We start from the raw sequence: 60948 nt of genomic DNA, 5'->3' as shown, positions 1-60948 counted from the left end.
GGCAAAGGAGGAGAGAAGGTAAAGGAGGGGCGTAAGAAGACGAGGTAGAAAGAGGAGGAGGAAGAGCAAGTTGAGAAGGATGAGCAAAAGAAAAGAATCAGGAGAAGGAGGAGCCACGGGAGCAATGCCAGCTCCTCCTGGACCAGGACCGGACAGGGATGCATTGGCAGGAAAGTCTGTAGGGAAGGACAGACTCACTCCCACTCTTTCACCATCCTCCCCATTACAATCAAGACTAGCCAAGAGTGACTTTCCGGTGGTGGTCTAGGGGAGAGCAGCCCAGTTCTCTGTGAGGCCCTGACAAGCCTTTCCAGCAGTGGCCTGGGACTGCAGGGCCTGCCGGGGGCTGCTAACAATCCCCTCAGTGGTCTATCTGCCCTGAAGCTGGTCTGTCCCTGCCATAACTGGGTGGGGGAAGACTCCCTTGGTAAGAGAGCAGGCTCTGATGCCAACTCTTCCCTGGCGACTAAACAGCCACCACTCATGATGCTTCCATGATCACCTTTACTGGTTCCGCATGAGGCTGATGGAGATTCAGGACTGGTCCAGTGCTGCTGAAGTTGGGAGGTCTGGTCACCCAATCCCAGTGGGGTTCCAGGGGAGAGTAGATAACTTCCCTGGGACTCTAAGAGGGATCTGAGTTGGAAAAGGGAAAATGCTCCTGTTGCTGTGGATCATCAGGAATGGACTGATGACGGAGAAGGTGAATGCCATCAGAAGGTGGCTGCTCACCAGCAGAGGGGACTTCTTTATTCATGTTTAATATCATGTTCAGCATGATGGACTGTCGCCCATAGAGGAGGATGTAGAGGATAACCAGGGCAAAAGCTCTCTTGGCCGCTCTGACCTCAGGCATTAACCTGGGGGAGCGACCAGGCCCGTGGAGGTACTGGACCTGCTGGGGTGTCTGGGTGGGACAAACACCATGTAGCTGCTGGCCATTCTCATGAGCTCCACGAAGAAGCGGTCCCATAGAGGGAGAATGACTGCTATAACCAGGTTGATTCCTGCACTGGAACTAACTTTTGAGCAATACGTGAGATCCAATGTGATTCGAACACTGCTGCTTTTCTCGGGGCCAGTCACATATATGAGTATATCAATTCCTATCAACATATTGAGGACCCAGGAGAGGACAAACAAAGGGATGATGCACTTGGGTAATTTGCTTCACTTCCTCTTCCCCCTCCCCAACAGCCCCACAGAACTTATGTATATATCTGTAATTTCATTTATTTGTATTGATGTCTGCCTCCACACCTCTAGACTCTGAGCTCACTTTGGGCAGGGGATGTCACTTTTTACTGCTGTACTTTATTTTCTCAGGGACTTAGTAGAGTGTTCTGCACACAGTAAGTGCTTAGTAAATATGACTGAATGAATGAATATAAATAAATAAGTTATGGATATATACAGAAGAAGACAGAAACACAGTATGACAGAGGGAAACAGAAAGAAACAAAGCAGGTGTCAGACAGAGGCACAGGGAGAAAGACAGGCAGAGATGGAGGGACAGAGGCCAAAAGAGAGTCAGAAAAATATAGTAGAGGGAAATACACATGTATATATATAGAGAGAGAGAGATACAGAGAGACAGATAGATACAGATGGAGAGACAGTCAGAAAATGACAGAGAGAAAGAAATGGAGAGAATGAGAGTGAGACAGGTAGAGGGAGATGGAGAATGCAGAGAGAGGAAGAGAGAAACAGAAACAATGGTTAATTCATTTGGATGTCCAGTTAATTTTGGAACTACTTTCCATATGGACCCAAGACAAGCATATTTCCCTGTGGGCAGGTTACATAAGCCACTCAGAAGGTTCTCAGGTCCCACTTTGTTCCACTTCAGTCTCATCTCCCAGATAATGCTGAGAACTTGCCCCCAATTCAGCAAGACAGGACTGGAACTGTCCAGGTTGGACTGAGGCAAGATAAGGCAGGATTCCCATGGCAGCCTTGAGAAAATTTAAAGGAGATGAGGGAAGAAGCCTGGAATACCCTGTGACCCAGCACCCAGGGACAGGTTCATTCAGGAATCAGCGTGGCAATACAGCGAAGGAGAGACCAGGGATGGAAAGGCTGAGTTTTATGTGAAATTCATTCCATGAAACCAAATTGAATTATTTGATTATTCTGAACACAGCGTATTGAATTATTTGATTATTTTAAATGGGGTGAATTGAATTATTTGATCATATTAGAGCTTCCCTATAGGATGAATATTCTTACGTGTTTCTTGCATGTGGTAAAACACCCAGGTCTGACCCAGCAGAAATTCAGTCATGGTTTGTTTGCACATGGTGATGTCGTTAGCTCCCACCCACGAGCACTTCCCATTTGGGACGAATCCACTTATGTGTTACTCACCCATGGCAAAGCACCTGGCTTCCAGCCCCACGAGTGTTCAGCAGCATGGTAAACTCCCCCATCCCATGGCTTCTCACTTGGGTCAGGCAGAGTGGGCTTCTCACACAAGGGGCAGAGGTGACCCTCAGCCAGCTGCTGCAAGTCTTGATTTGCTGCACAGCAGGTCAGAGGCCGCAGGTATTTATTACCTGTGCTTCTAGACCACTGCAGCTTCCAGCCTTAGTTTATCCAATCTTTGCCCTCCCTCCTACTTCATGCCTAATTTGATTAGCATGTGGGGCGAAGGACACCTTCTGTATTCCAAGCTTGGGCTGTCAATCTAGCAGTTTGGGTTGTGGGCTTGGTAGCTCACCTTCACTTCCTAATTCCACCTCATAGCTCGGACATTCACGAGATAATATTTGGTCTTGAGATGGTGGGTGCCCATGGTCACCTTGGGACATACCCTCAATCTCTCTCAGATTGTTGGATTTTTGGAGACCCACAGTGACCACTATAATGTGAGTCGACACTGGTCTCTTCTCCACTCCACCTCTCGGGTCCCATAGTGGAGGGGAGGGAGACAGAGGTGATGAATAATGACCCTTGGGCACCAGGTAGTGAGAGCACACTGGGTATGCTCAGTCTTTGAGACCAGCCCTGCCCTGGACAGGAAGGAGACATAGTCTACATTCATGTTGCCTTCAGGGTGGGCTCACAGCAGGGTGGGCTTTAGGGGAATAAGAAAAGTTCCATTGTCTCCCTGCCCTTTCCAGTAGGTGGCCAGGGGATGAGGCCAGGAAGGGTAAAGGGGTCTGTGTTGAGAAGAGGTGGGGAGAAGAAAAAGAAGAGTGGAAAGAGAAGAGGAGAAAAGGGAGAAAAAAATTGGGGGGGAATAGGGAGAAAGGCCAGGGAGTAAGATAGAAGGGGTAGGATGATAAAAAGAGAAGGGACAGGAGTAGAAACAAAGAAGGGACAGGAGGAGAAAGAAAGAAGACCCATGTAGAGAAAGAGAAAAGGGAGAGGAGGAGGGGATAAAGGACAAAGGCAAAGAGAAGGAAAGTCATAGAGAGAGACAGCTAGATGAGTCCGGTGCAGGGAGTGAGGATTTACCTGGTTTCATATCTCGGCTCCAACACTGTTTTACCTTGGAACCTTGGGAAAGTTACTTCACATAACATAACCCAGGGATGAGAGAAACAGAGAGAGAGGCAGACACTCAGACTGAATGAGAGAGTTATAGAGAGACAGAGGCAGAGGGACCAAGAGTGAGAGACAGAAAGACACATTGAAAGTGGGAGAGTGGCTGAAATCAAAAGAAAAAAGGATAAAGTATGAGAGAGAGATAGGCATAAAGACAAAAAGACAGGGACGAGGTAGTAACCTTGTTGTGGCCAGTGTCTTTGTGTTATACTGTCCTCTCCCAAGTGCTTAGTACAGTGCTGTACACCCAGTAAAGGCTCAATAAATATGATTGACTGAGTGACTGAAAGGGAGAGGAAGAGACAGAGAAGGATAAAGAGAGAGAAACAGAGGGAGATGGAAAGACAGAGAGAGACAGAGAGACATGGGTGGTCAGAGAGAGGTGAATAGAGACAGAGCTGAGAGAGACAGAAGAAGAAGATGTAGCTACAGAAGGCCAGAGAGACAGAGAAGCAGCAAGGCCTAGTGGATGAGCACAGGCCTGGGAGTCAGAAGACCTGGGTTCTATTCCTGCCTCCACTTTTCTGCTGTGTGACCTTGGGTCAGGCACTTAACTTTCTTATGCTTCAGTTCCTTAGTCTGTAAAATGGGGATTAAGCCCGGGAGCTCCATGAGGGACAGGGACTTTGTCTAGCCTGATTAGCTTGGATCTACTCCATTGCTTAGAACAGTGCCTGACACATAATGAGCACTTAACAAAATTCCATAGAAATTTTTAAAAAATAATTTAAAAAGATGTAGCAAAAGACAGAGAAATAAAGCAGATTTTGGAAGCAGAGTTGGAGAGCAGAAGTAGATGGAGAGGTAGGGTCAGAAAGAGATATATTGACTCAAAGAGATACAAAGAGAGTCATGGATTAAGAAAAAGTGACAAACTCAGATAGAAACAGAGGTATATGGGGAGTCAGAGACACATATAGTGAATCAGAGAAAGACATATTAGAGAGACAGTCAGAGAAAGACAGAGAGAAAGACTATCTCAGAAAATGACAGAGAAAGTGGAGAGATTGAGAGTGAGAGAGGTAAAGAGAAAGATAGAGATTGAAAGAGGCAGGGAGAGTCAGAAAAATAATGCTGGTATTTGTTAAGTGCTTACTATGTGCAGAGCACTGTTCTAAGTGCTGAGGTAGATACAGGGTAATCAAGTTGTCCCACGTGAGGCTCACAGTTAATCCCCATTTTAAAATGTATTCATTCATTTGTATGCCAGTTAATTTTAGGACTACTTTCCTTGTGGGCCCCCAACAAACATATTTCCCTGTGGGAAGGTTAAACAAGCCACTCAGAAGATTCCCTGATCTCACTTTGTCCCAATTCAGCCTTGTCTCCCAGACATTGCAGGGAACTTGCCCCCAATTCAGCAAGGAAGGATGGAAATCCCCAAGGCAGGATTGCCAAGGGATCCCTGGGAAAATTTGACGAAACCATAGGAAAAGACCTGGAGAATGCTTAGTCTCTCCTCTCAGGGTGTTGGATTCTGTGAAACCCAAAGTGACCAGAGTATGTTCGAGTCGAGACTTGGCTATTCTCCACTCCACCTCACAGGTCCCATGGTGGAAGGCAGGGAGTCCCGGGTGTTGAAGAGTGAACCTTGGAAACTGGGCAGAGAAACCAGGTCAGAGAGAACTCATTGCAAAGAGAGTTGGAGCATGGTTGAAGATTGCAAATGCACAGTTTCTTCTCACAGATATGTGAGAGGACATTTCAGGTTTTCACGTTCACGTAAATGAGAACACAATAATCAGAGTAAGTCTTATGCTAGTCATTTTGGAGCATGAAATTGTTTAGAAGATATGATCTCTGTCTTCAAGAAGTTCACAGCTTAGTAGGAGGAACCTCAGTTCCAGGTCTAGTTACATTTGGGATCAAATTTACATCGTAAAAAGCAGCATTACCTAATGCTGTGGTCGTAGAGTCAAAGGACCTGGGTTCTAATCCTAGAGCCACCACTCCCTAGCTGTGTGACCTTGGGCAAGTCACTTAATCATGCTTGGCACATAGTAAGCACTTAACAAATACCATCATTACTATTATTATTACTAACTGCTCTGAACTCAGTTTCCGCAGCTATAAAATGGGGATTCATTACCATTTCTCTCTCAACTTGAGACTGTGAGCCTTGTGTAGGACTGGGGCTGTGCCTGACAAGATTAACTTGTCTCTACTTGAGTGCTGGGGATATAGTAAGTGCTTAACAAATACCATTCAAGTAAAAAAGAGGGAGATCAGGCCTGGGCACGAAGGAGATTTGTTCTGCATTCTGGATGCCTTCAGAGAGGGCTATCAGAAGGGTGGGCTTTAGAGGAACAGGAAAGCACTCATGTCTCCTTGTAGCAGAACCTATGTCTCCTGAGTCCTAGTCTCCTCATCACTCCATGAGGAAAATCTCCATCAACACCCTGGAAGAAACAGTTCTGGTACTTGTCAGGTGTCCATAATAATAATAAATATTGTGATATATGTTAAATGCTTACTATGTGTCACTGGGGTGGTTACAAGTGAATCGAGTTGGACACAGTGCCTGACTCACATGGGTTCACAGTTTAAATCCTCATTTTACAGATGAGGTAACTGAGGCACAGAGAAGTGAAGTGATTTACCCAAGGCCATACAACAAAAGCGGTAGATCCGGGATTAGAATCCATGACCTTCTGACTCTCAGGCCCGTTCTCAGTTCACTACACCATGCTGCTTCCATCATTTGTCCAGTGGCTGATGTTTACCCATAAGTATCTGCAACTCCCCCGTGTCCCCAGGCCCCGGGGAATGGGCTGGGGATGAGGCAGTCTGGCCCCAAACAGGCCAGCAGTGATGGAGATGGGGGTCAAATGCGTTGAAGGACCAGATAGGACATCCCTGGCAGTAGGTGGCCAGGGAGTGGGGCCAGAAAGAGTGAAAGGGATTGTGTAGAGGACTGGTGGGAAGAAGAGGGGAGAAAAAGGAAAAGGAGAGAGGAAAGGGTAAAGAGAAAAAGGGAGAAAGAACACGGGGAGAAAGGGAGAAGACACCAAAGGAGAAAGGGAGATGGGACTGGGAGAGAAAGGGTTGATGGGGTTGGGGGAGAAAGAATCAAGGGACCGGAGGGGCAAGAGAAAAGGGACAGGTAGAGAAAGAGAGTAGGGACAGGTGAAGAAAGAAGGGATGGAAGAAACGGTGAAGGGACAGAGGCGGAAAGATAGAAGGGAATGGGGCAGAAAGAGAAGGGGCATGAGAAAAAAGACAGAAAGTACAGAGAGATAGAAAGGGAAGAGCCGGAAACAGGAGAGGGTAAGCCAAGAGAGAAGAGGTAAGGGATATGCACTGGAGATGAAAATTAAAGGGGAAAAGACAGGAAAGTGTGAAAAGTATGCAAGTAGAGCCAAGTGCAGGGTGTGGGGATATACCTGGCTTCTAATCCCAGTTAATAATAATAATAATAATTGATAATTATGGTATTTGTTAAGCACTTACTATGTGCCAAGCACTGTTCTAAGCACTGGGGTAGATACAAGGTAATCAGGTTGTTCCCCTTGAGGGTCACAGTCTTAATCCCCATTTTACAGATGAGGTAAATGAGGCACGGAGAAGTGAAGTGATTTGCCCAAAGTCACACAGCTGATAAGTGGAGGAGCTGGGATTAAAACCCATGACCTCTGACTCCCAACCCTGAGCTCTTTCCACTAAGCCACACTGAACTGAATGATTTCTGTCACTTGTTTCCTGTAGGACCTAGGGCAAGCCACTTAATTTTTCTGGGTCTTAGTTTCCTCTTGGGTCTCAGGTTCCTCTCTATAAAATGTGAATTAAATGCCTGTTCTCACTCTTATTTAGACGGTGAAACCCATTTGGGAAAGGGATTGTATCCAACCTGATTATCTTTTACTTATCCCAAAGCTTAGAATAGTGTTTGGCTTACAGTAAAGACCTAAAATCAGTAACAGCAATAATAATAATAATAATAATTCCATTTTTACCTTTCAGGTTGTTCACTGATGGCAGTGGAGTCCTACCTAGTTCTTCACCACTTTCACCACCACCCCCAGTTCCACCATTGCTGACCTGTCTGGGGCCAGACTGCCTCATCCCTAGCTTATTCCCCTAGCCCAGAGACCCGGGGAAGCTGTGGGTGTTGATAGGTGATCATTGACCACTGGGAGAATGGTGGACACCTGACCAGCACCATGACTGCCGCTTCCAGGGTGTTGATGGAAACTTCCCACATGAACTGATGATGGGATTAGGAGTCAGGAACATAGGTTCTGCCAGTTATCTGTTGTGGGACCTTGGACAGGTCACTGCATTTCTATGTGTCTTAGTTTTCATTCCTGTTAAATGGGGACAAGCTCTCTAATCTCCCTCTCTCTTAGTCTCTGTGCCTCAATAGGGCACAGAGACTATGTCCAACCCCATCAGAGATGGAGATGACAGAGAGAGAAAGAGAGAAACAGAAATGATGATTAATTCATGTGGATGCCCAGTTTATTTCAGGACTACTATCTACACTGTCCCCAGGGCAGCTAACAGAAACCACTTAGAAGGTTCCCAGATCTCACTTGGTCCCAAATTAGTTTTCTCTCAGTGAATTTAGGAATCACACCCCTCAATTCAGCAAGGATGGCCTGCAACTCTCCAGATTGGAATCAGGCAAGACTAGGTAGGATTCTAAGGGGATCCTTGGGAAAATTTAAAGGAAATGTGGGAAGAGGCCTGGGGGACTCTCAGTCTCTCCTCTCCAGATGATGGATTCTGTGAGACCCTTGAGGGGACCACTATATGTGTGAGCTGAGACTGGCCTCTTCTCCGATCCACCTCTCGGTTCTCAAGGTGGAGGGAAGGGAGGCCCGGGCGATGAATAGTGACCCTTGGACACCAGAGAGAGAGAGAGAGAGAGAGAGAGAGAGGGAGCTTGCTGAGCATTCTCAGTTCCTGAGACCAGTCGTGTCTTGAGCAGGAAGGAGACATACTCTACATTCTGCTTGGCTTCAGGGAGGGTTCATGGCAGGATGGACTTTTGTGGAACAAGAAAAGCTCTGTTGTCTGCCTGCCTTCCCCAGTAGGTGGCCAGGTGGTAAGGCCAGAAAGAGTGATGAGAGCTGTGTCGAGAATGGGTTGGGAGGAGAAAGGACAAAAAGGAAAAAGACAGTGGAAAAGGAAAAGGGAAAAAGGGAAAAAAGTCTCGGGGAGAAAGGGAGACAGGCCCGGGGGGGAAGAGAGAAGGGGCAGGAGAAGAAAAAGAGAAGGAACAGGAGGAGAAAGAAATGAGGCAAGGAATAAAGAGAAAAGGGATAGGAGGAGATAGAGAGAAGGGTAATGGAGAGAAAGAGACAAAGAATAAAGAGGTTAAAAAGGCAGAGCAGGAAAGAGGAGAGGGGAAGCCAAGGGAGAGGAATTAAGGGAAAGTACAGAGGATAAAGGATCAAGGGGAAGGGAGAGAAAAGCATGGAGGCAGGACAAGAAGAGCCAGGGGCAGGGAGTGGGGATTTACATGGATTCTAATTCTGGCTCCACCACTCGTTTGCTGTGGGACCTTGGGATAGTTGCTTAACTTTTCTGGGCCTTAAATTCATTATCTGCTAAATGTGATTCAAATGTCTGTTCTCTTCTTTAATCTGTGAATCCCATCTGGTACAGGGACTGTGTCCAACATGATTATCTTGTGTCTCTTAACAAATAGCAATGATTTTCATTATCGTTACTATTATTATCTTTATCATTATTACTACTACATTATTACTGTCTTCATGTTATTCACTGATGACAGTGATTTGCTATGCAATCCTTCAGCTCCTTTGACTCTCACCTTCACCATTGATGGCTCTCTGGGGCCCGATAGCGTCATCTCCTGCTTTTTCCCTGGGCCTGAGGACCCAGGGGACTGCATGTGCCGATGGGTGAAGATTGGCCAATGGGGAAATGGTGAACACCAGGCCAGCACCAGGACTTTCTCTTCCAGGGGTAGATGGAAATTTCCCACAGAGACCAATGATGGGACTAGGAGTCAGGAGTCCTAGCTTCTGCTAGTTGCCTTCTGTGAGATCTTGGACAAGTCACTGAATCTCTCTGTGCCTCAGTTACCTCTCCTGTTAAGTGGGGATAAGATCACTCATCCCTCTTAGACTCTGAGCCCAGAAGAGGTCAGGGAGTGTGTTCAGTCTGATTACCTTGTTTCTACCCCAGAGGTTGGTGTATAGTAACCACTTAATAATATCCATAATGGTCTAGTGGAAAGGACCTGGGTGTGGGAGTCAGGAAACCCAGATTCTTGTCTCACCACTGCCACGCGCTTGCTGGGTGACCTTGGGCAAGTCACTCCAACTCTCTGGACCTCAGTTTACTCACCTGTAAGGTGGCAGTCATAAATACGGTGGCATAGAGGTGCTGGGGCAGTGTGAGATACATCGTGACAAGCCCTTAATACAGTGCTCTTCATACAGTTAGCACTCAGTAAATACCATTGATTTGCAATACCTTGGGTTAACATAGGACTGAGCCATTTGGGGACTTTATTATTATTACTGTATCACTGTTATGATTATCATCACATTGTGAATAGAAGGTTCTCCCTAGCCTTGCTGTCCTGAAATGGGGCTCAAGTAGGACCTGCCTTAAGTGTCAGCATAGAACTCCAAATAGCACGACCCTCTCATCTAATGAGGGTCATCTAGACGCTGTGTACACATACCAGTGGACCTCTTTCTGCTTTGTCTAATTGTTATATCCATCATAAATATAGTTAGAAATCTATTGTGGAAGCAGCATGACCGAGAGGAAAGAGCACGAAACTTGGGGTGAGGGGACATACATATGTTCCAATCCAGCTATGCCAAATGCCTGCTATGGGATCTTGGGGAAATCACTCAACTTTTCCACACCTCGGCTTTCTTGTCTATAAAATGGAATTATATACCTGTTCTCCTTCCTACTTAAAGTATGAGCCCCATGTGGAACAGAAGCTGTGGATGGCACTACCATCATTCCCATCTCACAAGTCCACAGCTTTGGTGCCATCCTTGACTCTCTCATTCACCTCACACATCCAATCTGTCACCAAAACCTGCCGGTCACACCTTCACAACATTGCCAAGATCCGCCCTTTCCTTTCCATCCAAACTACTACTTTGCTGGTACAATCTCTCATTATATCCTGTCTGGATTATTGCATCAGTCTCCTCTCTGATCTCCCATCTTCCTGTCTCTCCCTGCTTCAGTCTATACTTCACTCCTCTTCCCAGATTATCTTTCTACAGAAACGCTCTGGGCATATCACTCCCCTCCTCAAAAACCTCCAGTGGTTGCCCATCAACCTTCACATGAAGCAAAAACTCCTTACCTTTGGCTTTAAAATTCTCCATCACCTTGCCCCCTCCTAACTCACCTCCCTTCTCTCCTTCTACAGCCCACCCCATACACTCCATTCCTCTGCCGTTAACCTCCTCACTGTGCCTCGTTCTCACCTGTCCCACCGTCGACCCTGGCCCATGTCCTACCACAGACCTGGAATGCCCTCCCTCCTCAAATCCACCAAACCAACTCTCTTCTCCTCTTCAAAGTCCTACTGAGAGCTCACCTCCTCCACGAGTTCTTCCCAGACTGAGCCCTCCCTTTCCCGCTGCCCCCTTCCCCTCCCCATTCCCCCTACTCCTTCCCTCTGCTCTACCCTCTCCCACTCCCCACAGCACTTGTGTATATTTGTACATATTTTTGTCACTCTAATAAATGATGTGTATATATCTATGATTCTATTAATCTATTTTGATGGTATTGATGCCTGACTACTGGTTTCATTTCTGCTGTCTGTTTCCCCCATTTAGACTGTGAGCCCATTGTTGGGCAGATATTGTTCTCTATCAGTTGCCGAATTGTACATTCCAAGCACTTAGTACAGTGCTCGGCACATAGTAAATGCTCAATAAATACGATTGAATAAATGAAAGGAGCTGCATCCAGTTGGATTAATTTGCATTTAACCAAGTACTAAGAACAGATCTTGACTCATAGTAGATGATTAACAAATATAATTATAAGAATAACATTTAGAAATAGATAATAATCCCTTACCTGAATGGAAGCCTGTGTTCCAACACAACTGAAGCCTATCCTTTGCCTCAGAATCTGTTGGAGTCTGGTGCCTCCTTAGAATTGGAGTTTCCACAAGGATTCCTCCCAATCCTGTCCATCCCACCTACCCTGACCTCTCTCCTCCTCTACAATCTTGGATTTCCTCCACCCTCCAAATCATTTCCACAAGCATGTCCCATTTAGGCCACAAGCTCACCGTGTCCAAAGCTAAACTCCTCAACCTCCTTCTCACTGCCACTCCTTTTCCTCACTCTCCCATTATACTTGGCAGTACCACCATTCCACCCAAAATCTTGGTATCATCCTTGACTCCTAGCTCTTTCCATTCCCATATTCAGTCTGTGGCTAAATCCCACTAGATGTTCCTCCATAGCATCTCCCAGGTCGACTGCTTTCTCACCATTCAAATGGACACCATCCTGGTGCTGGCACTTGTCATACCCTGGCTAGACTATGTCACTTCTGACATTAGGAGCATTTCTACAGACAACATCAAGAGTCATATTCTCAACATCGGATAGCTAGGCAGTACCACGGGCAATGAAGATCTGAAATGAAGTCATCTCCTATGCTCGGTGAAACACAATTGTTCTGGGAAAGGAGGAACAAGAGAAGAATGGCCAGCAGCAGAATACCCAAACAAACGTTGCCTGCAGAGCTGAAATTGAAAACAGAAAGCATGGAAGGCAGGGGAGACTATGTAAGTGCATGGTAAAAGGAAACCTCAGACCATGCTAAATCCCAGCTGGGAATCAATAGCTCTAGAGAGACCAGCATAGTGCACTGTGATGACAAAGGGAGTGTTGCAACAGAAACTCTGTTAGGATCATGAAAGTAAGAGGCAAAGGAAAAACAGCTCAGATGCTGCAAACTACAAAGACAACACAACAGAGGGGCAGTCTTGTCTAATTACTCTATTGTGACTTGATTTCTATTGTGCTCTCTCAAGCACTTAGTTCAGTCTAGACTCAAGTACTCAACTCTATGTTATTGTAGTCTTCCAGCTGTTTAGCACAACCCTCTGCATTTTGAACGTCACTAATGGACTGATAACAATAATAATTCAGCCAGGACAGTGGCTGTTCCCTTAAATTTTCATATTCACTTATATGCCAATATATGCATTTTATTTATTTCTATTGATCCTTATTTACTTATTTTAATGTGTATGTATCTACAATTCTATTTATTTCTATTGATGCCTGTTTACTTGCCCCTCCTTCTAGACTGTAAGCCCAGTAGGGCAGTGGTTGTCTCTCTTTAGTGCAGAATTGTACCTTCCAAGAGCTTAGTATAGTGCTCAATAAATACAAATGAGTAATGAATGAATTACACCATCAGCGACATCATCTTCAAATACCAAAGACAAGATTCTGTGTGTGTGTTTTTGGGTGTGTGTGTGAGTGTTTGTGTGCATGATACATATGCTGGCAGGGAGTCCAGTGAGGAGATTTTTAGAGTATACCCCTCCTCACTGGTCCTTTTTCTTCCACGCTCTTCCCACTCCAGTCCATATTTCACTCTGTTGCCTGGATCCCCTTTCTAAAATGTCATTTGCCATTTTTGTCTTACTCACCTGCATCAGTGAATTCAGCCTGGGAGGGCAGTTCATGGACAGTGAGGCTTTGTCAGGACAAGGCTGAGGCAGCATTTACCAGTAGCTCTCCTCATCTCTCCACTCCCTCAAGGAGTCATTAGTGTGTAGGTGGAAGGTGTCAGTTTGTGACTCGCTGAGCACTAATCCACTCTGACATTCAGACTGGGACATCTCTGGGATTTCTCAGACTCCGCTCCCTCTTGCCAACCAATTTGGGACAAGATGTCCCCAACTTTCTCCCTGCAATTACTTGATGCCAATTAACACCTCAGAGGTGCACTTAGAAGAACTTGGCATCATCAGTGCTATACCTAAGCAGCATTGCTCAGTGGAAAGAGCCCGGGCTTGGGAGTCAGAGGTCATGGGTTCTAATCCCAGCTCCACCACTTGTCAGCTGTGTGACCTTGAGCAAATCACTTAACTTCTCTGGGCCTCAGTTACCTCATCTGTAAAATGGCGATTAAGACTGTGACCCCCTACGTGGGACAACCTGATTACCCTGTATTTACCTCAGCGCTTAGAACAGCACTTGGCACATAGTAAGCGCTTAACAAATACCAATATTATTATTATTATTTTCTTCCCCCACTTCCTGTCTCCCTCATTTCACACTCTCCCTCTGCTGCACTTCCTCTCTTCCCCTCCCCTCCATCCCACCCTCTACCTGAATTAGGTTTGGCTGTCAGCTCTTGGAGCTCTTGGACAAGGGGATTTTTTTCTTGAAGGACATGGGTACCGGTAAGTGGTTTTTAGAAGATCTCAGGAAGAACCAAGATCCCAGCTGAGTTAAGGAACTAGGGTAAATAAGAATAGATGACATTTAGAGTCTGGATTTGGTTGATTTTCCTTTTGACCACATCCAGAATATTTCCTGCTTCTGATAGTCTTGTGAGCTGTTTTTCTTAATTTAACCTCTTGAGTGGCAGAGCACTTTGATGTTCATTCCAGTCCCACAGCACTTATGTAAATAGCCTATTTCCCTAATCCATAATTTGTTTTAGTGATTATCTCCCACTGTAGCATGTCTATTCCCTGTGGGAAGGGATCTTGTCTACCAACTCTGTAAGAGAGAGGAAGAGGCTAGTGACAGAGAATGTGTCCATTTTATATTTTGTAGTTCCCAACTGCTTACTGCAATACATAGCACCAGGTGGACACTCAATAAATACCATTGATTGATCGACTGATGGGGAGTCAGGGTATACTGCGAGGCCAGAAACTGTTTATTTTCTATGACTACGCCTAGTCTGAAACCAAGACAAGAAATCTAGAAACTTTATTAAATATGTTTATTTAAATTTCTTTTGGAATGAAACACTCAGGAACATTTTTAGTAATAGTAATAATAACAATCTTTGAACTTCTACTGAGTGCAGTCAGAACCTCAAAGGAGGATGTATTTCCAACCGTCAGTTTCAAAGCTCTCCATTCACCTGTTGGTCTACTCTTACTCTGCCACTCTCTTTTCCCACCATCAACCACTTCGCACTCTTTGCTCTTACCCAGAAAACACTGTAACCCTTTATCCCTTTCTTACCTTTAACCAATAGGTCACTGCATTTCCCCTGCTCTTCCTCCACATACATCCCTCTCTTTTTACAAAACCTTCAAAAGGTCCTCCTCCTACAAGCATCCACCCCAGAGCTCCAGCCTGAAGCCACTCAGTTCCTATGGAGAGCCCTAAAATAACACTGACAGAGAGACAGCTTCATCCTACTCACCCACTTCCATCGTTTATTTTGACTCAGGAGGGGCAGCTTGCAGGTAATCAGATTCTCACGGGACATTCTCTGGCCTCAGAGAGGCTGATTATAAATGATATATTAAAGATTTCAAGGTGAAAGTGTTAAGAAGACTTTAAAGCAGTGTAATAACAATAATAATCAGAAGAATAACAGTACTAGCAAAGATCTTACTATGTGCCAAGCACTGTACTAACAGCTGGAGTGGATACAGCAAATTTGGGTTGGACACAGTCCCTGTCCCATGTGGGGCTCACAGTCTCAATCCCCATTTTACAGATGAGGTAACTGAGGCACAGAGAAGTGAAGTGACTTGCCCAAGGTCACAGAGAAGACATGTGGCAGAGACAGGATTAGAACCATGACCTTTTGACACCCCAGCCTATGCTCTTATCCACTACACCATGCTGCTAAACTGGGAAGCAGGAGACACTGGATCCCCTTCTGCTAGGTGACCCTAGACAAGTTGCCTGGCCAGTCTTGTCCTCTGTTTTTCCATCTGTAAAATGAGGTTGATCTATTCATTCAATAGTATTTATTGAGCGCTTACTATGTGCAGAGCACTGTACTAAGCGCTTGGAATGAACAAATCGGTAACAGATAGAGACAGTCCCTGCCCTATAATGGGTTTACAGTCTAATTAAGGGAGACAGACAGACAAGAACAATAGCAATAAATAGACTCAAGGGGATGAACATCTCATTAAGACAATAGCAAATAAATAGAATCAAGGTGATGTACATCTCATTAACAAAATGAATACGGTAAAGAAACTATATACAGCTGAGTGGACGAGTACAGTGCTGAGGGGATGGGAAGGGAGAGGGGGAGGAGCAGAGGGAAAGGAGGGGAAAGAGGGTTTAGCTGCGGAGAGGTGAAGTGGGGGGTAGAGGGAGCAGAGGGAAAAGGGGAGCACAGTCTGGGAAGGCCTCTTGGAGGAGGTGAGCTTTAAGTAGGAATCTACTGAAGAATCCATGACCCCTCACACCCAAAGTGAGAAGCAGCCTCACAGGCCACCAAGCCAGTGGAAAAATCAGCCAAAGGATCTGATTCTGGAGGGGAATTGCAGGATTTGTCTTTCTCTCAGTTGTTCTGTCTCCAAGATTCATTCAGCAGAAACCCTTTACAAGGCCACCAGAATGGAAAGGATGTCTTAGGATGATCTAGAGAAAAACACATGGGTCTGAGCATCAGGAGATGTTGCTTCTCAACCTGACTTTGCTGTTTGACCTCAGCAAGTCGATGAATCTCTCTGTGCCTCATTTTCCTCACTTATAAATGAGGATAAGATCCCTGCTGTGCCTCTGTTTTCCACAGTGAGATCAATGAGGGATAGGTACCATTTCTGATCTGATCATCTTGTATTGACCCCAGTAAATAGTTAGTACTTAATGAATAATGATTAGATTGTAAGCCCATCAGTGAGCAGGGACTGTCTCTTATCTGTTGCCGATTTGTACATTCCAAGCGCTTAGTGCAGTGCTCTGCACATAGTAAGCACTCAATAAATACTATTGAATGAATAAGGATTACAAAAAGGGCATTGATTTCAGGCCATGGAGGGAGTAGGAAACCAACCAATGTTTGCCCACCATTGAACTGGGTTTTTGGGTTGGAGGGCAGGCAGTATTGCCTCGGTAACTGCTGTGGTTTTCTCCACCTATGCTGCTATCTGTTTTCCCAAATTCCCACTGGGCCTGTCCACCTTACGGAATGACCCAGTTGGTTCTTAAGTTGGAAATCTTCCCTGCTGATGACCACCCCCCACAGACTCTCCCCTTCTTCTGGCAGCTTCCCTCCTCCATGGCAGTGAAATGTGTGTTGGATGTTGGGTGGAGAGAGCAATGTAAAAATGCTCTGTAATAATGAGCTGAAAATGAAACTGATGATTCTTGTAAGGAAAGGTTGCACAACTGTAGTTTTCTACCCTCTCTTTTCATATCCAATAAACAGTCATTCTCCCCACCTTCAAAGCCTTCTTGAAGGCACAGCTCCAAGAGCCCAGCCCTGACTAAGCCCTCATTTCCCCTTTTTCAAATCCCTTCAGCAGTGCCCGGACATGCTCTTTTTTTTCACCACTCCCTCCCCCACCAGCCCCTCAGCACTTGTGTACATATGAGTAATTAATTTGTTTATACTTCCATCTCTCCCTTTAGACTGTAAGCTTGTTGAGGACAAGCAATTTGCCTATTATATGTCATAATCTCACAGAATTTAGTACAGTGCTCTGCACACAGTAAGCCAGACTCCAGATATAAGATTTATTGATTGCTCACAGTTGGCACTTAAAAGTGATTGATTGATTGTCTAATTAATTGAAGTTGGCCACCCAGTCCTGTCAGCCAGACTCCAGAATGGGAAACAAAGGCAAAGCCCATAAAGGACACAGGAAACATAGAGAAGCAACATGGTTTAGTGGACAGAGAAGAGGCCTAGGAGACAGAAGGACAAAGGTACTATCCCAGCTCCTCCACTTGTCCACTGTGTGACCTTGGGTAAGTCAGTTCAGTTCTCTGTGCCTCAGTTACCTCATCTGTAAAAAAAATAAGGATTTAGACTGTGAGACATGGACTATGTCCAACCTGATTACCTTGTATCTACCCCAACACTTAGAACAGTGCCTGACAACATATTAAGCACTTAGCAGATTCTATTTAAAAAAAAAAAATGTCTGTTAAAACTTGAGGATAAAGCCAGTGATACCAACAAGTGATAGCATAATGAGGGGCAGCCTTTGATTGTTCAGGACGGGAGCCTTTTCAGTCACACATAATCAAAATGCTTAATGAATGCCATAATCGATCAGCTAGAGTGAAAGCTTCCCTGGGCAGGAAACGTCACTTTTATTTTTACTTTCCAAACTCTTACTACAACTGTCTGCACACAGTAGGTTCTCAATAAATACTATTGTTGGATTATTCTCCATTAAATTCTAAGCTCCTTGAGAGCAGAGATCATTTCTTGAATCTGTTGCACTCTCTCAAGAGCTTACTACAGTTCTCTGCACACAGTGGATGCTCAGTCAATACAATTAGATTGTAAATTCCTTAAGGACAGGACATGTATAATTACTGTACATTATCCCAAGTGCTTAGTAGAGTGTTTTACACACCAAATGGGTTCAATAAATATTACTGGTTGATTGAAAGCATTCTAATGTTTTCACCAGCCCAGAGTTTTCATCTACCAGTAAACTGACATACATTTAAATCTCGAGGTATTTCAATATTTCAACGAGAGATTCCTAAGAATGAGTTAATTTGGGATTCCTTAAGCACTAACAATGAGGTATTTACAGGGTCATCAAATTGGACATCGGCCCTGTCCTGTATGGGAGTCAGTCTATGAAGTGGAGAAAAAAGACATCTTACTCCTTATAGATTGCAAATTCACCATGGAATGAATGTGTAACTTTTTTGTTTTGCGCCCACCCAAGTGTATGATACAGTGTTTTGCACCCAGTGAATGCCCAATAAATACTTTTACTATTTTACAGATATACAAACTGAAGCTTATAGAGGATAGACTACTTGACCAAGTCAGTCTGTCAGTCAAATTTATTGAGCGCTTACTATGTACGGGGCTGATGTTCTACATTCCTCCTCCCTTCTTTCCTGTGCTTTTGTTGAGCTGAAATATGAGAAGCAGCATGGCCCGGAGGAAAAAATACAGGTTTGGGAGTCAAAAGACATGGGTTCTAATCCCTGCTCATCCCCATATCTGCTGTGTGACCTTGAGCAAGTCAAATTCTCTTTACCTCAGGTACTTCATCTGTAAAATGGGGATGAAGATTGTGAGCCCCATGTGGGACAGGGACTATGGTCAACCTGATTACCTTGTATATACCCCAGTACTTAGAACGGTGCTTGGCACATAGTAAGGGCTTAACAAATATCATAATCATTCTTTTTATTATTATGAGGATGAGACACACATATTGGGAGGGGGTTGATGTGAGCTGTGGCACAGTAGTATCTGAGACCATGTGTGCCCCACAAGAGGGTGGTGGGGATGAGACACAAGCTAGAGACCCAGGCTTGGTTCCTGGCACAGCTGGAACTGGGGTCAGAACTGGAATGTCCCTGGGGCTGCAGAATGTGACACTGAGGCTGCCATGTCTCTCCGTAGGCATCTCTGATAGCCAGATAGCAATAAGTAAGTGAGGGGAGAGATCCAGGATCAACTTGTCCCAGACTGGTGGGCAGCAGGGAAGGGAGTCTGGGCATTTCCAATGATGTCCCAGTCCAAGTGTCAGAGTGGATTACTGCTCATAGATTTGCTCATTCATCCCCACACTAATGATTCCCTGAGGGATTGGAGATACTAGGAAAGCAACTGATAAATGTTTCCTCAGACTCTTCTTGCCAGGGTCTCTCTGCTCATGAGCTGCCCCCCCTGCCAGAAGGAGAGATAGTGATAGGTGAGTACAATAAAGCTCTCTCTGCTAGTGTGATTTCAGGCTTCCTTTAGGAAATTTGCAGCTTTGGGCCTGGAGCTCTGGGATGGGAATCAGGGCTGTTCACCCCTGCAGAACCTTTCCCAGGGCTCCCACCTTCCCATTTCCAGGAGTTTTGGAATGGAGGCCCCTCAGCATTAAACTAAATCTCCTACTGTTCTAGGTCGAGGGAAAGAATCAGCTTTAATCTCAATATGCAGAAGGCAAAGCGTTGCCATCCAGAGGGTTGCTGTGAGTTTAACTTTCAGTGACACCCAGGGGTTGGCAGACAGGGAGGGCTGGGGCAGAGAGAGATGCTTGCAAAGCACACATCTCCCTGGGTCTCACCGTTCTCCCTTCTCTTCTGCTCAACTGTATCTCTTGGGATATCGGGGCTGCAGTGACCTCGGCCCAAGAGAGATTGATTCTCAGCCACCCACTGACACAGCCATGGTGCCATGATTTCATAGAAGAAGGATGGGTAACTTGAGCAGAGATAGCAGGACGAAAGAAATCCCAACTTCAGCCTTGGTGGCTACATGGAGGCAGAACAGAGCAGAATAGCAAAGGTAAGAGCCAGTTCTTATTGGCTACACCTCCCTTCTTGCCTTTAATCTCTATTGCCTCGAGTTTAAGCAACCCACTGGGGAGGAAGGGAGGACAACATGTTTACTCTTCCACTCTTCCACTGTCTCTCAGTGCTCACTCCTTCACTTATTACCTGTTGACCTTGGTAATGGGAGATCTGGGGAAGGGGAAGGAGGGTGGGGTTGGGGGCTGGGACTGTGCCCAGCTTTACCCCAGGCCCCTGGCTAAGGGTGACGTTTCTGGTGCCTGTTATTATTATGATCATTACTGTATCTTTTAACTGCTTACTATGTGTTAAGCACTGTTCTAGGCGCTGCAGCACATGTGAGCTAATTAAATCAGAAACAATCCCTGTCCTACTTGGGGCTTAAGGTCTAAGTAGAAGTGAGAACAGTTTTAATCTCCATTTTACATTGAGGAACTGAGGCCCAGAGAAGTGTAGTGCCTTACCCAAAGGTGGAGACAAATGGTGGAGCCAGGATTAGAACCCAGGTCTTCCAACTCCCGGGCTGGGCTCCTCCCACTAATCCAGTAATGCTGCTCCTCCAAGCCCACTCGTCTATTGTGGAACATGAGCAAGTCCCTTGGCTTCTCGGTGCCTTGTTTACCTCATCTGTAAAATGGGAATAAAATAACTTTCTCTTTCCTTGTTAGACTGTGAGCTTTAAGTGGGACAAGGACTGAGTCAGAACTGATAACGCTGGATCAGCTCCAGTGGTTGGAACACAGTAAGCACTTAAGTACAGTAGTCATTTTCTTATGGTACTTGTTAAGCATTTACTATGTGCCAAGAAAAGTACTGAGTGCTGGGGTAGATGCCAGCTAATCTGGTTGGAGATAGTCCATGTTCCATATGGAGCTCACATCCCCATTTTATAGATGAGGTAACTGAGGCATAGAAAATTTAAGTGACTTGCTCAAGGTCACACAGCAGACAAATGCCAGAGTCAGAATTAGAACCCAGGAACTTCTGACAGCCAAGCCCTTCCTCTATTCACTAGGCCATGCTGCTTCTCATAGTTATACTTATTGTAATATACTCTCCCTTCCTTCACCACTGTTTTTAGAACATAGAATCAGATAACGCTTTCCCCTTCTCCCCACTTCCTAGTCAGTGTGATGATCTCCCATCTCAACCCTCTACCCCTCTGACAGAGAGCTGAGAAGATAGAGGTGACCTCCAAAGGGGCATTCTCACTGATGAGATGGTGCAGGGAGTGGAAGGGCTTTAGAACTAAATCTCCAACTGTGGCTTGGGAAGAGCTGAGCTGGGAGGACTGAGCTTTCTGAGGGAGTGATCTTAAATCCAAAGCCAATGATTCAACTTTAACCAAGGGAAGTGCCAAACTGGTTTGAAACCTGACTTTTCTCTTCTTCAGTCCTGCTCCTCATCCAACTGTACCTCATCCCATCTCCTCTGCCCCTCACACTCCTGAATCTTCCAGCAATGGCAGACTTCCATCATGGCTCCCTTGAGAACTGGGAAGTCCATGGTTTTCCCATGACAGATTAAGCAATCCGTGGTATTTTCTGAGTGTTTATTGGGTGTATGGAATTATGCTAAATTCCTCAGAGAGGATAATACAACAGAATTTGTAGGCAGGTTCCCTGTGTCACCAGTCATTGTCCTCCTCTACTAGTCGGTTTTAAAATGAGTGGGTTTTAAAATCCCCAAATGTCCTTTTTCCTGCCCAAATCCCAGTCTCTATGAGAGGGTCCATCAGACCCTGAATCCTGATAGTACAAAAGACTTTCCTTTGTCTGAACAACCTTCTTCATGATTACATTGGTGGACACTTGGGAGAGGTCAATGTCTTGAAGGTGCATCAAGATTTATTGTTGAAAGGTGCAAAATTCTGCCTCACTCTGACTTTGTCCATCTCTGTCTCTTTCTTCCCCTCTCAATCTCTCTCTCTCTCTCTCTCCATCTCTCTCTCTTTCTCTCCCTTTTCCCCTTCCCAGGTTGCTCTGCAGGGGGTCACATCTCCTTTTAACTGGAAATTCAGCACAGTGGATGCCACTGAGCTTTCCTTTGGGATCATGATTCTGTGGCAGGTCAGCATCGGGCTCTCAGTGAACATCTTCCTCTTCCTTTTTTATATTCGCTTTGTCTATGCCAGCCACAGGCTCAGCTCCTCCGACCTGATCCTTGCCATCTCGCCTTGGCCAACACCATCATCCTCTTCACCAGTGGAATCCCAGAGACTCTGTCTGCTTGGGGATGGAAAAATTTCCTGAATGATGTTGGATGTAAGATCCTCATGTACCTTTACTGAGTGGCCCGGGACCTTGCCATCTGCACCATCTGCCTCTTGAGCATCTTCCAGGCTGTCACCATCAGTCCTGGTAGCTCCCAGTGGGCAGGAGCCAAAGTCAAATTGCCCAAATGCATCCTCCCCTCCTGCCTCCTCTTCTGGGTTCTCAATATGCTGGTAGATTTGAATGTACTCCTGCATGTAACAGGCCCCCAGAAAAACAGCAGTGTTCAAATGTCCTCAAGGGTCAATTCTTGGCCCTCTTCTGTTCTCCATTTACACTCACTCCCTTGGTGAACTCATTTGCTCTCACGGCTTCAACTACCATCTCTACACAGATGACACACAGATCTAATCCAATCTGGCTTCCGTCCCCTTCACTCTACCGAGACTGCTCTCTCTAAGGTCACCCATGACCTCCTTCTTGCCAAATCCAATGGCTCCTACTCCATTCTGATCCTCCTTGACCTCTCTGCTGCCTTTGACACTGTCGACCATCCCCTCCTCCTCCATACCTTATCTCACCTTGGCTTCACGGACTCTGTCCTCTCCTGGTTCTCCTCTTACCTCTCTGGCCGATCATTCTCGGTCTCCTACGCTGGAGCCTCCTCCCCCTCCCATCCTTTAACTGTTGGAGTTCCTCAAGGGTCAGTTCTTGGCCCTCTTCTGTTCTCCATTTACACTCACTCCCTCGGTGAACTCATCCGCTCTCACGGCTTTGACTACCATCTCTACGCAGATGACACGCAGATCTACATCTCCGCCCCTGTCCTCTCCCCCTCCCTTCAGGCTCGCATCTCCTCCTGCCTCCGGGATGTCTCCACCTGGATGTCGGCCCGCCACCTAAAACTCAACATGAGCAAGACTGAGCTCCTCATCTTCCCTCCCAAACCCGGTCCGCTCCCAGACTTCTCTATTACTGTGGATGGCACGACCATCCTTCCCGTCCCGCAGGCCCGCAATCTCGGTGTCATCCTTGACTCGTCCCTCTCGTTCACCCCACACATCCTATCCGTTACCAAGACCTGCCGGTTTCACCTCTACAATATCGCCAAGATCCGCCCTTTCCTCTCCACCCAAACGGCTACCTTACTATTACGGGCTCTCGTTATATCCCGGCTAGACTACTGTGTCAGCCTTCTCTCTGACCTCCCTTCCTCCTCTCTCGCCCCGCTCCGGTCTATTCTTCACTCCGCTGCCCGGCTCATCTTCCTGCAGAAACGATCTGGGCATGTCACTCCCCTTCTTAAACAACTCCAGTGGTTGCCTATCGACTTCCGCTCCAAACAAAAACTCCTCACTCTAGGCTTCAAGGCTCTCCATCACCTTGCCCCTTCCTACCTCTCCTCCCTTCTCTCTTTCTACCGCCCACCCCGCATGCTCCGCTCCTCTGCCGCCCACCTCCTCACCGTCCCTCGGTCTCGCCTATCCCGCCGTTGACCCCTGGGTCACGTCCTCCCGCGGTCCTGGAACGCCCTCCCTCCTCACCTTCGCCAAACCGATTCTCTTTCCCTCTTCAAAACCCTACTTAAAAATCACCTCCTCCAAGAGGCGTTCCCAGACTGAGCTCCTCGTCCCCCTCTACTCCCTCTGCCATCCCCCCTTTACCTCTCCGCAGCTAAAGCCTCATTTTCCCCTTTTCCCTCTGCTCCTCCACCTCTCCCTTCCCATCCCCACAGCACTGTACTTGTCCGCTCAACTGTATATATTTTCGTTACCCTATTTATTTTGTTAATGAATTGTACATCACCTTGATTCTATTTAGTTGCCATTGTTTTTACGAGATGTTCTTCCCCTTGACGCTGTTTAGTGCCATTGTTCTTGTCTGTCCGTCTCCCCCGATTAGACTGTAAGCCCGTCAAACGGCAGGGACCGTCTCTATCTGTTGCCGACTTGTTCATCCCAAGCGCTTAGTACAGTGCTCTGCATATAGTAAGCGCTCAATAAATACTATTGAATGAATGAATGAATCTACATCTCTGCCCCGTCCTCCCCCCTTCCCTTCAGGCTCGCATCTCCTCCTGCCTCCAGGACGTCTCCACCTGGATATCTGCCTGCCACCTAAAACTCAACATGACCAAAACTGAACTCTTCATCTTCCCTCTCAAGCCCGGTCCTCTCCCACACTTCCCTATCACCGTGGATGGTACGACCATCCTTCCAGTCTCTCAGCCTCGCAACCTCAGTGTCATCTTTGACTCGTCTCTCTCATTCACCCCACACATCCGATCCATTACCAAGACCTGCCGGTCTCACCTTTATAATATCGCCAAGATCCACCCTTTCCTCTCCACCCCAACGGCTATCTTACTGGTACAGGCTCTCATAATATCCCGGCTGGATTATTGTGTCAGCCTTCTCTCTGATCTCCCTTCCTCCTGTCTCTCCCCGCTCCAGTCTATTCCTCATTCCGCTGCCTGGCTCATCTTCCTGCAGAAACGCTCTGGGCATGTCACTCCCCTTCTTAAAAACCTCCAGTGGTTGTTTATCAACCTCTGCACAAAACAAAAACTTCTCACTCTAGGCTTCAAGGCTCTCCATCACCTTGCCCCTTCCTACCTCTCCTCCCTTCTCTCTTTCTACCGCCCACCCCGCACGCTCCGCTCCTCTGCCGCCCACCTCCTCACCGTCCCTCGGTCTCGCCTATCCCGCCGTCGACCCCTGGGCCACGTCCTCCTGCTGTCCTGGAATGCCCTCCCTTCCTCACCTCCGACAATCTAATTCTCTTCCCATCTTCAGATCCCTACTTAAAGCTCACCTCCTCCAAAAGGCCTTCCCAAACTGAGCTCCCCCCCTTTCCCTCTGCTCCCTCTGCTCCCTCTACTCCCCCCACTTCACCTCTCTGCAGCTAAGCCCTCTTCTCCCCCCTTTCCCTCTGCTCCTCCCCCTCTCCCATCCCATCCCCTCAGCACTGTACTCGTCCGCTCAACTGTATATATCTCCATCACCCTATTTATTTTGTTTAATGAAATGTACATCACCCTGATTCTATTTATTTGCCATTGTTTTTATATGTTCTTCCCCTTGACTCTATTTATTGCCATTGTTCTGGTCTGTCTGTCTCCCCCGATTAGACTGTAAGCCTGTCAAAAGGCAGGGACTGTCTCTATCTGTTGCCGACTTGTTCATCCCAAGCGCTTAGTACAGTTCTCTGCACATAGTAAGCGCTCAATAAATACTATTGAATGAAATAAATACTATTGAATGAACAGGGAGATGCCTGAGGTCAGAGCAGCCAAGAAGGTCATTGCCCTGGTCACCTTCTACGTCCTACTCTATGGGAGGCAGTCCATCATGCTGAGCATTTTAATGAACTTGAAAAGGAATTCTCCTCTGTTGATGAAAAGCCACATGCCATTATTATTCACCTTCTCGGCTGTCAGTCCATTTCTGATGATCCACAGTGACAGGAGGATTAAGATGTTCTGGAAAAGGGAATCTCCTGACTCCAATGTGGATGCCTCATAAGGTCCCAGGGTAAGCCCCCTGCCTTCCCACAAAGTCCTAATGGGATGGAGTGACCAGACGCTCTGATTTTGTATAATTCAAAAAATCCTCCTCCTCCAGTAAGACTTCCCTGATTGATTCCAACATTGCAAGTCACGTCAACACATCAGCCATGCAGAGGGCTTGTGCATTTTATGTTCATCCTCAGCGCTCAGAAACAAGTGTATATACAACTGTATATTCAATTATTCATTTCACCCTAACATATTCTTAGTTCCTCTACCTTCCAGACTTTTCCTCCAGCTCCCACTATTTACCTGTAATGTACTTCCCTATCATACTGTTAGCTCCTTAAGACAAGGAACATGTCTTTCATGTCTGTTGATCACTCTCAAGCACTTAATACAGTATTTTGCATTCAGTGTGGTTCCAACTCAGCTTGGGCAACATCATCCCAGCTATTCAGTACCATTGGTTGATTGATTCGGTGTCATGGTCTTCATTAGGGAACTTCTGGTCCGTTTAACCACCATCCAAAGTCACGACCCATCAAAGGTAGTAGCATTAGTGTATATTGAGCACCTCCTGGATAAAATGCACTGTACTAAGCACATGCAGCTACTACACAAATATGTGACACATTCCTTGCCCACAAGGAGCTGTGGGAGACTGAGATAAGAGAATTTACAAACAGAGTATTCAATAAAGAGAACTGACTGTACTGTTGTTACTATATTACTATCCAATAATAATAATGATAATTAGTAATTATGGTATTTGTTAAGCGCTTACTTTGGTCCAGGCATTGTACTAAGCACTGGGATGGATACGAGCAAATTGGGTTGGATACAATTCTTGTCTGACATAGGGCTCACAGTCTTAATCCCACTTTTACAGATGAGATAACTGAGGCACAGAGTAGTGAAGTGACTTGCCCAAGGTCAAACATCAGATAAGAGGTGGGATTAGAAGCCAGATCCTTCTGACTCCCAGGCCCATGCTCTGTGTCTGGGAGTAGATGTAAATTAGTTTATAATGGAGAAGGTGGTGGCAGCGGTGGAAGGAGCTGCCACTTAATCACAGTCACCTCCATATTCACTCATCCTTCTTGTTCGTAACCATTGATAATTGAGGGACTTTTTCCCCAACCTAGATTACAAGCTCCTCGAGGACAAAACTTGTGTCTTCTACTTCTACTGCATATGCCCAAGTACCTAGCACAGCGCTCTACCCACAGTAGACACTCAATGAAACTACTGATTGGTTGACTTTATTCATTGTTCTTTACTCAGTAAGTGCTCAGTAAAAACTATTAATTGATTGACTTCATACAGGGAACCACAAACAGCAGACATTGACTGTAACTATTAATTGATTGAATATAATAATACTAGTTACGGCATTTGTTAAGTGCTTACTATGTGCCAGGCACTGTACTAAGAGCTGGGGTGGATAGAAGCAAATCGGGTTAGACACAGTCCCTGTTCCCCATGGGGCTCACAGTCTCAACCTCTATTTTACGGATGAGGTAACTGAGGCCTACAGAAGTCAAGCGACTTGCCCCAAATCACCCAGAAGACAAGTGGTGGAGCCGGGATTAGAACCTATCACCTTCTGATTTCCCAGGGCCATGCTGTAATCTAGTATGCCATGCTGCTTCTCAATCTCCATTACTCTACATTCAGTAGGCACTCAGTAAATACTATTCTTTGACGGATTGACTGTTCAATGCTTTGCATGCGGTAGTCACTCAGCAAGTTCTATTGATTGACTAAGAAATCAGCCTTCTCCTGAAATGCTCACCTGCCCCACAGGAAACTATTCTTCAACCCAGATCTGAAAGGTGTTTGGTATGGAGTAAATGCTAAATAAAGACCAGTTTTAGCATCCCAGCAAGGTGATGAAGGTGAAGTGGAATGAGGGCCTCCCTTCAATCGACGATGTTGTTGGTTGGGAAAAGACTACTGTACTGACATTAGCTGTCCTGCTAGAGCTGGTTGTATGATCCAGAGGATGTGAGGGACAGATCCTCAGCTGCACCCAGTGGATTCTCATGAAACCAGATATGAGCTCTGTGGACCTTCTTGCAGTGCCTGACCAACCTGTCTCCTTATGAAACTGGCTGCCAACACCCCAGGAATTCCCACTGAAGGGGTGCTGCGGGGGAAAAGGGTTTTTAGAGCCCAGCTGGACTATGCAAGCTCATTGTGCTCCCTCTGACTGGATGTCATCGCCCACTAGCCGGGATATCTCTTACTCCCATCCATGTCCCCCAGTAGGGACCTTCTAGGTGGAATTGGTGGACAGTGATGGGAAATGTGGCAGGGCATATCAGAAACAAATGGAATGGGTGAACATGCTGTCAAATCTGGGAGGTGCAGATTTGTGTGTCTGTGTATGCTCAGGTATTAAGTCTGTATGTGCACTTATATGGATATATTTGTTGCAAATATGTGCTCTCTTTCCTTTTCTCACTTTCTCCCATCTCTCTCTCTTTCTCTCTCCATATTTCTCTCCTCCTCCTCCATCTTACGTTGCTTTACAGATTGACCCCTCTGATTTTAATTGACAATTCAAGAAGATGGATGCCATGGAGATCTCTTTTGGGATCGTGATTTTGTTGCAGTTCAGCATTTGGGTCTCAGTGAATGTCTTCCACCTCATGTTTTTATAGCTGTGTGATCTCCACCACCCAAAAGCCAAGCTCCTCTGACCTGATCCTCGTCCACCTGTTTTTGGCTAACATCATCCTCTTCCTGACCTGTGGGGTCCTAGAGACTGTGTCAGTTTCTCAGCTTCCTGGATAACATGGGATGTATAATCCACATCTACCTTTATCGAGTGGCCCAGGGCCTTGCCATCTGCAACACCTGCCTCCTGAGCATCTTCCAGGCCACCACCCTCAGCCCTGGCACCTCCCGGTAGACAGGGGACAAAGCCAAATTACCCAAGTATGTCATCCCCTCCTGCCTCCTTTCCTGGATCATCAATTTGCTGATTGATTTTGATCCAGTGATATACATGAGAGTTCTCCAAAATGGCAGTAGAGTATGAATCATATTTGACCTCAAATACTTCTCAGAAGATAATGTCAGTGCAGAAACCACCCTGGCAGCCACAATCATGCACTTTCTCCATGCTCTGCTCTTCATGGGGCTCATTTGTGTAGCCATCAGGTTCATGGTGTTTGTCCTCCACAGACACTATTGTCAGGTCCAGCATCTCCAGGGTCCTGAACACTCCCCTTGGGTGATGCCTGAGTCATAGCAAGCAAGAAAATCATCGCCCTGGTCATCCTCTACATCCTCCTCTGCTGACAATAGACCATCACTCTGTTGTAGCCAAGATGAAAGGAAAGTCTCTTCTGTTGGTGAAGTCACATGGTGTTTTCACTTACCTTTTCAGCCTTTTGTTCATTCCTGATGATCAACCGCTTCAGGAGAATAAGAACATTCAATAACAATTAACCTCCTGTATATGACCTGGATTCTTTTTAAGGTCCCATGAAGATTACTCTAATGCCCTCTTAATCCCACGGGGATGGGGTAATTAGACATCCCAGTTGAGGCTTTACCATTCAGATATTCAGACCTGATTCAGACCTGATTCCCCATAGGCCTTAGGTAGAACTGTTAGAGATAGATGCTGGCATTGACTTCCCTCTCCCAACATCCTTCCCCATCATCTAGGCTTCCCTGACTCTAACTACCTCTCTATGACCCCTAATAAACTCTTACAAAATGGCTTCCTCTTAAATAGCCATAATAAAGAAGTTTACTTTAAATTAGGCAGAAATATGGGTGTTTCTAGCAGTTATGTTATTTGGTGAAAACCCATTGGGTGCAGTGCACTGTACTACATACTTGGAAAAATTCCATGTAAACATAATATATCTCCTTCTCCAAATGAGCCTACATTCTATATTTTCTGAATATTTCTGAGTATTTTCTGAGTTTCCACTGGGTGTCATGCCCTATACAAAGCATTTGAAAGAGTTGCTCCCAAGCTCTAGACTCATTCTCAGACCACAACGAGATTAGACTCTGTGCCCTTATGCTAGTTTTTCATTATGTGGTCCAAGGGAACTCTATATTTGTTCCACAATTCCCCTCAGTTCTTCTAAGCACAGAAGGTACTAGGTTAATATGATTTTTTAACTGATTGATATTTGCTGAGCACCTCCTGACTGAAAAGCACTGTACTATGCTCTTGGAAGAAAGCAAAAGAAGTACCTCCTGTCTTCAAGGGTCTTACAATCCAAAAGGGAAACCCAGCAAACATAATCAGGTTAGCAAATATGTGGGAGCAAGATGAACAAGGATAGAATGGATAGGAAATTGTGAGCCCCCAGAGGATAAGGACCGTGTCTAACTCACACCTTTGTATGGTCTGCCAGCATTTAGTACAGTACTTTGCACACCATAAGCACTTAATCAATAATATTACTTGCTACTAGTGATATAAATGAATCAGGATAAATAATGGAGCATAGACATTAATATAAGGGTACCTGAGTGCTCAGTAGGGAGCTCTTCACACAGTTAATAAAGAATATTGATTGATTGATGGAATAATTTTTTCTCTTCTCCATTGCATTTTACAGTCTGACACTTTTATTATAGCTGTTCAGGGCTTAGCTCAGGAATCAACAGATACTGATGATGAAGTTGATGAAGAGAAGGAGGGTGACTGGAATGATGATAATAATGATGATGGCAAAGAGGAAGGGGCAAAGCCAAAGAAGTTGTTGATTAAGGCGGTTAAGGACTCCAAAGATATCATGGGTCACTAACACTTGGGGTTCCACATTTACACAAACACATGTTTCCACCTTTGTTGGGTAACAATGATTTAAAATTGTTAAAGAAACCAGAACTTCACTAAAGAAGATGAGGAATATCAACCAATTAAATAATAACAACTGAAGTCTCTGTTAATTATTGTGTGAAAAGCACTGTATAAAGTGCTGGGATAGATACAAGATACAGTTTCATTCATTCAATAGTATTTATTAAACACTTACTATGTGCAAAGCACTGTACTAAGAGCTTGGAATGTACAATTCGGCAACAGATAAAGACAATCCTTGCACATTGACAGGCTTACAGTCTAGTCGGGGAGACAGACAGACAAAAGGAATAGCAATAAGTAGAATCAAGGGGATGTACACCTCATTAACAAAATAAATAGGGTAATAAAGATATTCAATAGTATTTTCAGTAGCATTTATTGAGTGCTTACTATGCAGAGCACTGTACTAGGCGCTTGGAATATACAAATGGGCAACAGATAAAAGTGCCCTGTTCACAGTAATCACATAGTAAATATCATTGATTGATTGATTGATGTAAGAGGATGGGAAGTCTGAACCAATGAAATGATATCATGAGAGATCTAGGCTTGACTCCAGGCAGTGCTGGGCTGTGGGTGAGAGCCGTGATGTCCCCAGGACTGCAGGATATGGCACTGATGTTGCCATGTCTCTCTGTGGGCACCTCAGAGGGTCAATTAGCCACAGATAATTATGGGGCACAGACTTGTGCTCATTTTATCTCTGTCTGATGAACAGGAGGGACCAGAGTCTGAGCATTTCCAGTGATGTCCCAGTCTGAGTGTTAGAGTGGATTAGTGATTCTCTCTCTCTCTCTCTGTCTCTCTCTCTCTCACACACACACACACACAACAAACACACATCACTCCCTGAGGGTGGAAAAAGATGAGGAAAGTGGCTGATAAAATGCTGCCTCAACTTTGTCCTGCCTGAGTCTGACTGCCTGTGAGCTGCCCTCCCAGCCAGCACGAGTGATGGAAATGCATGAGCAGGATAAAGCAATCTTTCTTGGAGGGTGTGGTTTCTGGCTTTCCATAGGAACTCTGGAGTTTAGGACCTGAGCTCCGAGGAGGAGGTCAGGACTGGTTAGCCCTAAAGAACCTTCTCCCAGGGCTCCCTCTTTCCTATTCCCAGGGCCTTTTCAGACTGGATCCCCTCCTGCTTGATGTCTTGGAAAACCATCAGTTTTAAACTCTTGATATGTAGGAGGCAAAAACGTTGCCATATGGATGGCCACTAGGAGCTCAGAAAGACTCCCAGATGGCTCTCGGGTGTCAGCTGGCAGGGAGGACTGGGGGCAGATAGAGGCGGCTGCACAGCACACATTTCCCTGTGCCCCATGCTTCCCCCTCCCTCCTTCTGCAGCCGTGTCTCTCAAGTTCGTGGGACTGCAGTGATCATAGCCCAGGAGAAGCCTATTTCTGTCCCCTCTCTGTCACCCTCCAGGACCACATTGACCCAAACAACAATTCAATCATATTTATTGAGCGCGTACTGTGTTCAGAGCACTTTACTAAGCAATTGGGAGAGTACAATATAACACACACATTCCCTGCTCACAACGAGCTTACAGTCTAAAGGGAGGGACATATGTTAATATGAATGTCAGTCATTAAAAATATATAATTTAAAGACATGATGCAGCAACTATTTTGATGTCCATCAAAACAGGGTGGGTGGAGGGTGGGTGAGTGATCTCTCACTACAGAGATCACAGACCACTCAGGGTCACTTTGGAGGTGGAGGCAGCACAGAGCAGAGTACTAAAGACCAGTGCCCTGCTCCTCCTGTCTTCTTTCACACCCCTCCCTTAACTGACCTCTAGCCTCCCACACCAACTCCTAAACATATACTCTCTGCCCTACCTCCCTGCTCTATCTCCTTGCTCTATTCCTTCCCTCATGGCTGTTTTCATCTCACAGAATCAGCTGACCCTGTCCCCTTTGCCGTTGGTCCTAATCAATGTAATAATCCCCCATCTCAGACTTGTGCCCTTCTCTCAGAGCACAGTGCAGAGTTAGGAGACCCCAGGAGGGGCATATTCATTGTCGAGGAGGTGCAGGGGATGGAGTTCCCTTAGAATTGAAACCCCAACCATGGCTAGGGTCAGGGCTGGCCTGGAGGGTGTGTGCATGCTCAGTGCAATCTCTGCAACCCAACATCACCTCTGTCCAGGGGTCCTGGTCTCTGTTTCAACATTCACATTCCAAAAAAACAGCGTGTGGATGAAGTCAACTACAGGTTGCAGGAAGATGACCTAAATCCCACAGTCAGGAAGAGCTGTGTTTGTATCTCAAACTCTGATATTGCGGATCATCAGAAGGAAAAGCTGCAGCATCAGAGCCAGGGATACGAGTCCAAGAGAGAAATAGTCCTATGGCTTTGGAGCCAGGACTTGAGATAATCAATCAATCAGTGGTATTTATTGAGCACTTACTGTGTGCAGCGCGATGTGCTAGGGACTTTGGAGAGTAGTAATTGATAGAGTTGGTGGATGTGGTGCTTACATACAAAAGACCTTATAGTTTAGAGGGGGAGACAGACAGTAAAATAAAATACAGATGGGGAAGTGGCATAAGAAATGTGTACATAAGTGTTACGGAGTTGAGGGTGAGGTGAATAACAAGAGATTAAGGGGTACAGATCCAGGTACATAGGTATTGTAGAAAGGGATGGGGAGGGAGGCTTAGTCTGTGAAGAAAGACCTTTTGGAGAAAACATGGTTTTAGCATAGCTTTGAGTCAGCTGTTTTCCCACTAGGTTAGGGTGCCCAGATGGCCTGATTTGGCTAGAACCTTTTGACTGGTCCCTTCTTCCTGCAGGCACAGCCACCTGATAGCCTTGACAAGGCCTGGCCAACATGACTCTAGGTGCCAGGGTGGGGGCGGGCTCTCATGGTGCTCACATCCAGAGCGTTACCTCGTCCAAGTGTCTGCTTGGTCCTGAGCAACAGTGATGGCAGGAAGCAAGGAGAAAGGAAGTGACCCTCGAGTCCCTACAAGGTTTCTCCTCCTGCTACTGTGGGGTTGGCTCCTGTCACGTGAGACCTACCTGACCACTCTGGCTGAACTGCAATTTCAGGGCAAGTCAGGGAAAGTGTGGAAGAAGTTCGATTATGAGAGTCAGGGAAATGCTCACAGTCCTTTGTCTGTGAACCCAATAGTTCACATTTGAATAACGTGGGAGGGGAGGGAGTGCACACATCAGCACCAACTGCAGCCCACCCACGGTGGGATGGGATTAGAAGACAGCAATCCACTAGCAATCACCACTAGTTACTAATGGGTATAATAATTCCCCTCACAGGGGAGGACTTGTTAATGTTCCAGACCGTTGGACGGTCCATGGGCCCAACCGGAGTGATTTCCAAATACCAGGGATGCCTGGTGGGGCCCTATGAGCATTGATACAGCACCATGTCGATCCTGGAACAGCTATGGTGTTAATAATAATAATAATAATAATAATTGCAATTGTTAAGTGCTTACTATATTATACTGTTCTAAATTAATCAGGTTGGATAAAGCCCCTGTCCCACATGGGGTTCACACTCTTAATCCCCATTTTACCAATGAGGCCCAGAGAAGTGAAGTGACTTGCCCCAAATCACACAGCAGACAAGTGGCAAAGCCAGGAGTGGACCAAGTCCTTCTGATTCCCAAGCCAGTGCTCTATTCACAAAATCACGCTGCTGTTCCTGTCTCTAGGAGATGTGAGTTGATTCTCAAGATGGGTAGTGATTTTGGAGACCATGATAGATCATGATAGGGGACAAGTGGGTCACAGCATGCTTGGTTGCAGGCATCACTTATTCTGAGCATTTATTGGTTTAATAAGTAGCAGTGTTTAAATGAGTGACTGGTCTGAACTTTCGTGCTCCTCTTCCCAGTCAAATTCTGAATGCACCTACCTGGTCAGTGCTCAGAACTCCGTGGGTGACAACTCCCCATTTTCCCCAGTATGGAGACATCCTCCAGGACCAGAATTCCCCGGGAAGCAGATGGCAGTAGAGGCAGCAGCAGTCATGGAATCAGAGATGCTAGGAAGGATGACCAGGCACTATGGAGTTTCAACTCACTGGCTGTGGGGAGATGGTTCAGAGCTTTCTGTTAAGGATAAATGAGGTTGTGGAATGTTCCTGGTGGGCTCCAGCTTTTCCGTATTAGGTCAACACCTGAACAAACTACACATTACCCCGAGAGACTTCTCAGCCTATCTGAAATCTCTTTTACTGTCTGTCATCCCGGTAGGAATTCAAGATCCCTGATGGCAGGGATCATGAGTATTAATTCTGCTGTGCTCACCCCAGTGTTTGCTGCTCTTCACACAGTGAATATTCTTAGGTTGTAAAGCCTCTTGAGGGCGTAGATTCTGTCAACCCACTCTATTAGATACTCCCAAGTCCTTAGTAAAGCAGCACTGCATATTGAATAGAGCATGGGCCTGAAAGTCAAGTCCAATCCCATCTCTACTATTTGGCTGCTGGGTGACCTTGGTAATTCACTTCTCTGTGCCTCAGTTACCTCATCTATAAAATGGGGCTTGAGACTGTGAGCCCCATGTGGGATAGGGACTGTGTCCAACCTGGCTGATTTGTAACCACCCAAGTGCTTAGTACAATGCCTGGGACATAGTAAGTGCTTAACAAATACAACAATTATTATTATTATTAGAAAACTATCAGTCAGTACCATTACATTGTCAGCTCGTGGCTCAGTGGAAAGACCCCGGGCTTGGGAGTCAGAAGTCTTGGGTTCTAATCCCGACTCTGCCACTTGCCAGCTGTGTGACTTTGGGCAAGTCACTTCACTTCTCTTTGCCTCTGATACCTCATCTTTAGAATGGGTATTAAGACTGTGAGCCCCATGTGGGATAACCTGATCACCTTGTACCCCCTCAGTGCTTAGAACAGTGCTTTGCACATAGTAAGCACTTAACAAATACCATCATCATTATTATTATTACTATTCGTAAGCTTCTTGTGGGCTGGGATTAAGTCTCCTGACTCTACTATACTCTCCCAAGCACTTAATAATTTAATGCAAACAGAAGGCACCCGATATATGTGATTGATGGATTGATTGACTCGTATAAACTGAGTGTAATTTGCCCCTCACTTAGAAGTGTAGAGGAGAAGTATCTTCTTTCCTCATGGGTCTTAAAATTTAATGGAGGAGTCAGGCTGACAAAACTGATTTAGAAACTGTGGGACCACAAGCTTGAACAAGGGTAGAACAGGAAGTAGTGAAAATATAACAGGATAAATAGATAATGGAATATACAAAGAAATATAAATGTACATAAAGGCTTAAGACTACTCTGCATATAGTAGGTGCTCAATGAATGCTATTGTCTGTTGTTTAATGAGTGCTTTCTTCTAGAATGCACTGTACCATTTTACACTTCCTTTAAATCTGCTAAAGGCCAAGCTCAGCATTCAATTAGTACTGTCAATGAAGATAATGAGCAGGAAGGTGAGTGGAGTGATGATTGATGATAATGATGAGGAGGAGGAGGAGAACCAAGAAGTATCATGTAAGTAAAAGGATAATTCTTAGCACTAGGCTGAAGAAGGGGCTATAAAAACAGTCATGTGTCACCATCACTTGAGGAACCATGCACATGCATAAATGTGAGCGTTGACTCAGTATTTCATAGCCACAAATCCAAATTTTTAAAAATCCAAATTTCACATTCCTTCTGTCTCCATCCCTACACCGATCCTCAGGGACTTTAACATCCATATTGAGCTTCCCACCAACCTTCCCGTGGCCTGCCTCTTCTCACTCCTCAACTCCACCGAACATCTGTTCCACCCCACCTCACCCACTCATCAACATGGACACAGTCTTCATTTCATTATCTCTAGTTATAGTACAATCTCTAACCTGGCTAACTCTGAAATGCCACTCTCCAACTACAACCTCCTCTCCTGAATTCTCTTCCACAGACCCACTCCCCACAGACCTTTCCTCTTCCTACACAGAGACAGCCAATTTCTTAACTCCCTCCAATGTTCCAGTGTTATCATGGCCCATTTGGTCTTCATGCCCACCTACTCTCCCTTGACAAATGAATCAATGCCCACCAAGACCTTAAACATAACTTGTCCAACACAGACCTTGTTGTATTCCCACTCAAATCCTGTCCTTCATAAGACATATTCATAACTGGAGGCTACATCTCTATCCTCTCTCCCTGAATACCAGTAAACTTGGCATTACCCTCGACTCATCTTTCTCATTTAACCTGCATGTTTGGTCTGTCACTAAGTATTGTTACTTTTACAGTCACAATGTCTCTAAATCTATCACTTCCTCTTCATCCAAACTGTTACTAAGCTGATCTAAGCATTTATCATATTCCCACATTGAATACTACTGCATCAACCTTCTAGCTGATTTTCCTGGCCTCCTGTCTCTCACCACACAAGTCCTAACTTCACCCTGCTCTCCAGATCATTTATACATAAAATCTCTCAATCTCTATCTTCCCTCTCCTCAAATTTTCCAAAGGTTGCTCATCCATCTCCACATGAAACAGAAACACCTGACCTTATGCTTTAATACCCTAAATCTTCTCTCTCCCTCCTGATTTACCTTACTGGTCTCCCATTACAGCCTAGCCCACACACTTTGCTTCAGCAATACCAGCTTACTCACCCTTCTGCACTTTTGTCTCTTTCACTCCGAACTTTCTGCCCACGTCCTCCCTCTAACTTGGTACTCCCTTCCTTAGTGAAGCAGCATGGCTTAGTGGAAAGAGCACAGATTTGGGAGTCAGAGGTTGTGGGTTCAAATCTCGTCTCCACAACTTATCAGCTGTGTTACTTTGGGCAAGTCACTTCACTTCTCTGTGCCTCAGTTACCACATCTGCAAAATGGGGATTAAGACTGTGAGCACCACACTGGACAACCTGATAACCCTGTATCTACCTTAGCACTTAAAACAGTGCTTGGCACATAGTAAGGGCTTAACAAAAGCCATTATCATTATTATTATTTCTTTTCATATTCAACAGATGACTATTTCCCCTACCTACAAACCCAGTCTAAAACCACAGTTTCTCCCAGAGACCTCCCCTGGCTATACCCTCACAAATTTTATTCACCCTGCCCTATTTATAATTTGGGTCTGAACCCCTTCAACACTTTCATTTTCACCCTGTCATATGTGATTTATATGGTTATCCTCTTGCTGCATATTTTAAAGATTTTCTCCCTTTATAGCCTGTAAACTCCTTGTGGACAAGGATCATGCCTACCAACTTTATTGAACTGTACTCTTCCAAGCACTTATTACAGTGATCAGCACACACTACAGGCAAAATAAATATCATTGATTTGTTGATGAATGGAAGAGGATAGGAAATATGAACCATGGAAATAACATCACAGAAGCCAGGGGCTTGGGTCCTGGCAAAGATGTGGTTGGAAGCTCGAATGTTTCCAGGACTGCTGAATATTGTACTGGGATTGCCCCATCTTTCCATGGGCATCTCTGAAGGTCAATTGGTGGCAGGTAATTGAGGGGAGAGATCTGGACTCATTGTCTCCCAGCAATGAGGGCAAAAAGAATGGGAGTCAGGCCATTTCCAGGGATGTCCCAGTCTGCCTGTCAGAGTGATTTAATGTTCAACACACACACACACACACACACACACACACACACACACACACACACACACACACACATCACTCTCTGACGGAAGGGAAAGATGAGGAAAGTGGCTGATAAATGCTGCCTCAGCCTTGTCCTGCCAGAGTCTGACTGCCCACAAGCTGCCCTCCTAGCCAGTGTGAGTGTTCGAAATAGGTGAGTAGGATAAAACAACTTTTTCTGTTGGTGCTCTTTTGGGTTGTTCCATAGGAACTCTGGGGTTTCAGACTCGAGTTCCGGGGTGGGGTCCAGGGCTGATCACCCCTGAAGAACCTCCCAGTGCTCCCACCTTCCCATTCCCAGGACCTTAGGAGTAGAAGGCCCTGGGCAGTGGACTGGATTCCCTTCTGGCCAAAGTCTCTTGAAAATAAATCAATTTTAATCTCGATATGTAGAAGGCAAAATGTTGCGATACAGATGACCACTATGAGTGCAGAATGACTCCCAGATGGTGGGCAGGGAGGACTGGGGCAGAGACAGGTGGTTCATTCAATAGTATTTATTGAGCGCTTACTATGTGCAGAGCACTGTACTAAGCGCTTGGAATGAACAAGTCGGCAACAGATAGAGACGGTCCCTGCCGTTTGACGGGCTTACAGCACACATCTCCCTATGCTCCATGGTTCCTCTGTGTTTCTGCAGCTGGGTTTCCTGATCGTAGCGGGGCTGCAGTGAAGATGTTGAAGTGAAGCACAGGAGAAGATAGTCCTTGTCCCTTCTCAGCCACCCTCCAAAGCCCCCTGACTGAGCAACAATTCCAGCTCCCACTGGAGCAGAACGGGTGGTTAGCAGATATGGCAAAGCCATATAGATCTCCCCTTCAGCCCAGGGGGCACATCAGAGATGGAGAGAGCATAGAACACAGTGATAAATGGCAATGCCTTGCCTTACTTTTTACTGTTTACCAGTCTTACACATCTGTAGACTCTCCCTTCTCCCTTTCCTTGTTCTTAGATTGTGAGCCCCCTGAGGGCCAGGAATTTTGCCTAGTTTTCACCTGTGCATTTTTTCCAGACACTTAGTAAAGTGTTCTAAATTCCCTTAAGAGCTCAATCAGTATCATTACTATGACTACTACTAAACGACTAAATGCTTTCTCTTTCTAAATCTAATGACTAAATCTTTCTAAATGATGATGACTACATGCTTTCTCTCTCTTTATCTCACTCTGTCCATCTTCTCCTCTACACTCACCTACCCCTATAACTCTCCTCCTCCATGTTGCTCAACAAGTTATTGCCACCAGTTTGAACCAAATATTTAAGCCAATGAATTCCACTGAGCTCTCTTTCGGGATGCTGATTTTCTTGCAATTCAGCCTTGGACTTTTGCTGAACGTCTTCCTCCTCCTGTTTTATATTCGTGTGGTCTCCACCAGCCCCAAGCCCAGTTCCTCTGACCTGATCCTGGCCTTGGCTCCTCCTTCTCACCTGTGGAGTCTTAGAGACCTTGTCAGCTAGGGGACTGCGAAATTTCCTGGATGATGTTGGCTGTAAAATCCTCATCCCAAGTAGCCCGGGGCTTGCCATTTGCACCACCTGTCTCCTGAGCATGTTCCATGCTGTCACGATCAGTCCCAGCACCTTCCGGTGGGCAGGAATCAAAGTCAAATTACCCAAGTGCATCCTTCCCTCCTTCCTCCTCTCTTGGATCCTCAATATGCTAATAGAAATGATTATGCCGATATACATGATAAGCCCCCAGAACAATAACAGTTTTCAAATCATGTTGGATCTCAAATACTGCTCAGAAATCAGTGACAGTGAAGAAACTACCCTGGTAATTACAGTGGTCCTTACCATGAGGGATCTCTTCTTCGTGGGGCTCATGACCACAGCCAGCCGCTGTATGTTGTTTGTCCTCCATAGACACCATAGGCAGATTCGGCACCTCCATAGGCCCAGCCGCTCCCTCAAGGCGATTCCCGAGGTCAGAGCAACCAAGAGAGTCATTGCTCTGGTCACCCTTTATGTCCTCCTCTATGGACAACAGACCATCATGCTGAGTGTTTTAGTAAATGTGAAAGAAAACTCTCCCATGCTCGTGAAAAGCCACATGGTATTTCTACTCACTTTTTCTGCAGTGAGTTCGTTGCTGATGATTCACAGTGATAGGAGAATCACGATATTGGTGAAAAGGAAATCTCACATGTCAGATTTGGAGCCTTCTACAGCCCCAGAGTAGACACCTGCCCTTACCGGGGGTCCCCCTCAGTACTCTCCTACTACAAACCAACCCACACATGTCACTCCTCTAATGCTAACGTTCTCATTGTACCTCAATCTCATCTATTTGGCCTCCGACCTCTTGCTCATGTCCTGCCTCTGGCCTGGAATGCCATGCCTCCTCTAATCCAGCTGACACTCTCCCCCTCCTTCAAAGCCTTACTGAAGACACAGTTCCTCCAAGAGGCCTCTCCTGACTAAGATCTCCTTTCCTCTTCTCCCACTCCCTTCTGCATCACCCTGACTTTCTCCCTTTATTAATCTCCTCTCCCATCCCCCAGCAATTATGTACATATCTGTAATTTATTGATTTATATTAATGTCTGTCTCCCCCTCTAAACTGTAAGCTCACTGTGGGCAGGGAACATGTCTGTTATATTATTGCATTGTACATTCCCAACCACTCAATACAGTGCTCTGCATAAAGTAAGTGCTAAATAAATACAATTGACTGATTAATTGATTGATTAAGCTCCGTAGGGGCAGTGATCGAATTTACTAACTCTATTGTAGTCTCCCAAGCACCTAAAAAAGATTTATTTCACACAGTGGCAATCAATAAATAGGAGTGATCAATTGATTGACTCCACAAGCTGAGTTTAATGTAGTGAGCACTTGGAAGAGAACAGAAGAAGCATCTCCTTTCCTCAAGGGTCTTAAAATTTAATGGAGGAGTCAGGCTGACAAAACTGATTTGCAAATTGTGGGAGAAGAAGCTTGAACAAGGACCAAATAGACAGTAATAGAAGATACTAGAAGAATATAACATAATAGAGAAGTAGCATGGCTTAGTGGAAAGAGCTGGGCCTGGGAGTCAGAGGTCCCAGCTCCACCACTCATCAGCTGTGTGACTTTGGGCAAGTCACTTGGCACATAGTAAATGCTTAACAAACACTTTTAGACAAGCAGTGTGGCTAGTGGAAAGAGCAGGGGCTTGGAGTCAGAGGTTGTGGGTTCTAATCCTGACTCTGCCATATCTGCTGTGTGACTTTGGGCAAATCACTTCACTTCTCTGTGCTTCAGTTACCTAATCTAGAAAATGGGAATTGAGAATATGAGGCCCACATAGGACAACCTGATTACCTTGTATTTATCCCAGCACTTAGAACAGTGCATGGGACATAGTTAGTGCTTAACAAATACTATCATCATCATTATGATCAATAATATATATCAGAATAAATACAAAATGAAATATAGTAGATAATTACTTAGGCCTGCACTCTGTCCACAGTAAGTGCTAAATAAATGTTAACTGTCTGATTGATGGATTTTAAGAGCGTTTTTCTTCTTGAATACATTGCAATATGTGTGTGACCTTGGGCAAGTCACTTTCCTCTTCTTTGCCTGTTACCTCATCTGTAAAATGGGGAACAAGAGTGTGAGCCTCATGTGGAACAGGGATTGTGTCCAACCTGATTAACCTGTATCTTAGAATAGTATTTGATACATAGTAGGCACTTAAAAAGTACCAAGGTTGTTGTTATGGGTCATGTCTACCAATTCTATTTTATTATTCCCACCAAAATACTTAATAAAGTACTCTGCATGCAGTAAGTGCACAATAAAAAAAAACACTGATTGATTTATGTAAGATGATGGAAAGAATGAACCAGTGAGATCCAGAGAGAGACCCAAGTTTGGCCCCAGGCAGATTTAGGCTGTGGGTGAAAGCAGGGATGTCCCCAAGGTTGCAGGATATATCTGTGAGGCTGACCTGCCTCTCCATGAGCAACTGTGATGGTCAATTAGCAGCAGGTAATTATGAGACAGAGACCTACGCTTATTTTTGTTTAAGCTTGATGGGCAGCAGGGAGCAGAGTCTGAGCATTTCTAGATATGTCCCATTCTGAGTGTCAGAGCAGATTAGTGAGTCACACACACAAACACCCACACCCCCACCTCCCCCACCAACACACTAATCACTCCCTAAGGGAGGGGAAAGATGAGGAAAACTGCTGATAAATGCTGCTTCAGTCTTGTGCTGACCAGAGTCTAATTGCCCAAGAGCTGCTTTACCAGTCAGCATGAGCGATGGAAATGGATGAGTAGGATAAATCCATCTCTCTCTGTTGTTGCTGTTTTGGCCTTTCCAAAAGAACTCTGGGGCTTCAAACTCAAGCTCTGGGGTGGAAGCCAGGGCTGGTCACCCCTGCAGAACCTTCTCCCAGGATCCCCACCTTCTCATTCCCAGAACCATTGGAGCAGAGGCCCCTCAGCATTAAACTGGAATCCCTCCCTCTTGATGTCTCAGAAAATAATCGGTTTCTAATCCTGATGTATAGGAGACAAAGTGTAGCCATAGAGATGGCCACTATGAGCTCAGAGCAGCTCCTAGGTGTCATTGTCTGGGAGGACTGGGAAAGAAAGAGGTGGCTGGACAGGGCACATCTCCCTATGCTCCTTGCCTGCCCACCCCCTTCCTCCTTCTGCAGCTGTGTTCCCCAGTGTGGCGGGGCTGCAGAGACCGTGGCCTGGGAGAAGATGATCACTGCCCCCTCTCAGCCACCCTCCAGAACATTCCTGAATGAGCAACTATCCCAACTCCCACTGGAGCAGGACGTGGGATGGGCAGAGATGGCAGGGCCACCGAGATCACCCCTTCACTCCAGGGGGCCACATCAGAGGTGGAGACAGCATAGAACAGAACAATTAATTGCAATGCCCTGCTCCTCCTGTCTGTTTCCACTTCTCTTTCCTATCTGAACTTCAGCCTCTCACTCCAACAGTCTTTCATCCTCCAAACACCCCTCTCTGCCATCTTTCCCTCAGCGATTCCTTCCCTCAGTGTTGTTCTGAAATAACAGAAACAGCTGATTCCACCCCCTTTGCCACCCGTCCTAGTGAGTTTGCTAATCCCCCATATCAGACCTGTGCCCTTCTGCCAGAGCATGGTGTGGAGAGGGGAGACCCCAGCAGGGGCATCCTCATCCAAGGTTGGGGCGGGGGCAGTGCAAGGTCTTTCTTCCTCTCCAAGCTCTTTGAGCAAGTCATCTACATCCTGTCTCAAATTCCTCTCCTCCAATTCTCACCTGGACCCCCTCCAACCTGGCTTCCATCCCCTTCCATCCCCTTCACTCCACTGAAACCACCCTCTAAAAAGGTCACCAGTGATCTCCTTCTTGCCCAGTGCAATGGCTCCTACTCTATCCTAATCCTCCTCGACCTCTCAGCTGCCTTTGACATTGTGGACCACCCCTTTCTCCTGGATACATTATCCAATCTTGGCTTCACTTACTCTGTCCTCTCCTGGTTCTCCTGTTATCTCTCTGGCCATTCATTCTCAGTCTCCTTCATGGGCTCTTCCTTTCTCTCTCACCCCCTAACTGTGGGGATCTCTCAACGTTCAATTCTTGGTCCCCTTCTATTCTCCATCCACACTCATTCCCTTGGAGAACTCATTTGCTCCCAAGGCTTCAACTACCATGTCTATGCACATGCTACCCAAATCTACATCTCCTCCCCTGAACTCTTTTTCTCTCTTCAAGCTCGCATCTCTTCTTGCCTTCAAAACATCTCTACTTGGATGTCCTCCTCAAACTTAACATGTCCAAAACAGAGCTCCTTATCTTCCCTCCCAAACTCTGTTCTCTCCCAGACTTTCCCATCACATCCTCACCACCTCATAAGCTCATAACCTTGGTGTTATCCGTGACCCCACTCTCTCAACCCACATATCCAATCTGTCACCAAATCTTGTCTGTCTCATCTTCATGACATCAGCAAGATCTGCCTTTTCCTTTCCATCTAAACTGCTACCATGTTAGTATAGTCAGCCTCCTTTCTGACCTCTCAACCTCCTGCCTCTCCCCACTCCAGTCCATACTTCAGCCCACTGCCGGATTATCTTTTTACAGAAACATTCAGGGCATATCACCCACCTCCTCAAAAATCCTCAGTGGTTATCTATTCAACTCCTTATCAAACAAAAACTCCTCACTATTGACTTCAAAGCTCTCCATCACCTTACCCCCTCCTGCTTCACCTCCCTTCTCTCCTTCTACAACCCAGCCTGAACACTTCACTCTTCTGGTGCTCCACTGTGCCTCAGTCTCACCTGCATCACTGCCAACCTTTGGCCCACATCCTATCTCTGACCTGGGACACCCTCCCTCCTCAAATCCGCCAATGACTCTCCCCTTATTTCAAAGCCTTACTGAAGGCACATCTCCTCCAAGACTTCCTAGACTTAAATGCATTTTTTCTCATCTCCCACTCCCTTCTGCATCACCCTGACTTGTTCCCTTTGCCATTCCCCCCTCTCCCCACACCCAGCACTTATGTATGTATCTGTAATTTTATTTATTTATATTGATGCCTGTTTACTTGTATTGATGTCTGTGAGGTCATTGTGGGCAGGGATTGTCTCTCTTTATTGCTGTATTGCTGTATTGTACTTTCCCAAGCACTCAGTACAGTGCTTTGCACACAGTGAGCACTCAATAAACATGACTGAATGAATGAATTAATGAATTTTAGGATTATAGTCCCAAATGTGCCCTGGGGCAAGACTGGCCTGAGAGGGGAAGTGGGAGGAGGGGGGACTGAACACGCTCTCTGTGACCTGTTATTACTGTCTGGTGGCTGTGTTTCATAATTCTCTGTCCACAGCTCACAAGTCTCAAAGGGTGGATGGAGCTAACCACAGGATGTAAGGAGATGTCCCCAACCTCCGGAGATGAAGAACTGGATAAGTTCATATTAACCTGAAAAGCTTTTATCAACCTGATAAGCCTATATCAACCCCAGTGCTTAGTGCAGTACCTGGAACATAGCAAGTTCATTCATTCATTCATTCATTCAATAGTATTTATTGAGGCGCTTACTATGTGCAGAGCACTGTACTAAGCGCTAGGAATGTACAAATCGGTAACAGATAGAGACAGTCCCTGCCCTTTGACGGGCTTACAGTCTAATCTGGAGAATAAGTGTTTAAGAAATACTATAAAGAAAAAATGAAATGAAATTAAAAATAAACTGTAGGTTCTCACAGGTAGGGGTAGCTGTGTCCTGTAACTTGAGCTCAGATATCAGTTCCTTGGAGTGTAGAGGATCGTCAGAGAGCATAGCTTGGGCCATCAGAGTCGGGGATGGATGTCCAAGGGGGAAGTGGTTGTACAGTTCCGCTAAGGGCTTTTGGAGGTCGACTGGAGAGAGAACACTGAACTGATTGGATGCTTGGTCTGACTCAAGATGTCATTGCAACATGGTTTAGTGGATAGAGCATGGGCTGGGACTCAGAAAGTCATGGATTCTAATCCTGACTCTGCCACTTGTCTGCTGTTGGCCTTGGAGCAAGTCACTTCACTTCTCGGGACCTCAGTTACCTCATTTGTAAAATGGGGATTGAGACTGTGAGCCCCACGTGGGGCAAGGACTGCATACAACCCGATTTGCTTGTATCCACACCAGTGCTTAGCATGGTCCCTGGCACATAGTAAGTTTAACAAATACCACTATTATTATTATTATTTTTATTATTACTGCTGTCCTTATTTTACTAGGAAGGGATCCCAACAGATGCCACCCCGAATCTGGAACCCAAGAGGTTACAGTGATCGTACCTCTTGCAGAACTGCACAAAACATACAGGATTTTTTTTTCTTTTTAATGCCCTGTCAAATATGTGGGATGCACATGATAGAGAGGTAGATAGATATATGCTCTAGAAATGTCTTCTTCTTGCTGTAATTATCACTGTGCATTTATTTTCCGCTGTTTTTCAGTTTTTACTGTATACTACTCATCCATCTGTAGGCTATCCCTCCTCCTTTTTCTTATTCTTACATAGTGACTCTCTTGAAAGCCAGGAATTTTGTCTAATTTTCACCTACACAATTTTCCCAGACAGTACAATGTTTGACATTCCATTAAGGGCTCAATCAGTACCCCATTTCTGTGACTGGTCCTACAATGATGTTGACTAAATGCTTTCTCTCTCTTTATCACACTCTCTTCAACTCCTTTACATTCTCTTCGTCTATGACTCTCCTCCTCCACATTGTTCTATAAGTTATTGTCACTGATTTTAACTGAATATTGAAGCCAGTGAATTCCACTGAACTCTCTTTTGGGATGATGATTCTCTTGCAATTCGGCCTTGGGCTACCGGTGAATGTCTTCCTCCTCCTGTTCTATATCCATTTGGTCTCCACCGGCCACAAGCCCAGCCCCTCTGAACTGATCCTGGCCCACCTGGCCTTGGCTAACACCATCATCCTCCTCACCAGTGGAATCTTAGAGAGCTTCTCAGCTTGGGGCCTGAGAAATTTCCTTGACGATGTTGGATGTAAAATCCTTATTTATCTCTACTGAGTAGCCAGGGATCTTTGCATCTGCACCACCTGCCTCCTGAGCGTCTTCCAGGCCATCACCATCAGCCCTGGCATCTTCTGGTGGACAGGAATCAAAACCAAATTGCCCAAGTGCACCCTCCCCTCTTGTGCTCTCTCTTGGGTCAACAATCTGCTCATATACTTGGATATACCAATATACATAAGTAGCCCCAGAACAACAGTGGCAATGTTTGAACTATATTAGATCTCAAATATTGCTGTGAAATCATCGGAAGTGCAGAAACCACCTTGGCCATTACCGTCATGCTCTCTTTCTGGGATCTATTTTTCATGGGACTCATAAGCACAGCCAGCAGCTACAAGGTGTTTGTCCTGCACAGCACCACTGGCAGGTTCAGCACCTCCGTGGGCCCGGATGCTCCCCCAGGGCGATGCCCGAGGACAGAGCGACCAAGAGAGTCATCGCCCTGGTCACTGTCTACGTCCTCCTCTGTGGAAGACAGACCTTTATGCTGAGTGTTTTAGTCAACATGAAAGAAAATCACCTCTGTTCGTGAAGAGCCACCTGGTATTTCTACTCACCTTCTCTGCCTTCAGTCCCTTCCTGATTATTGAAAGTGACAGGAGAATAAGGACATTCTGGAAAAGGGAATCACCTGTTCCCAACCCGGATCCCTCCTAGTATTCGAGGATAGCTGCCTGTCCTCCCCTAGGTCCCCCTCTGAACAGCATGGATGAGTGGATAGAGCATAGACCTGGGAGTCATAACAACCTGGGTTCTAATCCCAGCTCTGCTACATGCCTGTTATGTGACCTTGGGCAAGTCACTTCACTTCTCTGGGCCTCAGTTATCTCATGTGAAAAATGTGGATTAGGACTGTGAGCTCCATGTGAGACAGGGACTCTGTCCAACCTGATTAATTTGTATCTAACCCAGTCTTAGAACAGTGCTTGGCATATAGCAAACACTAAACAAGTACCATAATTACAATTATTTTAGTAGATGTGAGAATCATGTAATAATAATAATAATAATAATGTTGGTATTTGTTAAGCGCTTACTATGTGCCGAGCACTGTTCTAAGCGCTGGGGTAGACATAGGGGAATCAGGTTGTCCCACGTGGGGCTCACAGTCTTAATCCCCATTTTACAGATGAGGGAACTGAGGCACGGAGAAGTTAAGTGACTTGCCCACAGTTACACAGCCGACAAGTGGCAGAGCTGGGATTCGAACTCATGAGCCCTGACTCCAAAGCCCGTGCTCTTTCCACTGAGCCACTCTGCTTCTCCATATCATCTTTGGTTGTGGGTATCACTTATTCCATATGTTTATTGGTATATAAAATAACAATGTTTAAATGAGTGACTGGTCTGAACTTTTATGCTCCTCTTCCCAGCCAAATTCCAAACCCATCTACCTGGTCAGTGCATGGATCTCTGTGGATAACATCTCCCCAAAGTTCTCCAGCCTAGAGACATCCTCCAGGACCAGATTCCCCCAGGAAACAGATAGCAGTAGAGACAGCAGCAGTCATGGCATTATAGGTGCCAGGAAGGCTGACCAGGTGTTATGGAGTTTCAAATCACTCACTGACTTTTTGCAAATGGTTCAGAGCTCTCCTTTGCAGATAAAGGACGTTGTGGAACTTCCCTGAGGAGCTCCAGCTTCCCAACATTCAGTCAACAGCTGAACATACTACCCATTATCCCTAGAGACTTCTCAGATTACCCGAATCTCTTTTGTCTCTTTTATTGTCTGTCCCTCCTAGCTAGAATGTAAGCTCCTTGATGGCTGGGGTCATGTCTACTAAATCTAATGTGCTCACCCCAGTGCTTAGTGCTTCTCACACAGTCAGTAGTATTAGGTTGTAAGTCTCTTAACAGTAGAGATCCTTTAAAAACCACTCTATTAGATACTTCCAAATGTTTAATTCAGTGCTCTGCACATAAAAAATGCTCATTCAGTACCCTTACATTATAAGCATTCTGTGGGCAGGGGTTGCATCTCCCAACTCTCTATTGTACTTTCCCAAGCACATAATCAAGAATTTAGCACATACAGTAGGCATTCAGTCAAATATGATCGAATGATTGACTCACACAGCTGAGTGCAATATCCTGACTACTCGGGAGAGTACAAAAGAAGTATCTCCTTTCCTCCCAGGTCTTGATATTTAATAGGGGCGTCAGGTTGACAAAACTGATTTACAAATTGCGGGAACACAAGCTTGAACAAAAATGGAACAGGTAGTAGGGTAAATATTTCAGGATAAATAATGGAATATACAAAATGACTAAATGTACCCGAGTGTTTAGGACTGTGTTCTGCACACAGTAGGTCCTCAATAAATGTTATTGTCTGACAGTTTAACTCATGAGTATTTTCTTTTAGTATGTACGGTATCATTTCACACTTCTAAATCTCCTAAGGGCTTACCTCAGCATTCAGTTAGTACTTTTGATGGAGATATGAGCAAAAGGGTGAGTGGAGTGATGATGATGATGGAGTGGAGTGGAGCCAAGAAATAGCATGTAAGAAAGTTGCTTATTCTTAGCACTAACCTGAGGAGGGGCTTCAAAAACAGGCATCACTTGAGGAGCCACACAGACACACGAATGAGACACTGCCTCAGGGTTTGGTAGCCACATATCCAAATTTTTAAAAATCTGAATTTCTCGTTCCTCCTCTCCTTCTCCATCCCTACACCGATCCTCAGGAACTTCAATATCCACATTGAATTTCCCGACAACCTTCCCTTGGCCTGCCTCCTCTCACTCCTCAACTCCAGCAACCTCTTGCTCCACCCCTCCTCACCCATTCATCACCCTGGACACAATCTTGATTTCATCATCTCTAGTTATTGACAATCCCTAACCTCACTAACTCTGAAATGCCACTTTCCAACCACAACCCCGTCTCCTGAATTCTCTCCCACACATCCACTCCCCACAAATCCTACATCTTCCTACACAGACGGCCAATTCTTTGACTCCTTCCAGTGTTCCAACATTATCATGACCCATTCGTTCTCCATAACCAACCTACCTTCCCTTAAAAATCAAATCAAAGTGCACCAGCAACTTAAACATAACTTGTCCTAAACAGGAACCCCTTATATTCCCACTCAAACCTTGTCCTCCACAAGACATACTCATAACTGAGACTACATCACTATCCTCTCTGCCTGAATACCAGTAAACATGTCATTATCCTCGACTCATCTTTCTCACTCAACCCATATGTTTGATGTGTCACTAAATCCTGTTGCTTTTACAGTCATAACAGTCACAACATCCCTAAAATCTATCCCTTTCTCTTCATCCAAACTGTTAGTAAGCTGATCCAAGCATTTATCATATTCCCGCATTGACTACTTCTGTATCAACCTCCTGTCTGACCTTTCTGCCTCTTGTCTCTCACCACACCAGTCCTAACTTCAATTCTCAACTTCTTACTACTCAAAACCTCTACTGGTTGCTCATACTTCTCCACCTGAAGCTGAGGACAGCCCCTCAGCATATGACCTTCTCCTTTCAGACCCTATATCTCTCTTCCTCCTACTTTTCCTTGCTGATCTTCCACTACAGCCCAGCCCACACACTTTGTTCCTGAAATGCCCCTGTTCTTCAATTTTGACTTTCTCAAGCCCGACCTTTTGCCCACTTCCTCCCTCTGGCTTGGAACTCTTTTCCTCTTCATATCCAACAGACTAATAATAATGTTGGTATTTGTTAAGCGCTTACTATGTGCCGAGCACTGTTCTAAGTGCTGGGGTAGACATAGGGGAATCAGGTTGTCCCACGTGGGGCTCACAGTCTTAACCCCCATTTTACAGATGAGGGAACTGAGGCACAGAGAAGTTAAGTGACTTGCCCACAGTCACACAGCCGACAAGACTACACTCCCTACATTCAAAGCCAAACTAAAATCACAGTTGCTCCCAGAGACCTCCCCTAACTATACCCTCACGGGCTTGGGCATCAGAAATAACTGAGTTCTAATCCTGCTTCCACCACTTATCTGCTGTGTGACCTTGGGCAAATCACTTAACTTCTCTGTGCATCAGTTTCCTTATCTTTAGAATGGGGATATAGACTATGGGCCCCATGAGAGACAGGGATTGAGTCCAGTCTGATTAAATTGTAACTACTCCAATGTGTAGAACAGCGCTTGACACATTGTAACAGTTAATACCATCATCATCATTAACATCATTATTACCCTGACTTCTGAGTCATTTGGACCTGTACCCTTGAACACTTCAATTTCACCCTGATATGTAAATATCCTCCTGCTACTTATTTTATTTTTTTTCTCTCCTTATAGTCTGTAAGGTCCTTGTGGGAAGGGATCATGCCTACCAACTCTACTGAACTGTCCACTTCCACTCTCTAAAGCACAGTGCTCTGCACATACTACAAGCAAAATAAATATTACTGGTATGCCGACTGATGTAAGAGGATTGGAAATATAAACCAAGAAAACAGCAGCACGGTAGACACAGACTTGGGTACTAGCAAAGCTGTGGGTTGGAGCTGGGTTGTCCCCTGGACTGCTGAATATGACCCTGGGACTGCCACATCTTTCCATGTGTCCATGTTCTCGATGTTCAATTAGCAGCAGGTAATTAAGGGGAGAGATCCAGGATCATCATCTCCCAGCTCTGGGGACAAGAAGGAGGGGGAGGCTGAGTGTTTCCAGATGTCCCAGAGAGTGCCAGAGTGCATTAATGCTTAGGGAGTCACACACACACGCACACACAAACACACTAATCACTCCCTGAGGGAAGGGGGAGGTGAGGAAAGCAGATGATAAATGCTGCCTCAACCATGTCCTGCCAGAGTTTGACTGCCCACAAGCTGCCCTCCCAGCCAGCAGGACCAATGGATTAGGGGTGAGTAGGATAAGGCTGTCTCTGTCCATGTAATTTCAAGCTTTCCATAGGAACTCCATAGCGTTGGACTGGAGCTCCGGAGAAGCAGCCAGGACTGGTACCCCTGAAGAACTTTCTCCCAGGGTTCCCACTTTCCCATTCATTCATTCAATAGTATTTATTGAGCGCTTACTATGTGCAGAGCACTGTACTAAGCGCTGGGAATGTACAAATAGGTAACAGATAGAGACATTCCCTGCCCTTCGATGGGCTTACAGTCTAATGGGGGAGACAGACAAGAACAATAGCAATAAATAGAATCAAGATGCGCATAGGCATTACGGATTTGGAGTGAGCGGATACCTAAGTTCTTTGAAGGGGCATACTCAAGGGGCTGTCTGAAGTGTCACGCAGCATGAGAACGTGAATCAAACGGTCAAGCAGTAGTTTTTAATAATGATGATGGTATTTAAGCGTTTACTATGTGCCAAGCATTGTTCTAAGCACTGGGAGACATACAAGGTTATCAGGTTGTCCCATGTGGGACTCAAGTCTTAATCCCCGTTTTGCAGATGTGGTAACTGAGGCACGGAAAAGCTGGGTGACTTGCCCAGGGTCATATAGCTGACAAGTGGCAGAGTAGGGATTAGAACCCACAACCTCTGATTCCCAAGCCCGTGGTCTTTCCACTAAGCCACGCTGCTTCGCTTTTTAGTGAGTGCTTACTATGTTGAGAGCACTTACTACGAGCTTGAGAGAGTACAATATGGCAGAAGTAGCAGGCACATCCCCTGTCTGTAAGAGGCTTACAGTCTAGAGGGGGAGACAGGCATTCATATAAGTAATTTCTGATGTAACATTTGTAATAATAATAATGTTAGTATTTGTTAAGTGCTTACTATGTGCCGAGCACTGCTCTAAGCACTGGGATGGATACAGGGTAATCAGGTTGTCCCACATGAGGCTCACAGTCTTACTCCCCATTTTGCAGATGAGGTGACTGAGGCACCGAGAAGTTGAGTGACTTGCCCAAGGTCACAGGGCTGAGGGGTGGTGAGCTGGGATTAGAACCCATGACCTCTGACTCCTAAACCCGCGCTCTTTCCACTGAGCCCCGCTGCTTCTCTAATTTAAAATGTTTGATTTAAGTGCTGTGGGGCTGGGGATGGGACGAATATCAAATGCCCAAAGGTCACAGATCTAAGGGAATAGATGAGGCAAAACAGATTAGACTGTAAACTCGCAGTGTGCTGGGAGTGACAGAAATGACAAAAAAGCCTCCATTCCCTAGTCATGAGGGATGTGGCAATCATTCTAGCTTGTCTGAACTAGCTGGGGATTCCAGTGACTCTTCTCAATCAGTAGTACTTTTTGAGTGCTTGCTATGGGCAGAGCCCTGTACTAAAAGCTTGAGAGAGTACAGTTCAACAGAAATAGCACAAATGTTCCCTTCCATAACAAGCTTACTGTCTGGAGGGGGAGACAGGCATTGGCAGATATAAATCTGTAATATGATTTATAGATATAAACATAAGTGCATAAGGAATAGCCGGGGATTCTGGTTATGAGTGACTTTTCTGGAGTTATCACTACTCCCTGGACACCAGTACAGAGAGGGTTCAGATGCCCCAGGTTGTGAAGGTTTATATATTTTTAAGGCATCAAAGTTGTTCCCATTTCCAGTACCTTTGGAGCAGAAACCCCTCAATATTAGACTGGATGCCCTCCTGGCCAAGATCTAGGTAAAAAATCAGTTTTAATCTTGATACATAGAAGGCCATATAGATGGGCATTACAAGTTCAGAAGAGCTCCCGGTTAACCCTCAGAAGTCGGTTGGTTGGGAGGACTGGGACCGAGAGAGGTGGCTACAAAGTGCTCATCTCCCTGTGCCCCACGGTTCCCCCTCCCTCCTTCTACAGCTGTGGTTTTCCATATAGCAGGACTGCAGTGACCATGGCCAGGGAGAACCTGATCCTTGTCCCCTCTCAGACACACTCCAGGACACCCCTGACTGAGCATCGATTCCAGCTCCCACTGAAACAGGAGAGGGGGTGGGCAGATATGTCAGGGTTGCAGAGATCTTCTCTTCAGACCAGGGAGCCATATTGGAGGTGGAGGCAGCAGAGAACAGTCACTCATCTTATCCGACTGCATCAGCCTCCTTTCTGGCCTCCCAACCTCCTGTCTCTCCCCACTTCAATTCATACTTCACTCTGCTGCCCAGATTATCCTTCTACAGAAACGTTCAGGGCATGTCACTCCCCTCTTCAAAAATCTCCAGTGGTTGTCTATCAACCTCTGGATAAAACAAAAACTCCTCACTATTGGCTTCAGAGCGCTCCATCTCCTTACCCCTCCTTACCTCTCCTCCCTTCTCTTCTACATCTCAGCCCTCTAATTCCACTCCTCTGGTGCTAACCTTCTCAGTGCCTCGATCTTGCCTGTCTTGCTGCCAACCCCTGGCTCACGTCCTACCTCTGGCCTGGAGCACCCTCCCTCCTGAAATCCACCAAACAATCACTCTTCCCCCCTTCAAAGTCCTACTGGAGGCACACCTCCTCCAAGAGGCCTTCCCACACCGTCCCCTCTTTCTCAGCTCCCCCTTTCCTTCTGTGTCACCTCAACTAACTCCCTTTGCTCTTCCTCTCTCCACCCCACAGCACTTCCATATACAAGTATATATCTATAATTCTATTTATTTACACCGATGGCCGTTTACTTGTTTTGATATCTGGCTCCCCCCCTCTAGATTGCGAGCCTGTTGTGGGCAGAGATTGTCTCTCTGTATTGCTGAATTGTACTTTCCAAGCATTTAGTACAGTGCTCTGCACATGGTAATTGCTCAGTAAATATGATTGAATGAATCAATGAATGAACAGAGCAATAAACCCCAATGCACTGTCTTTTCTCCAGTTTCCTGGGTGTTTCCACCTCTCTCTCCTATCTGAGCACCAGCCTCTCACTCTATCATTCTTTCATGCTCCAAACATCCCCACTCTGCCCTCCATCACTTGTCTATTCCTTCCCTGGAGAAGCAGCACTGTGTAATGGATAAAGTCCTGGCTTAGGAGTCAAAGGTTCATGAGTTCTGATCCTGGCTCTGCCACTTCTCCGCTCTGCGACATTGAGCAAGTGACTTTACTGTCTGGGTCTCAGTTACCTCATCTGTACAATGGGGATTGAGACACTGAGCCCTGTGTGGGTCAGGGACCGTGCCCAACCCGATTTGCTCGTATCCATCCCAGTGTTTAATACAGTGCCTGGTACATAGTAAGAGCTTAACAAATGCCACAATTATTAATATTATTATAATTCCCTCGCTGTTGTTCTTAAGTTACAGAATCAACTGAGCCTGTCCCCCTTTGCCATACATTCCAGTGAGTGTGATAATTCCACATCTCAGACCTGTGCCTTTCTCTTAGAGCATGGTGCAGAGATGGGAGAGTCAAGCAGGGTCATCCTCACCAAAGGGGTAGTGCAGTGGAGGAAGGGTCTTTCCTTTAGCATTAAAGTCCCAATTGTGGCCAGGGCATGATTGGCCTCATGGGAAGCAGAGCATGCATGGCTTAGTGGAGAGAGCTCAGGCCTGGGAGTCAGAAGGACCTGGGTTCTCAACCGTGGCTCTACCACATGTCTGCTGTGTGACCTTGGGCAAGGCACTGCACTTCTCTGGGCCTCAGTTTTCTCATCTGTAAAATGGGGATTAAGAGTGTGAGCCCCATGTGGGACAGGGACTGTGTCCAACCTGGTCAACTTGTTTGTACCCTGAAGTTTAAAATGGTGCTTGGCAAAAGTAAGCACTTAAAAAGTACCATAATCAATTATTGTTATGCTCAGAGTGCTCTCTGTGACCTGACATTACTGTGGCTGTGTTTTGTGTTTAACCGTCCACATCCCACAAGCCACAAAGGATGGATGGAGCCTACACAGCTGCAAGGAAATCTCCCAACTCTCTGGAGAGGAGGAACTAGATAAGTTTATAACAGCCTGATCATCTTATATCAAACTGATCAGCTTCTATCAACCCCAGAACTTAGTACAGAACCTGGAGCATAGTAAGCACTTAAAAATATCATAAAGGAAAAATGAAATTAAAATTAAAAAATATACACTGGTGGTTCTCACTGGTGGGGTTAGCTGTGCCCTGTGACTCAAGTTCAGATATCGGTCCCTCAGACCATAGTGGATCATCAGCGGGCATAGATTGGGATATCGGAGTTGGGGATGGATGTCCAAGAGAGAAATGGTCTCACTGTTCCTCTAAGTGTTTTTGGAGCTGGACTGGAGAGAGAGAGAGAGCACTGAGCTGGTCCGATGCTTGGTCAGACCCAGGATGTCATTCCAGCATAGTGGAGTGGATAGAGCACAGGCCTGAGAGTCGGAAGGTCATGGGTTCTAATCCCAGCTTTGCCAATTGTCTTCTGTGGGACCTTGCATAAGTCACTTCACTTCTCTGCTCCTCAATTATCTCATCTGTAAAAGGGGATTGAGACTGTTATTATCATGTAGGACAAGCACTGTGTCCAAACCGATTTGCTTTTATCCATCCCAGCACTTAGTACAGTGCCTGGCACATATTAAGCTTAAGAAATACCACATTTACCATTATCATTATATTTACCACATTTACCACACACATATAGATGCTTTAACAAATGTCCTACCCGTCTTGCTGTAAATATCGCTGTGGATTTCTTTCCTGTTGTTTTTCAGTTTTTACTGCTTTACTGTCATCCATCTGTAGACTACCCCTTCTCCCTTTCCTTATTCTGAGATTGTGAGCCCCTTGAGGGCCAGTAACTATGTCTATTTTTCACCTGTGAAATTTTCCCAGACACTTGATACAATGCTCTGCATTCCATTAAGGGCTAAATTAATATCATTTCTATGATTACTTCAAATATGATGATGACTAAATGCTCTCCCTCTCTTTATCTCACTCTCTCCATCTCCTCCTTTACACTCCTCTTCCTCTACAGCTCTCCTCCTCCATGTTGCTCTACAAGTTGTTGCTACCAATTTGAACTGAATATTCAAGTCAATGAATTCCACTGAGCTCTCTTTTGGGTTGCTGATTCTCTTGCAATTTAGCCTCGGGCTCTTGCTGAACATCTTCCTCCTCCTGTTTCATATCCGTGTAGTCTCCACTAGCACAAGCCCAGCTCCTACGACCTGATCCTCACCCACCTGGCCTTGGCTAACACCATCATCCTTCTCACCAGTGGAGTCTTAGAGACCTTGTCAGCTTGGGGGCTGAGAAATTTCCTGAATGACATTGGATGTAAAATCCTTATTTACCTTTACCGAGTAGCCCGGGGTCTTTGCATCTGCACCACCTGCTTCCTGAGCATCTTCCAGGCCATCACCATCAGTCCCGGGACCTCCTGGTGGGCAAGAATCAAAGCTAAATTGCCCAAGTGCATCCTCCCTTCCTGTGCCCTCTCTTAGGTCATCAATCTGCTCATAGAATTGAATGCACTGATATACATGAGAAGCCCCCAGAACAGCAGTGGCAATGTTGGAACCATATTGGATCTCAAATACTGCGTCAAAATCATCGAAAGTGCAGAAACCACCTTGGTCATTACAGTCATGCTCTCTTTCCGGGATCTGTTCTTCATGGGGCTCATGAGCATGGCCAGCAGCTACATGGTATTTGTCCTGCACAGACACCACTGGCAGGTCCAGCACCTCCACGGGCCCAGACGCTCCCCCAGGGCGATGCCTGAAGTCAGAGCAGCCAGGAGAGTCATCGCTCTGGTCTCCCTCTACGTCCTTCTATATGGAAGGCAGACCGTCATGCTGAGTGTTCTAATCAACATGAAAGAAAAGTCACCTCTGCTCGTGAAGAGCCACCTGGTATTTCAACTCACCTTCTCCACCATCAGTTCATTCTTGATCATTCAGAGTGACAGAAGAATAAGGACATTCTGGACAAGGGAATCAACTGCCTCCAACCCAGATCCCTCTTAGGCTTCTAGAGTAGTTGCCTGCCCTCCTGTGGGTTCCACTGGTGACCAGACAGCCTGATTTGGGCAGCCTTGTTCAGATGCTGGGGTATCTGTTCTGAATCCCCCATGGGCTAGGGGAGACCAATTAAGGGTGATGACAACGGTGGTTTCCCTCCTTTAAAATCCTTCCCTGCTCTCAGGGGAGCCCTGCACCTGGCCACCTCTGCCCATTCCCCATAAAAGTTCTGGGATAGCTGTGAGACAATGCAGAATGGTGGTATTTGTTAAGCGCTTAGTATATGACAGGTACTAACCACTGGAGTGGATACAAGCAAATCATGTTGGACACAGTCCCTATCCCACAGGAGGCTCACAGTCTTAATCCCCATTTCACAGATGAGATAACTGAGGCACAGAGAAGTGAAGTGACTTGCCCAAGGTCACCCAGCAGACAAGCCGAGGAGCCGGGATTAGAACCCAGGTCCTTCTGACTCCCAGACCCATGTTCTATTAACTAGGCCACACTGCTTCTCTGTTGCCACTGCCCAGGTCTGGCCAGATAAACTTCACGTGCCCTGTCTGGGGTGGTCCCTACCCAGAATGCTGTTGAGTCTGGGCCCCTGATTGCCCTGGGCTTAATGGAAAGATCACGGACCTGGGATTCAGGAGTCTGAGGCTCTAATCTTGAGTCTGCCACTTGCCTGCTGTATTTGGGCAAGCCATTAAACATCTTCTGGAAAAGAGGGATTTAATATGTGTTCTCTGTCCTTCTTTTACTGTCCACTTTGAATGGGGATTATACCCCATCTGATTATCTCATATCTACTCCAGGGCTCAGTCCAGTGCTTGGCACAGAGTAAGCACTCAACAATTATCATTATCATTATTATTGTTATTATCGCTGTTACTACTATTATTGTTATCAATATTGCCTGAGGAGTGCAGGGTTTTTGATTATCAGTAAATCATTTCATGGAATGTGTCTTGTGCCTTCCCCTGTGTGAGCTAACAGCTGTACATATTATTAATTACCTGTGATTTGTTTCATAGTCTGCCTTCCTGGCTAGAGGGTGAGCTCCTTGAGGAACAGGGATCATGCCTATGAATCCTATTGTATTCACCCAAACACTTACTACAGTGTTCTGCACAAAACAGATAATCAACCAATACTACTAGATGATTGGTTTCTTGAGGGCAGGGATTGTATTTCCTCTCCCTCTTCTACTCGCCCAAATGCACACATTAAACACTCTATAAATAAGGCTGACAGACTGATTGGTATTTGCTGAGCATCTACTCTGTAAAATGCTGTGCTAAACATTTATAAACATATATATGTTTACTTATAAAAGTGCTTTGATTTCATCTATCTCACTGATGTCCTCTGGCCCACATCCTGCACCCAGCCTTTACTATTGATGCCTGTCTAAGAAGCAGTGTGGCTCAGTGGAAAGAGAATGGGTTTAGGAGTCAGAGATCATGGGTTCTAATTCCAGCTCCATCATCTGTCAGATGTGTGACTTTGGGCAAGTCACTTCACTTCTCTGTGCCTCAGTGACCTCATCTGTAAAATGGGGATTAAGACTGTGAGCCCCACGTGGGAAAAACTGATTACCTTGTATCTACCCCAGCACTTAGAACAGTGCTCGGCACACAGTAAGCACTTAACAAATAACATTATTATTATTATTGTTTTGTTTTGTTGTCTGTCTCCCTCCTTCTAGACTGTGAGCTGTTGCCAAATTGCTTAGTACAATGCTCTGTACACAGTAAGCGCTCAATAAATACAATTGAATGAATGAACATCCTCCCTCTCCATATCTGACAGACAAATACCCTCCCCATCTTCTAAACCTTATTGAAGGCACATCTTCTCCAAGAGGCCTTTCCTTACTAAGCCTTCATTTCTTTTTCTTCTACTCTCTTCTGCATCGCCCTGACTAGCTCCCTTTATTCATTCTCCCTCCCACCTAAACAGCACCTATGTACATATCCATAATCTTATTTATATTAAAGTGGGTCTCCTCCTCTAAACTGTAAGCTCGTTGTTGGCAAGGAATGTGTCTGTTCTATTGTTATATTGTACTCTCCTAAACACTTAATACGTTGTTCTGCACACAGCAAGTGCTCAATAACCATGATCAGTTGATTATTAAATCATTATTTTCTGTCCTCAAAACCCAAGCAGTCTAATAGGGGAGACAGTCAGACAGAACTGATGTAGAATTTTAGAACAAGTAGTTTTATAAATATCAATCGGTATGTGACTTTGGACAAATCTCTTTAATTCTCTGTGCTCCACTTTCCTCGTCTATAAAATGGAAATTAAATTACTACCCGTTCTACCTCCTATTTAGGACTGTAAGCCCCATGTGGAACAGAGACTGCATCCAACCTGATCATCCTGTACCTACTCTGTAATGTTTGGCACACAGTAAGCGTTTAACACATAACACAATTACTTTATATTCATCTCTGAGACCTCCGCGGGGTGGCAGCCACCGCCATGCCCTCGGTCATTTGGTGAAGTGGGATAGGAATCCAGGTTTTCTGCCTGCCAGTCCAGTGGTCTTTCCATTAGACCACCCCACTTCTCTACTGACTCTAGAGAAGCAGCGTGGCTCAGTGGAAAAAGCACGGGCTGGGGATTCAGAGGTCACGGGTTCTAATCTCGGCTCTGCCGCTAATCAGATGTGTGATCTTGGGCAAGTCACTTAACTTCTCTGTGCCTCAGTTACCTCATCTGTCAAATGGGGATTAAAACTGTGAGCCTCATGTGCGACAACCTGATCACCTTGTATCTCCCAGCGCTTAGAACAGTGTTTTGCACGTAGTAAGTGCTTAACAAATATCCCGGCTCTGCCACTTGTCAGCTGTGTGACTGTGGGCAAGGCACTTAACTTCTCTGTGTCTCAGTTACCTCATCTGTAAAATGGGGATTAAGACTGTGAGCCTCACGTAGGACAACCTGATTATCCTGCATTTACCCCAGCGCTTAGTACAGTGCTCTGCACATAGTAAGCGCTTAATAAATACTATCATTATTATTACCACAACTTATTTATTTTTATTTTAATGGACTCTCCCAAGTGCTCAATAAATCCAGCTGATTGATTGACTTCCAAGATTGGTGGTGCTCTTTGGCTCCCTTTGGCCTCTATCTCACTGCCACCTTGTGGCAACGCGGGGTATTGCCACTGTAAGATGCGGCTGGTCCCCATCCCCATCCCCATTGAAACACCCAGGAGTTGGCGGGGGAAGGTAATAATAATAATGATGATGTTGGTATCTGTTAAGCGCTTACTATGTGCAAAGTACTGTTCTAAGCGCTGAGGTAGATACAAGGTGGAGCTCACAGTCTTCATCCCTATTTTACAGATGAGGTAACTGAGGCACAGGGAAGTGAATGACTTGCTCAAGGTCACACAGCTGTCAAGCA

General features: G+C 45.7%; 6 pseudogenes; 5 read left to right on the top strand and 1 right to left on the bottom strand.

The window, feature by feature from the left end:
* Positions 484 to 1080, bottom strand: ORNANAV1R-PS3792 (vomeronasal 1 receptor ornAnaV1R-ps3792 pseudogene; annotated as a pseudogene).
* Positions 22010 to 22473, top strand: ORNANAV1R-PS3446 (vomeronasal 1 receptor ornAnaV1R-ps3446 pseudogene; annotated as a pseudogene).
* Positions 24781 to 25692, top strand: ORNANAV1R-PS3560 (vomeronasal 1 receptor ornAnaV1R-ps3560 pseudogene; annotated as a pseudogene).
* ORNANAV1R-PS3559 (vomeronasal 1 receptor ornAnaV1R-ps3559 pseudogene) lies at positions 28253 to 29138 on the top strand (annotated as a pseudogene).
* ORNANAV1R-PS3672 (vomeronasal 1 receptor ornAnaV1R-ps3672 pseudogene) lies at positions 39578 to 40345 on the top strand (annotated as a pseudogene).
* Positions 56600 to 57531, top strand: ORNANAV1R-PS4039 (vomeronasal 1 receptor ornAnaV1R-ps4039 pseudogene; annotated as a pseudogene).

This window comes from Ornithorhynchus anatinus, chromosome 15, assembly GCF_004115215.2.
Source record: "Ornithorhynchus anatinus isolate Pmale09 chromosome 15, mOrnAna1.pri.v4, whole genome shotgun sequence".
NCBI classification, from domain to species: Eukaryota; Metazoa; Chordata; class Mammalia; order Monotremata; family Ornithorhynchidae; genus Ornithorhynchus; species Ornithorhynchus anatinus.
Note: the sequence above shows the minus strand (reverse complement) of the source record. Positions and strands in the feature narration are given on the sequence as shown.